The sequence below is a fragment of the Vipera ursinii genome (genome assembly GCF_947247035.1).
Source record: "Vipera ursinii genome assembly, chromosome: Z".
Taxonomy (NCBI): domain Eukaryota; kingdom Metazoa; phylum Chordata; class Lepidosauria; order Squamata; family Viperidae; genus Vipera; species Vipera ursinii.
Window position 1 is genome coordinate 22,414,323 of NC_139517.1, and position 72,089 is coordinate 22,486,411.

The 72,089-nt window shown below is 38.1% G+C and overlaps 1 protein-coding gene across 1 annotated transcript; it reads left to right on the forward strand.

Moving 5' to 3' along the window:
* Window positions 1-22,640: 22,640 nt before the first annotated feature.
* Window positions 22,641-40,736, forward strand: LOC310650326 (putative serine/threonine-protein kinase SBK3; the record flags this gene model as incomplete). Its single annotated transcript, XM_083379220.1, has 4 exons — window positions 22,641-22,767; window positions 35,413-35,610; window positions 39,188-39,390; window positions 39,963-40,736. 4 exons carry the CDS (start codon window positions 22,641-22,643, stop codon window positions 40,734-40,736), a joined length of 1,302 nt encoding a protein of 433 aa, XP_083235346.1.
* Window positions 40,737-72,089: the final 31,353 nt, after the last annotated feature.

Sequence of the window (72,089 nt, forward strand, 5' to 3'; positions counted from 1 at the left end):
TCCAACACTGGATGATGTATGCAATGATCAATGACCACCATAGACAGATTAAGGCCCAGACTACAAAAATTCAGGGGCACCGTGAGTATTTCCATGTTACGCTAACACAAATGTTTTAATGCCCTCAGTCTCCAAATATACCTCACAACACAAAGGGCATGCCAGAGAAAGGCCGAGGCACTCTTAATGAAAAACAGGGATCTTAAGAACATTGGGCAATTGAAGGAATGGTGACAAACTTGTATACAATTTATCATCTAAGATAATCACCAATGATCAGACCTCAGTCCTGCAACGGGACATTGGCTTTAACCTAATGGATGCAAAACCCATTAACTTCGCTGCAGCCTTAGAATCAACAATCCACCGCATTGAGGCTAACGATGAGACCAAAGATTCCATCAGGCAGCATGTAACAGGACTTCTCATTAATCACAGGTAAAACAATGTCCCGTTGGTATCAGAAAGGACAGCCCTTGAAGAGCTACAAAAGGACAGCTCAATTACCATCTTGCCAGCCGATAAAGGCAGGATGACCGTGGTTATGGACAAGCCTGAGTATGACTGTAAGATCTATGCCTTGTTAGATGATGAGAGTGCGTATCAGGTCATTAGTAAAGACCCGATGATGTCACTCAGAAACTGTCTTAGCAAAACAACAGATAGACTTAGGAGGCAAAATAAAATTCCTGAAGAAGAACTCAAAACAATTTGACCTAGAGACTCCGCCATGGCATGGATCTATGGATTACCCAAGATTCATAACAGCAGGGGTCCCACTATGACCCATTGTGTCATTCAGGGGTACCCCAACTTTTGGTCTGGCCAAATGGCCGAGCAGATGGCTCCAACATCTGGTTGATGGCACCACGACCATAATAAAATCCTCTGAGGAGTTCTTGGAAAGAATATAATCAGTAAAGGTAGAGGATGATGAAATCATGATATATTTTGATGTGATGTCCTTATTCACCTCTATCCCCCAAGATTTGGCCATCCACATTGCAGAACAAGGAGCCATGACACCCCAATTCACTTAGCACAGAGGATTTCATCCAATTGCTAAATTTTTGCCTCAAAATGTATTTTGTATTTCATGACATCATATATGAACAAATAAAGGATATGCCCATGGGGTCTCCCATTTCTGGGGTCATTGCTGAAGCTGTCCTGCAAGAACTAGAATGCCAAGTGATGCTTGACTACTGACCCAAATTTTGGGTTAGGTATGTCAATGACACATTTGCCATCATCAAACACCATGACAATATTAGGTTCATGGAGAAACTGAACTTGGTCTACCTGGACATCCAATTCACGTCAGAAGAGGAAACCAACAACACCCTGGCTTTCCTCGACGTGCTGGTGAGGCGCCAACCTGATATAGAATATAAACTTTATAAATACTATTTCTTCCTCTGTCAAGTTAATCCCAAAAGTGGGTAGAAAGAAGTTAGGTTAAAAAGAAAGTGGCTAACTTTTTATTAGATGTGTCTGCAATCAGAGTAAAATTTATACCAAATTTCCCCCCCAATAAGTTGAAATTTACAGTGATTCCACCAAATTATTAGTCATATTGTCTGAGTTCTGGACGTATTCCCTATCATACATACATATAAAAAATGGTCATCTTTATTATTTCACTAATGGAACTTTCCCAAATGTACTAAACTTGTTGGACTATAACTTCCATCTTCCCCAATCAAAACAACAGAAGAGAGATTTGATGAAGGGCATTTATAACTCTACCTGTTGAACATGTCTATTTTATTTTTCTTGATCTTTTTTGTTTATTGGCCTAATAATTGAAATACCAATGTGCAATTAATGTGAAAAATCAAGTGTAATCTGAGGGTAATGATCTAAACAGATTTAATTTTAAAATATTAATATTTAAATATTACATTCTAATATAATGATTGTCAATATAGCATAGAAAAAGGTGCATTTTTGCCATTTCTTTAAAAAATATATTCTAAAATCACTGTATCAAATTATGCTAATGGCTTTTGTTACTCTATTTAAAAGCTTACTTCATGCTCTACAATAAAGCTCAAACTAGAGTTTTATGCCAGTTGTTGCAATGCTTAAGTAACCATATCAAGAGAGACCTAAGTGCTGTTCCAGATGCAAAAGCCAAACAATTGCGTAGCAAGAAAATCTTCTAGCAGCTGTGGAATTTTAAAAAGCATAAATGGAACTGTTCAATGAATTTTACAAGCCTGAAATGAAATCAGTGAGATAACTAATTTATCATTACCTCATAAATGTAGCTTCACTAGGAAATAATGTCAGATATTTCATATCTTGCTCTTGCTTTGGTTTGGGAATCAAATGGTGATAAAATGGAATCTAAAGAAAGAAATGAACCCTGGTATTCTTTTTTTCCTTCTTTTGTCAAAAATGAACCCCTGTCATGTAAAGCAGAGGAAAAGGGGCACAGTGGGCTTGGCTTTTTTTTAAAGTTTGTTTCCTATCAAGTATTTATCACCATAGAGATTCTGATATTTGATTCTGATAGGTTTTGGAAATATGATATCTGGGGTTTTTAAGGATCACCTTAAAAAGTAGAGGCTGAGGGCTGTGTGTAAACATACTTCAAATAATTTAATGTAAATGTATGTTCACAAAATGTGTTAGCTCAGATCAGCTATATCCCAATTTCTTATTTACACAACATAGAAGAGACCTGAATTCTAAAATGCAGATTGTAAAATTGCTAATTGCTACAAATAAACAAAGTAGGGTAATCATGCGTATCTGCTTCTTTTAAAGTTTTTAAAGGTAAAGGTAAAGGTTCCTCCGCACATGCGTGCTAGTTGTTTCCAACTTTAGGGGCCGGTGCTCATCTCTGTTTTGAAGCTGAAGAACCAGCGCTTGTCCGAGGACGTCTTCGTGGTCATGTGGCCGGCATGATTTAATCATTAAATGATATAATTGTGATGATAAACGGGGTAATTTTACTTTCAGTAGAACAATGAGGGCAGGGTGAGGTATCATTACTTGATTGGTTTTTAAAAAAGAGTTTTAAAAGAACTGAATAGAACAAAAATTGGATCTGATAGCTGATTGACTGCCATCTAAAAATAATCAAATTTCTAGAAATTCTGTTAAAACTTTATGGTTATGCAAGAAATCAATAAGCAAATAATTTAGATGGGTAAAGGAAGAGATTTCATATTTATAGAAAAAGAAAATAACATTTAGAAGAGTTAGATTATCAAGAGTTCAAATTAGAATTATATTGGTATAATCTTAGCAATAATAGGATAAGCAGCAAGGAAATCCCTTCACACACCTATTTTCTTTCTTGTAAACTCAAGAACAAGGGGGGAAAAATGCACCTACTTCAGTTATTTGGCACAGATATGTGTGAAATAATACATTTATGCATGTAGAAATAATTGTTAATTTTTTATAAAGTAGAGTTATTTAGTTGCAGTATTAACAGCAACAAGAATTTTCATACATAAGAGTAAAGAGAAAAGGCATCACATTTTTTTAAAGTATCAAAGGCATGGAAAACTACATATAAGGTGGAAAACAGAAATAAATCTATTTTTCAAATCCCCGGTAGGGCAGCAATGGGGAAAGAAAGTTCAACAGGAATCAACAATGAAATCAGTAAGAAATGGAGAAAAAAAAATCCTTCCCATTTATATCATTTAAGGAAGTTGGTACTGACAGTAGTCAAAAATACAGTGATGCAAAGTGGACATTTCTCAAACAGACTGATCTTGAATCTTTATTTTATCAATGTAACCATGTAGACAATGTATTTAACAGGGTGAAAGTAACTAACAAAGCTAAGTTAGCTTTTTAGGTATTGCCATAAGCAAAAAAAGAATTGATTTAATGTTTTAAAAGAACAAAATAATTAATGGTAGGCAAGTTTTAACAGAACAGAAAAGTCTCAATGTGCATGATCACCAAGAAGAAATGAGAAGCAATAATTTAGAAAGTAAGAGTTTGATACTGAAAATATCACCATAGCCTTCCTTACACTAAGCGCTTCATTTCACCAAGTGCTGCATTAAAAATATTGCCTCAATTTTGCTTATTGCAGCAAAAGTGTGAGAAAAGTGCTAGTTATTGGGCTGAATTAATGATCACCATCTATTTAGTAATCTAATGTTTAATGCCTCAAAATTTCAAACTTTTCACTCTTTCAAGTATTTTCTAAATATTAACCTCATTCTTTCATGAAAAACTAATTCCAGAATTATACTAGGACATGAAATAAGCTTATTTCAAATACTGAGAACTATGTTACATTATCACATGTAATCAGTGCTTTTTTTGTAAAAGAAAAAGGTGCCGGAACTCACACATGTCATACAACCCGCCTTGCCCTACCCTACAAGGTTCCATCCAAAAAAGGTGCCGGAACTCCGTTCTGAGCGTTCTATGAGGAAAAAAGCCCTGCATGTAATAATTTATTTCACCTTTATCTGTAATCATGCTCAGGTTTCATACAGTATGTTGGGTTTCCTTAGATTTCTGTAATCTGCAAATATTTAGTTTAGGGTGTTCAAAATACAAAATTAAAACAACAGAGAAATATGGACATTCCCTTCTACTTCTGGTCCTCCTTCTTAGTGTTCCAAAGTTACTCAGGGTTGGATCTGCTTGTACATAAATGAAAGATGACCAGAGAATTCCAGGGTTTAATTGGAAAAACCCCCAAATCCCCACAATAAACAATGGCAGACCATTTCAATGTAGGGATCAGGAAATTAGCTCAACTTAAGGGCTTCCTTATTTTTTTAAAGTCTTCTTCAACTAAAAAAATATTAATTTTAAGTGTTGCAAGTATTCCTTATTTAACTTAAATCTTTTATACTTTTTGAGGTCAGCAATTAACAAAAGACTTTTGGAATTTAAATAATGTAGAGAAGATTTAAAATCAGAATTATAACAAATATATAACAACTACAGTACAATAATAAAAAACTTTACTTAAAAATAGAGAATATTGAATAATTTAAAGAAGAGTAAAATCCACTAAGTAAAAAATAATGCCTTAAATTTATATATACCGTGTTTCCCTGAAAATAAAACTGGGTCATATATTTTTTTTGCCTTCAAAAAAAAGCATCAGGTTTTATTTTCGGGAAGTGTCTTTTCCACAGTCTCAGCTCACGGTGGTGATACTGACAACCCCACCCAGCTGGCCCACTTCTTCTGCTGCTAAAGGAAATGTCTCTGCAGGTGAGCATGGAGCTCCAGATTGACGCGGGCGGCATACCCCAGCCTGTATTTCACCATCACAGGCCTTCCAGAAAGGCCTCTGCAGCCAAGAACTTAGCAATGGATTGAATCTGTAGCTCAGTTCTTGGCTGCAGAGGCCTTTCCTGGAGGCCTCTGATGATGAAATGCAGGCCGGGGTGGGGGTGGGGAGGCATTGCAGAAGTGGGCCAGCAAGGCAAGGCAGGTGATGATTCATGGGAGGCCTGGCTGCAAAGATAATCAGGTGCGGGACACATGAGGCAGCTCCACCCCCCCATCCCTGTACTGGTTTGATTTTTAGATGTGCGTCTGCCCCAAAGCTAGGGTTTATTTTTGAGGTAGGGCTTATATTAAGCCTATTTCCAAAAATCAAGCAAGGGCTTATTTTCAGGGTAGGTCTTACTTTCAGAGAGACGTGTGTGTGTGTGTGTGTGTGTGTGTGAGAGAGAGAGAGAGAGAGAGAGAGAGAGAGAGAGAGAGAGTACACACACACACACACGCGCACACACACACACACACACACACACATTCCTTTAATTTTCTTTGGATTTACATTTTGTGCTAAGCTATAATGTGATTTATTTGATTTTGCCTTAGCATGATATATGAATTCTACAACTGCAGTTTATGGATAGTGATTTATACCTCGGTGTTTATGAAATATATCACTGGTTATTCAATAGATTTGGCTTAATTTAATGTTCTGACCTAGTCAATTCTATTCCTTGTATCTCATTTAGTGAGGGTATCCATAGGCATCTGAAATTTGTATTTTATCTGATCAAATATTTCCAGTTGCCATTTTGTTTCCTACAATAACCAAATAAGTACCTATGGGAAGTTAGCCAACACAATAGTGATAGTTGCAAATACAAATATTCAAGGCATCTCTCTTATCATGGAATTAGTAACCAATATGACTGGCTGCTATTGATAACCTATTTTCATGCCTTTAACAATTATCAATATGTGGGGAACAATATATTTTAATAACATGACTGGCACACAGGACAGTTCTTTCCTTTATTACATTTTAATAATTTTATTTCATCCCCATATAATAGGCAACTATGCATTCTTTTTTTTATTGAAAAGTTTTAAAATACAATTTTCCTTTGAAAAACCCCCCTTCCCCCTCCCTCCTCCCCTCCCTACCTCCCCCCTATCTCCCCCCCTCCCCCTCTCCCTCCTCCCTCCCCTGCCTCCCACCCCTCTACTTCCCCTCCTCCCCCCCTCCCCCCCCGACTTCCCAGAGCAAAATACAAGGTATATATCTAAAAAGCAATCATAAACAATCATATACTAACAATTATAAACTCTAAAATCCATCACTCTCTAGCTTATATAGAGTAAACCAATCCTTAACAATACTAAATATGTATAAAGAACTAAAATAAAAGAAAACTAGCATCATTCCCATCTATGTTCTTCCACAATTCACTATTACCTAGACATATTCTCACTTACACATCACAAGCACCTATCCCTATTAACCTCTCTAGCCAAAATAGGCTATAATAGATAGTTCTTACACAAATTAACCCGCATTAACCCACAAAACTTTCTTCCTCTTCCTCTGTAGTAAATTGTCCATTAATTCCAAATTGAACATTCTGTTACCATACATATCATCCCAAAACTCTTAAAAACACAACTACCACTTGACTATAAGTATATTGTGGAAGTTCCATAGATTTCTACTGGTCTTATTTTTTAATCTTTTTTGAGCGTTTTAAGGCAGCACGCGTCACCCTCTGTTCTCTAGGATCATCCAAAAGAGTTGCAGCTTGATCTCCTCCTGTGCCCTTCTCGTCCATCTGTCCATCTTCATCCTCTTGATGTTCTCCTTCTCCAGATCCCTCTGCAGCTTCCAAAAGTGTTGATGGGGTTGCTTTTAAGACATTGTTGTAAAAATCATGCGCTTGCTTCACAGTACCCAAACAGTACCTTTTGCCATCATATATGAAGCTCAACCCAGCTGGGATCTCCCATCTGAACCTTATATCTCTTTGCTTGAGCTCTTGCACAAGAAATATAAAGTCCTTCCTTCTCTTTAAAATCTTTGGAGGAATTTCTTTTAGAACCAAAACTTCTTGACCAGCAATCACAACTTTAGTATCATAGGCAGCTTGTATAACTTCATCTCTAATTTCCCTTTTTACAAAATAAACCACCACATCTCTAGGCAACTTTCTCTGCTTAGCAATCCACGAATTCACACGAAACACTTTGTCCATGCCTTGTTTTATTTCAGATGCTGGATGGTTCAATACCCCCTCAAAAGCCTCAGAAACCAGCTGCTTTAAATCTTCCTTAATATTCTCTTTTAGGCCTCTAATTCTAACAGCAAACTGCATCTGGTAAAATTGAGCCAAACTCTGTTCGCTATCCATTTTGTCTTTTAAATCTTCAATTTCCAATACTTTTGCTTCTAATATAGCATTCTTTTGAGTCAAGTCTTCCACTTGATCATCCAGCACCTCCACACATTTAGCTACTTTATGCACTGAGGACAAAATGTCTACCTTCATCTCTCTAAGTTTCTGCTCCATCCTTTCTTCCATTCTCTGCTCCAATTTCTCCAATTTCTCCTCCATCTGTGCAAATTTAACACCCATTGACTCCAAAATTAACTGGGTATGTTTTTCAAGATCCTTCGATGTCAATACATCAGGAGAATGCAACGCCTGCAGTAATGATTGTTGTTGCACCGTAGAATTTCCAGCACTCCGAAAAGTTCTAGGGGGAGGTTTAGCCGCCATCTTTTACTTACAATTGTGACGCACTTTCACTTTAAGTTTTAAGCATAGTCCATCAAGCTTGAGAGTAAAATAAAATAATCCTCTTCATCTCTCCACCTTTTCCTCTTGTACCGCTCTGCCTGCTCCTTTAAATCATAGTCCTTTCTTCAGGCAGGGATGGTTCGCAGACGCCTGGCTCTGCTCCAGGAAGTTCGGAGCAGAGACGACGGCCAGCTGGGAGCAACCCAGGCTTCGGGGAAGTTCGATCCTTCAGCCGCCCAAGCTCAAAGCTCAGGCGGCCTCGGAGAACTCTACCCCTACCTGGGGCCTCACCCCCTCCTCTTCTCCCGAGGAGGGGGCTTCAATTTCGCCCGAACAGCTGATCGGCGCTGTTTCGGGCGAAAAAACAAACAGCTGAGCCGCGGGCAGCCAGGGGAGGCTGTCTTCGGCGCCGCGCCGCCAGCGGAAGTTTCAATAGGCAACTATGCATTCTATAAAGTTCTGAATCATAGTAGATTTTTTAAAAAATTGCCAGACTTTTAGTCCTACGATAAAAATATAATTAGCAGAAATGTTTAGCTAATTACACTTGCCTCTAAAGAATAGTAAAGTAGTTACTTAATACAGCTGCACCCTGCAATACAAAAAACGTCGGCATACTTTTCTACAAACGTCAGGTTGCTGAGAACTTTTATAAAGTTGAATATTAAGGTTATCAGGCTTCGAGTTCACAGTGCAAATACTCTTACCCTTATTTATAAAATGGTTCCTTTTAAAGTGAGACTTGCCTTAAAACTGCACACCAATAGGCCCAGAAATTGGGTTTATCTCCTCACTTCAAACATCACTAGGATTAGCTTGCATAAAAGCTTGGCTGTTGGTCCCATATTTTTATGCATAGTAAACTCGTATAATATGTCTTGAAGTTCTTTCTCAGTTTTTTCCAGATAAAGCCATGCTGTCCCACAAAGAACTCATTTGATATTTGGAGAACACTTGGATTTACTTGCCCTGTAATCACTATTTTCATTGAAGTCAAACTATCAGTTCTGAAGCATTATTATGATATAATAATAAATTCTTTTTTATTTACTTGATAATCATGGCAACTTGTTTTCCAAAGTTCTCATTTGTGAATTCTGAACTCAAATATTTTCCTAATTTTTAAATATTTCAATATTCTTCAAAAAATTTTACAATCTTGTCAGTGGAATATATTAATAAATCAAGTTTCTTTAGTAGTCTGTTTATAGCACCTCATTTTCTTTGCCATTTGCACATGATTTCATTTCAAAACTGGGTTTTTCATTTTGTAAAACTCACATTTAATTCAAGTTAAACTGCAAAACCCCTTCATGGATTACTGCCTTGTCGTGGCGAAGGGGCTTGCGTAATTCAATGAAGCTATGAGCTATGCCGTGCAGGGCCACCCAAGACGGACAGGTCATAGCAGAGAGTTCTGACAAAACGTGATCCACTGGAGAAGGAAATGGCAACCCACTCCAGTATCTTTGCCATGAAAACCCTATGGACAGTACCAAAAGGCAAAACGATATGACGCTGGAAGATGAGCCCCTCAGGTCGGAAGGCGTCCAATATGCTACTGGGGAAGAGCAGAGGGCTAGTACTAGTAGCGCCAGAAAGAATGAAGCGACTGGGCCAAAGCCGAAAGGACGCTCAGCTGTGGATATGTCTGGTGGTGAAAGGAAAGTCCGATGCTGTAAAGATTTTTTCTCCATAGGAACCTGGAATGTAAGATCCATGAATCAAGGAAAGCTGGACGTGGTCAAACAAGAGATGACAAGACTGAACATCGACATCTTAGGTATCAGCGAACTAAAATGGACAGGAATGGGTGAATTTAATTCAGATGACCTCAGGTATACTACTGCGGGCAAGAATCCCTCAGAAGAAATGGAGTAGCCTTCATAATCAATAAAAGAGTAGGAAAAGCAATACTGGGATACAATCCTCAAAATGACAGAATGATCTCAGTTCGAATCCAAGGCAAACCATTCAATATCACAGTAGTCCAAGTCTATGCCCCAACCACCGGTGCTGAAGAGGATGAAATTGACCGGTTCTATGAAGCCCTACAGCACCTTATAGAACTAACACCAAAAAATGATGTCCTTATCATCATGGGGGATTGGAATGCTAAAGTAGGAAGCCAAAAGATAACCAGAATAACAGGCAAGTTTGGCCTTGGAGTACAAAATGAAGCAGGGCACAGGCTGATAGAATTTTGTCAAGAGAATACGATGGTCATAGCAAACACTCTTTTCCAACAACCCAAGAGACGGCTCTACACATGGACATCACCAGACGGTCAACACAGAAATCAGATTGACTATATGCTCTGCAGCCAAAGATGGAGAAGCTCTATACAGTCAGTTTAAACGAGACCAGGAGCTGACTGTGGTTCAGACCATGAGCTTCTTGTTGCAAAGTTTAGGCTTAAACTGAAGAAAGTAGGGAAAAGCACCAGGCCAGTCAGGTATGAATTAAATCATATCCCCATTGAATATACAGTAGAGGTGACAAATAGATTTAAGGAATTAGATCTGATAGACAGGGTGCCTGAAGAACTATGGACAGAGGTTCGCAACATTGTACAAGAGGTAGCAACCAAAACCATCCCAAAGAAAAAGAAATGCAAGAAAGCAAAATGGCTGTCTGAGGAAGCTTTGCAAATAGCTGAGGAAAGGAGGGAAGCAAAAGGCAAGGGAGAAAAAGAAAGATATGCCCAATTGAATGCAGAATTCCAGAGAATAGCTAGAAGAGATAAGAATGCCTTCTTAAATGAACAATGCAAAGAAATAGAAGAAAGCAATAGAATAGGGAGGACCAGAGATCTTTTCAAGAAAATTGGAGAGATGAAGGGAACGTTCAATGCAAAAATGGGCATGATAAAGGACCAAAATGGCAGGGACCTAACAGAGGCAGAAGAGATTAAGAAGAGGTGGCAAAATTACACAGAAGAACTATACAAGAATGAGCTTAACGTCCCTGATAATCACAATGAGGTGGTCACTGACCTCGAGCCAGACATCCTAGAATGTGAAGTGAAGTGGGCCTTAGAAAAGCTGAGCAACAACAAAGCTAGTGGAGGTGACAGTATTCCAGCTGAGCTATTCAAAATCTTAAAAGACGATGCAGTAAAAGTGCTACACTCAATTTGCCAGCAAATTTGGAAAACTCAACAGTGGCCACAGGATTGGAAAAGATCAGTTTACATTCCAATTCCAAAGAAAGGCAGTGCCAAAGAATGTTCAAACTATCGCACCATTGCACTCATTTCTCATGCTAGTAAAGTTATGCTTAAAATCCTACAAGCTAGACTCCAGCAGTATGTGGATCGAGAACTACCAGAAGTACAGGCAGGATTTCGAAGAGGCAGAGGAACTAGAGATCAAATAGCCAACATACGCTGGATCATGGAGAAAGCTAGAGAGTTCCAGAAAAACATCTACTTCTGCTTCATTGACTATGCTAAAGCCTTTGATTGTGTGGATCATAACAAACTGTGGCAAGTTCTTAAAGAGATGGGAGTACCAGAACATCTTATTTGTCTCTTGAGAAACCTATATGCGGGCCAAGAAGCAACAGTGAGAACTGGACACGGAACCACTGATTGGTTCCAAATTGGGAAAGGTGTCCGGCAAGGCTGTATACTGTCGCCTTGCCTATTTAACTTATATGCAGAGCACATCATGAGAAAGGCAGGGCTAGAGGAGTCAAAAGTTGGAATTAAGATTGCTGGAAGAAATATCAACAACCTAAGATATGCAGATGATACCACTCTAATGGCAGAAAGTGAAGAGGAACTGAAGAGTCTCTTGTTGCGAGTGAAGAAGGAGAGTGCAAAAGTTGGGTTAAAACTTAACATTAAGAAAACCAAGATCATGGCATCCGGCCCTCTCAATCCTTGGCAAATAGATGGGGAAGAAATGGAGGTAGTGACAGATTTTATTTTCCTGGGCTCCAAGATCACTGCAGATGGGGACTGTAGTCAAGAAATTAAAAGACGCTTGCTCCTCGGGAGGAAAGCCATGGCAAATCTAGACAGCACACTAAAAAGCAGAGACATCACCCTGTCAACAAAAGTGCGTATAGTCAAGGCTATGGTCTTCCCAGTTGCAATGTATGGCAGTGAAAGTTGGACCATAAGAAAGGCTGAGCGCAAAAGAATTGAGGCCTTTGAACTCTGGTGCTGGAGAAGACTCCTGCGAGTCCCTTGGACTGCAAGGCGATCAAACCGGTCAGTCCTAGAGGAGATCAACCCTGATTGCTCTTTAGAAGGCCAGATCCTGAAGCTAAAACTCAAATACTTGGGCCACCTAATGAGGAGGAAGGACTCACTGGAGAAGAGCCTAATGCTGGGAAAGATTGAGGGCAATAGAAGAAGGGGACGACAGAGAATGAGGTGGCTGGATGGAGTCACTGAAGCAGTAGGTGTGAGCTTAAATGGACTCCAGAAGATGGTAGAGGACAGGAAAGCCTGGAGGAACATTGTCCATAGGGTCGCGATGGGTCGGACACGACTTCGCAACTAACAACAACAACAAAAACTGCAAAAATGCTGTTAGGAAAAATGCTTGTGAATTGACAGACAGAAATAAGTCAGTTATTTTCACTACACTGTTAAATTCTATTACTATTCCATAGAAAGTTTTTCCACCAGTTTTAACCTGAAAGAAAAAAAAAAGCCTGTTTAAACCAAAGCATGATAGTATGCTTTTAGAATAGCTCTATCACCCAAAGTTATCATTATAATTTAGCAAGCCAGTAGTTATGTTACTATTTGAACTATATAACTCCTTGCTTACACTCTTTCTCACCAGACCTATATTGTAGTAGCTGTTGGAGTACAACTTCTAGCATTCCTCGCTATCAGCCATGCTTACTAGGGTTGCTTGAACTTCTTCTTTCTAGTGTTATTCCTGTGCTATGGCAGGGTCTACTTAGGGTTGCTTAAAGTTCTTCAATTCCTCACTTCTTGTACATTGTTTCTCATTACTATTTTCTGATATTATCTGAGTTCCTTAGCAGCTCCTCATGAAACTAGACAAAATAGTTTGTATATGTTTCCTTTTTCATTAACACACTTGTCAATTTTGAAATAATTAATTTGTAATAATGTGGTATTTGCACTCCTTTTCTACTTAGATATATAGATATGTAGTTATTTCTGTAGATATATAGAAATTTAAGAGTTTTTTGAAAGCCTAATAATGTTTTGCTTTTTGAACTATACAGTTAAATTAGACGAATGATTTTTGATTTAAAGAAAGTTACTCAAGAAAGGGCCAAACTAGCTGTACATTTATGGTGTGATATCATGGCATCTTGTTAACTGTTGTGAAAGACTACCTAAAATTATGTTTAATGTAATTAAACAATGCTAGTTCAATAACCCTAGTTCCTATTCTTTTTAGATAATAATAACAACAACATCAAATAGCAACTCTACATATCCCAGAACTTTGGAAAGGATTTGATAGGTAAAAAAAAGGCAAATCCAGTCCAAACATCTGGCTGACTATGCAATGAACAACAATCAAGATGCCCTATGAAAATAACATAAAAAATCTGGATGAAGGTGATTACTACAAATACCTAGGCATCTTTCAAGCTGACAACATCAAACACACTGAAGTCATGAAGTTTAGAAGTGAATACATCATGAGAGTGAAGATCTTAAAGTCCAAACTCAGTGGAGGAAATGTCACTAAGCTAATTAACACCTAGGCAATCCCAACATTGGATCACAAAATTACAAAGTAATAGAAAATGAAAAAGCTGCCACATAATACCCCAAGCTTAATAATTGTTGATAAGCAAGACACAAACATCTGGATGTTGCATGTGGCAGTATCTGGAGACAGGAGAAGAGGAAGAGGAAGAGGAAGAGGAGAAGAGAAGAGAAGAGAAGAGAAGAGAAGAGAAGAGAAGAGAAGAGAAGAGAAGAGAAGAGAAGAGAAGAGAAGAGAAGAGAAGAGAAAATCACAAAATAAAAAGATCTGCAAATAGAAGTACATGGACCATGGCAAAAGAAAACAAAGATAGTATCAGTAATAAAAGGCACATTTAGTGCAATTTCAGAATAACTGGAGCACCACTTGAACACTTGATATGATAGCAGTGTTTCAATATCTCAATATCTAAAGAAGAGGCAGCCAAGCTATTCTCCAAAGCACTTGAAGGCAAGACAAGAAGCAATGGTTGGAAACTAATCAGGTAGAGAAGAAACCTACAACTAAGGAGAAATTTCCTGACTCTTAGAACAATTAATCAGTGGAACAATCTGCCTCAAGAAGTTGTGAATACTCCAACACTGGATGTTTTAAAGAAGAGACTGTACAGTCATTTGTCTGAAATGGTATAGGGTTTCCTGCCTAAGCAGTGGGTTGAACTAGAATACCTCCAAGTCCCTTCCAACTCTATTATTATTATTATTATTATTATTATTATTATTATTATTATTATTATTATTATTATTATTATTATTATTATTACCACCACCATTGGCATTAACAAAATCATCATTGCATGCTAAGTACAGGCTTGAGTACAAAGCCTTTATCTGAAATATTTTATAAAAAATTAAACAGGATAAAATCAACTATTTTTTTAAAAAAATAATGACAAACTGCATATAGAATATTTCTAGATTACAGACAAGATCAGGCAATTTGAAAGATGGTTTATAGTCAAAATTACATTTTACATTATTGCAGATCTGAATTACTTTATAAATGCAACATTTTATTTTAGGAAGAAATGACTTTCTTTTAAAGAAGAATGTCCCCCCTTTTTTTAACCCTGAAAGACTTGTGAATTGACACAGAAAAAGACAATTTGGTAAATCAAGCAATATGGCTCCATATCTATGCATATTTACATTTTCCTTCAACTCAAAACATAGAAGGGATCGTGATTACTTAGATTCAATGGATTGGGGTCAAGTCACATTATAGCTGACCAATGAAATCAAAAGACTTTCTTTATCCATGATTAAACCTGGATCCAGCTCAAGAACTTTTGAAACGTGAAAAGTTCTGACTCTTTCCTTTATAAACTGCAGGTATAATGCATACATTATTGTTGAAATTATATTTTTCTGTGGGAAAATTCTTAGTGCAGTGGGGCATTTGGGGGCATTTAGTGCAGTGGGGGCATTGCAGATCAGAAGAATAGATACACGCAGGTCAATATTGTGGCTAGCTGCTTTGTTTATTGATCTGTCCCATGATGTTTACTAAAAATATTATCATATATGAGATATTCATTTCCATACTGACATAATGCTTTTCCATTTACCTATTTTACTCACATATAAATGACAGATGTATAAAAAACCCTGCATTCCAGCATAAGATTCAGAAATACCCCAACATTCAGTTATTTCATTTAGAAATTTCCCTTGATAATAAAAGGAGCAATCATTGGTGTTTGGCCATGGTCCAAATATCCTAATCCAACATTCTTTCCCAAACGAGAATGACAAATTTACATAGGCCATTTCAAGCAAATCTTTTTCTTAGATTTCCGTTTAAAGGGAAATAAATAAATGAAAACACGGAACAATGTCCTAGGATTAATGACTAGCAGAAGCCTCGGCTCTATACATGAGCCAAGATGGAGGCTGGGTGGCACCAAACATACAAGAAACAAATTTACAATCACAATATAAAAAAAGAAACAGACTGCAATCTGAAGAATCAGTGAGTTCCCAAAAGTTATAGTAAATTCTTCCAAATTATTCTTATGAATGCCAAGTGTCCATAATATAATATAAACTTTTCACTTTAAAATGATTTAAAATAATCTTACTCAGTTACATGGAATAACTGAGTTTGACAGGTACAGATTCAATACTTCTCAGTGAATAGGAGTATTCATTGTTGTGACTGTTATGTATGCAGGCACCTGCATAGCAACAGCCACCAGGGGGCATTGGCCTGGACGGTTTCGGCGGGAAACCCAGTTTCAGTGGGAAACCTAGGGCCAACCCCATTGGCTGCTTACCTGGCTAGGTATTTAAGGAGGCCAGGTAGCCCTCATTCCCCAGTTCACTACCCCCCTTCAATAAAGAGCTGAACTCACACACCGGCTGGCATCTCTTCTTTGCGTCGGACCCACTACACAATAGTGGCGATGAAGGTGGGATTGCTGCTGACCAAGAGCTGAAGTCACTGGGGAAACGCTCCGCGAGCTGAAGGGAAAAGCATTTTCCTTCCTTCTCCCCCACGACCGCCAGCCGACCGGGTCAGCCGACCGGACCACGCCGGTCACCGCATCCACAACCGAGACCACACACCGCACCTCGACAGAGACCGCAAGCCACACCGCCACGGCAAGAGCCAGACAACCCCGTGATTTCAACACCCGCCATCCCGAGACCTGGGCCCACTACCTGGCTCACGTTAAACTGTACATGCGGTTCAACCAGATATACGAGGACAGTGCGAAGGCGGCAGCACTGCTTTGTCTTGGGGGACCAGCGCTGTTGGAGATTGCCACGAACCTGTTCCCCCAGGAGGCCATCAACACCGTCACGTACTGGGACCTTGTGGCCAGACTCAACGCACACTTCAAGCCCCGATGCTCCAAGGTGGCCGCGCGGTCGCAGTTTGAAAAAAGGGACCAGCACCCCGACGAGACTGGTGCCGACTTCCTCGCCGCCCTACGAGAAGCCGCCGTCACCTGCAGGTTCTCAAATTTGGAGGAGCGGCGACGGGACCAGCTGATCCGCGGCCTATGAGACAGGTGGCTGCAAGAGCACCTGTTCGAGAGAGAGGAGGTTTTGCTCCAGGAAGCCGAGGATGCCATCCTAGTCCATGAAGCGGCCTGCACGGCCATCCAAGCATGCCAGGAAACCAGGTCCAGCAACCAGGTGACCAACATCCACCGGCAAAGCGCCACAAAGGTGGACGACCAGAGCATCGACCTCCTCCAGCGGAGGTCGACCCCGACCAGCGAGCCAGGTGCCCAGACAAGCCAAGGCCTCCCAGCAACGCCACCAACCCTCAGAGGTGCGAAGGGTGTGGTGGGAACCACGTGCGCAGCCTCTGCAAGCTCCGGTCCGCCACGTGTCGGGCCTGCAAGAAAACAGGCCACATAGCCGCGGTCTGTTGTAGCCGCCGCCCCCGAGAGGAGATCCATGAGCTGCAACCAGAGGAACCGCCGTTCGAAGGTACTGGGGCCCCGACCAAAATGCGAATTGGCTATGTTGAGAGCCGGCTGGCCATTAACCACACGGGTAGCCTCCGGCTGCTCAAACCCAAAATTAGATTAGCAATCCGTTTGCAAGGCATCCCTTGCAGCATGGAGCTTGACTCCGGATCAGCGGTCTCAATCATTTCAGACAAGACCCTTAACTTCATAACCAGCCGGAGCAAGCAGCGGATTAAATTACGGCCTACAAAATTAACCCTGACCGATTTTCAGAATTCGCCGGTCAAGGTAAAGGGGGAGGCCACCGTTTCAGTGGGGTTCAAGGGTCACGAAGGGCACCTGGACGTTGTAGTGGTAGAGGGCCGCAGAGCCAGTCTGGTCAGGCTAGACTGGTTTGAGGCCCTGGGAATCACCATCTCCAGGATCCATCGGATCCAGGGGGACTCCGTCGAGGCCGTCTGCCGGGAGTTCACAGACGTTTTCAACGGGTCATTGGGCAAGTACACAGGGCCTCCACAGCATTCAATCTGAACTCGAACATTGCCCCCGTTAGGGTCCGGCCGCGGCGAGTCCCCTTCGCGCTCAAACACAAAATTGAGCGTGAATTAGATAAGCTGGTGGCACAGGGAATCTTAGAGCCCATCGACGGGGGAGTGGGAAACCCCTATCGTAACCCCCCTCAAATCCAACGGGGAAATAAGGATCTGCGCCGACTACAAGTGTTCGGTGAACCATGCCCTGAACCCGCACGCTTACCCGGTCCCCACGGTCAGCCACGTTCTCGCTTCCCTCCAAGGCGGCGCCATCTTTGCAAGGCTCGATCTTGCGCAGGCATACCAGCAACTCACGGTTACCAGGGCAACAGCTGACATTCAAACCATAGTAACACACAAGGGGGCGTTCCGGGTGAACAGGCTGCAGTTTGGAGTCAGTGTTGCTCCTGGCATCTTCCAAGAAGTTATGGAGAAGACTCTCAAGGGCATCCCTGGAGTCTGCCCTTACTTTGATGACATCCTGATAGCAGGAGCATCAGCAGAGGAACTGGCAGGTAGGCTCAGGGAGGTGCTGTCCAGACTGCGCACAGCAGGCCTCAAACTCAAAAGGGAGAAATGCAGCATAGGTGTTCCTTCCACAGAATTCTTGGGGTTTAGAATAGATGCCAGGGGAATCCACCCCACAGAATCCAAGGTGAGGGCCATCAAACTAGTACCCACACTCAAGAACAAGGCAGAGCTTCAGGCATTCCTGGGTCTGTTGAATTTCTATCATACATTCCTCCCATGCAAGGCAGCCATCGCTGAACCACTCCACAGGCTACTAGACAAGCAGGCAACATGGGTCTCAACTGCCACCCATGACCAGAGTTTCAGGGCTTTGAAAGCATTGCTGTCGGATAAATCCACAGTAACCCATTTCATCGAGTCCAAGCCCATTTGCATTGCATGCGATGCATCCCCTTACAGTGTGGGCGCAGTTCTCAGTCACCTTGAGCCCAATGGGGCACAAATCCCCATAGCCTACTATTCCAGGACGCTGTCTGGAGCAGAAAGAAACTACGCCCAAATTGACAAAGAAGCCCTGGCAATCGTGGCAGGAATCAAGAAATTCCACGATTACTTATATGGCAGGGAGTTCACTGTCTACACGGACCACAAACCACTCCTGGGCCTGTTCACAACGGACAGGCAGACCCCCCAAATTCTGTCCCCCAGAATGCTCCAGTGGTCCATCTTCCTTGCAGCCTACAATTGCAAGCTGGTGCACAAGCCAGGGAAGGAGATGGGCCATGCAGACGGTCTAAGTAGGCTTCCTTTAGACACCCCAGATCCAGCCCCAGCCCCAGCCACACAGATCCTAGCCCTGCAGGAACTACCGGAGTGTCCTGTTCATGCCAAGGACATTGCCAGCCACACAGCCACAGACAACATCATGGGTAGGGTGCACTCATGGGTTTGCATGGGGTGGCAGGGCAAATCCCCGGGGCCGGAATTCCAGGCCTATTTCACCAGACACGACGAGATCTCCACGCACAAGGGTTGCCTCCTTTGGAGTAGCAGGGTCATCATTCCCACCATACTATGGGCCAGGGTATTGAACTCTTTACACGAGGGACACCCGGGGGTGGTCAGGATGAAGGCTCTGGATAGAAGCTACCTCTGGTGGCCAGGGTTGGACAAGGACATTGAGGAGCAGGTCAAGGCCTGTTACATGTGCCAGAGATCCAGGCCAGAAATGCCACACGCACCAGTGCACCGGTGGGAGGCCACACACACCCCCTGGTCCCGCATCCACATTGACTATGTGGGGCCATTCCAGGGCCAACTGTTTTGGTAGTGGTGGACAGTCACTCCAAGTGGTTAAAGGTAGTCCCTGTTCCCAACATGACCTCGGGGAGGACAATCCAGGTGCTCAGAGCGCTCTTTGCCACACACAGCCTCCCCGACGTAATTGTGTCTGATAACGGGCCTCAGTTTACCGCTAATGATTTCTAGGCATTCTTGAAGGTGAACTGGATTAGGCACGCCACCTCCGCACCTTTCCATCCATCAACCAACGGGCAAGCCAAATGGATCGTAAGGACAACCAAACACGCACTCCGGCGCATCATCAGTGGGGACTGTCACCACAGGCTGGCAAAATTCCTGCTCGCCCAACACACTACACCATGCGTGGCTACCGGGAAGAGCCCAGCAGAACTGCAATGGGGGTGGCGCCTCATCACCAAGCTGGACCGTTGACACCCAGACTGGGTAGCACCCGAGACCGTAAGGCCACCATCACCATCATCACCACCATCACCATTGCCATTATCACCTGCACTCAGGGTTCTCAACCTAGGGGACCTGGTCTGGGCAAGGAACTATGGGGCTGGACATCCATGGGTTCCGGGGACAGTGGTTGAGAAAACAGGACCCCTCTCTTACATTGTGGGGGTGGAGGGGGACAGACGCATAAGGCGACACATCAACCAGCTCAGAGGAAGGGTCCCTGAGTGCACCACACACGCCCAACAGGAGAGCCACACTCCAGGAGAGGTCAACCTAGCCGGGAACTGCACAGAGCAGGAACCAGAGGAGGAGGGCCTCCTGATCCCAGCTCTTTGCAACCCTGCACAGAGGCCTTAAGAACCCGCGGTCCAAGTCCAGGGCCAAACCACACCCAGACGGTCCACCCGGCCACACAGGACACCTGCTTACCTATTGGACTATTTGTGCAAGTGACCCCCACACAGTGGCATCATTGTGGTTTTTTTATACTAGTGTTGAATCAGTGTACATAGTTGTAGTTAGTTTCAAGTTGTTTCATTGTTATGTGGTTCTTCCCTAAGGGGGGAGGGGTGTTATGTATGCAGGCACCTGCATAGCAACAGCCACCAGGGGGTGTTGGCCTGGACGGTTTCGGTGGGAAACCCAGTTTTGGTGGGAAACCTAGGGCCAACCCCATTGGCTGTCCGCTTACCTGGCTAGGTATTTAAGGAGGCCAGGTAGCCCTCATTCCCCAGTTCACTACCCCCCTTCAATAAAGAGCTGAACTCACACACCGGCTGGCGTCTCTTCCTTGCGTCGGACCCACTACACAATAGTGACAACTACTATTGCTTCCTTTAAAAATTCTAACATTTAAATTTTACATAGACAAATCTTGCTGCAAAAGGCAGCTTTACTTGGAATAGCTTATATCCTGCAACAGTACCTTTAACTTACTATTAAACTAATCTGCATATCCTAATTCCTTGGGAAGGACTCAATAGGTAGATAAAATGCCAGACCCAGTTTAAATGTCTGTCTGACTGTGATCAACCAGAATAATTTATTAAATTTATATGCAGCCTAACACTTAGTGACTTTGGCAATGGTGGGATTCAAATATGTGAACAAACAGTTCTCTGTGTGGATGCTGCTTCTGGAAGTCCATTCTGGGCGTGGGCAACAAAACATTAGCTACTGGTTTTGCCAAAGTGATGCAAACTGGCTGAATCCCACCACTGGCCTTGGGCAGTTTACAATTGTTAAATATTTTAAAACCAAGAAAAATAGAAAAAATAGACAAAAACATCACAAGATGAAAGAATAATGGCAAAATAAATAAAATAGTTGCTACACAAATAATTATTTTTATGATTCATAATTTTTAAATAATGAATTGAGGCAGGTATTATGATAAAATATTACAGGTAATCCTCATCTAACAACAGTAACTGGGAGTGGCAATTTCATAATTAAGAAAACTTTAGTGAAACTGAAATTGTGCTTACAATCTTGCTTCAGCTGTCCTTTGCTTTACCAACGTGCAAAGCTGTAAATGCAAGGATTGGTTACATAACTAATTTCTCATCACTATCACAATTGTGAAATGTCACTGTGCAAGGCAGTCACTAAACAAGGACTAACTGTATATCCTTGTCACATATCATAATCTTGATAAAGAAGTGGTGATGAGCCAGGATTAGTCTAATTTTAAAAGAAAAGGGAGAATCTTGAGAATCAGTCCTAAGCAGTAATTATTATATCTACACACAGAAACAAGATTATAACTTAGTAACAGAAATATCATCTATAACAGTAGCATCTCATAGACATCCTTGATTTATCTTTAAAATGTTAAGGAGAGTTGGACATGGTAAATAGTTAGATGAGAGAGCAGGAAATCCTAAGCTGCAGATTATTCTGCCAAATTGAAAAGATAACCTGGAAAAAGGCAATGTCAGACCACTTTCATGCCATGGCCAAGAAAACTAGGTGGATGCATATGTGTAATTAGTCAGAAGTCTAACTTTACTAAAGAAAGTCCTTATTTTTTATATCAAATTCTCCCAGAAACACCTAACGTTAATTCAGTGGGTTCATCTGCAGATTCACTTTACTTGGGTGTTATTCATAGTTTTAGATATGATTTTTTTTTTCCACCTGAAAATAACTGCTTAGTAGAAGAAGTCATATGAACTTCCAAACTGTTTGTGTACTCTGAACTGTAGTGGTAATTAACTCAGAGGTTAATATGTACTACTCCAGTCTCTGAAATAGAATTAATATTTCTATCCCTGAAAGTTTGTATTTTCTTTTATTACTGCATGGATCTGTTTCTCCATATCGAGGCATCCAGATTTCATCCCTCCATCTGAGTTTCCATCCTTAATGGGCTGAAGGCTTTAAAGGTATGCCATGCTTGACCTCCAACTGGGCAGAGGTGTAAGGCTTGGACTCAGCTCTGGCACTGTGCATTGTTGCTGTTATCTCACCACCCTCCTCTAGCCTTCCCAGCCTATCTTTGGATGCTTGCCCGGCTTGTGTCTGAGGCTGTGACACATGTTCCCTTCTCCTCACAGTGGAGAGATTATAACCAGCCAGGGCAGCCTCAGCTTTTATAGGAGCAACCAGCAGACTGAGCACAGAGAAAAATCTGAGAGAGAAAACTTATTTTACAATTGTTTACACATCCTAGAAACACAGCTTGGCTCTCAGCAAAAGTTCCAAGTCTGAACCAGGAACAATGACACCTGGACAGATGAATGCCATAGTACATGAGAAGCAAACAGCAACAGGAGAATGGTCTGCCGCTATGTTTCCACATGAGCCTTCCACTCCAGCACCGGCCCAGAAGTGCCTCCCAGATCAAGGTAAGATCTGGGAGATCAGGCATAAAGAAGCCAGTCTCCCACGTTTTTCTCAGTCTTTCTGCAGGACACGTAGGATGCTTTTTTAATTTTATTAGCTAAAACCAATGCAAGCATACAAATGCTTTAAGTATGTAGTATTTTGCATTCAGTACAAATTTACTTTATGAACCTGAGCCAACTGCATATTCTTAAATTAATACCTATTTGAATAATTTATTTCAAATGAAAGGTTTGGGTACTTAAAACATTTCAAGAATGTTTGCCATTTATGTTAAAATGTTGGAGGTAAATGCAACTGCTTCCCATTATCTCTGCGAGAAGGACCCATTTTGCAAAAAGATTCTGTATTTGTTGTGACTGATCTATTTTATTCTATAATGCATTTTCACCAGAGTAATAAATTATATGCAAACTGTTAAAAAATTTATACACATGAACATAGATGGATTCTACAACTCATTCAGCAATTACTACACAAATCTTATATATATGCATTTTGTTCAGAACAGGGATAGCCAATAAATTTGGGAGATAATACTTTGGGGCATCCCTAAAGTAAGATTAACCCATCTGTATAATCAATTTCATTGAGCCACTGATTTCTCCATCATGTAGATAATTGTCACACCAGAATTGTTTGCTTCTGCTGCATTTGATGGAATTTACTTTCAGTTAAAAGTATATAAGATTTAAATCTTAGATGCACCAATTGCACATCTTTCTATCATTAAGCATTGAATTGTCAATTCACTGAAGTTTATAATGTTATGCTAGAAATTTTTTTTTAAAAATCAGTGCATAATAACATTATGTGGTTAGGTGAATATTATGGTCTATGAAAATTTAAAAACTCAACTCCTATCAACAAAGCTTTATAAAATGTTATGAAAATTACATTGCACAATGACTGTGATTATTCATAATTTACATATTCCCAGTCCCTGAAATGTACCCATGAATACCAAAATTCTTCAGAATTCAGTAATTAGAGAGTGTAAAATTATTTTTACTGATACTTGAGCCAAGAATCAAACACATTTATTTCTTCTAATCTATTGTACTTCTATTCTTTTCTTTTTTCCTGAATGGACTTTTCCTCAAACAAACAAATAAACAAATAAATACTGGGAAAATATAAAGGCCAGTATTATCTGCTTCATAAAATAACAGAGAAAATATGCAAAATTCTTGTTAAACTGTATTTTATTTTATGAATACCTTAGTACAAAATGAAGGGTACAATTTCTTGTGATTCATTATTTCTTTGTAAAGAAATCCCTACAGCAGCCCAAGATGCAACACAATGCTTATTTTTTACTTTTTCTAGTATATACTTTATATCACTTTTATTAAAGATTTTTGAAATGAAGACAAAACCAATAAAAATTAATATATGTAAGAAAAAAACCAAAAATAAAGAAACAAAAGAGAATGCTAAAATGCAAAAACAATAAAAAGAAAAAAAGAAAAGAGAAAAAAACATACAGTACAAAGTAGCTTCCATTCTTTATAGCAATTATAGCAACAACTATAAATTTACCTCTTACTTTATAGTTACATCATAACTCTCATCTTTCTATAATTTATCCTGTCTAATCTCAAAACTGTAAATCATTTCCTGTTTTTCTGTTTTGCAAAAAAAAAAGTCTATAAGAGAGTTCCAGTCAGCAATAAATGTAGATAACTGTGTTTTCTCTGATCAAAGAAGTTTAGCAATTTTACCAATCATTAGTCCATTGTTGGTAGTGCTGAACTTTTCTATCTTTGGGCATTCAACACTCTTGCTGTAGTTGTCATGTACAAAAACAAAGTTCCATAACTTAAAAAAAGTGTTTGTCCAACAATCCCCAAAGAAAAAGCATGGGTTTCAATCTTCTCAATCAATGTATGCATTTTAATCTAACCTTTCTAGCTATTTAACATCAAACATGAAAAAATGTTCCTTCTTGTTCACTTTGCAAGTTAAATTTGAAGTGCCTTTATACATTCTAGACAATATGGTGCTATATAATAATTGTAGGTTATTTTATAAAACTTCTTTAAGTTTAGACATAATGTAAATTTCAATCCTTTCAGCCACACAATTTCCCTTTGTTTGATTTGTATATTACAACCAATGTTTTTAGCCCGGTTTATCATATCATTCATTCATTTGTTCTTCTTCTGTTTCAAATTTCAGTAAAAGTGTTTACATTTTAGCAGTTACATAGTCATCATTTGACACAATTCAGTTTCAAACTCAGTCTTACGATGTTCAAAATTATTAATTCTTTTGTCTACTTTGTCTTTTTAATAATAATTTAATAATTGACCATTGGCAACTATATTCATCAGCCACCAATTCTTCTCTTGATTTTATTTTACATTCTCCATGACAAAACTCTAATATCTCATAAAAAAATCAGCCATTTATGTGTGCCTATTATTTCTGGTGTATAATACTGTATGCTTCTTATACTGGCAGCCAAAATGTGTTTTTGGGCACAACTTGTGTTTATACCTATTCCCTATTCTCAATTTGGCATGCCTTAAATAATACTTTTTTAAGATCCAAATTAATTCTGACTTTGTCAGAACAATTTGTGGAACAATTAATCAGTGGAACAACCTGCCTCCAGAAGCTGTGAATGCTCCAACACTGGAAGTCTTTAAGAAGAGATTGGACAGCCATTTGTCTGAAATGGTATAAGGTTTCCTGCCTGAGCAGGGTTTGGACTAGATGACCCCCAAGATCCCTTCCAATTATTTATTATTATTATTATTATTATTATTATTATTATTATTATTATTGTTGTTGTTGTTGTTGTTGTTGTTGTTGTTGTTGTTGTTGTTGTTGTTTACTACCCAAATCTCAGGTCATGTCTTTCTAATTCCAAAGTGTTCTGTTTCTCAGAAGCATCCACTCTTTCATCTAAACCTAAACAGCAAACTTCAAAATACAGTTTTAAATCAGGTAAACTCAGTACTACTCTTTGCATCTTGTAACACCTTATATTTAACTCATGATTTTTCACTTGTACATACATTTAAATATAACCTCTGCCACTTTTTAAATGGTACATAAATTGCCAAATGAATTATCAGAAAAAAATTCTAGGCAAGACCCTCATTTTTATCACATAAATACTTCCCCAAAATATCTTTGTTTGAAAAAAGAAGATTTTATATTTTTATCACTTCACTAAGTGAAGTTAGGGTCTTGCCTAAAAAATTCCTTGCATCATCAGATCTTACTGTATACAATTATTAAATATTCTTATTTATATATTTATAGCATGAGCTTCTTCCTTAAGAATTAAAGGCTGCATTAATAGTTCCTTTCTTTAACTTTATAAAGCATATTATAAGGTAGATTAGACTGAAAAAGAGTGATGGTACACAAGGTATTCAGTAAACTTCACAGTTGTGCATAGATTAATACCCAGATCTCTTATTATTGAACACATCTAATCCTACCTGAGAATTAACTATGACTTTCTGATCATAGTCAGACTTATTTTGAGGCATGAGCAAAGCCCATGGTCTGTGTTAGGATTGTAATTTTCCTCTCTCCACAGGAGTTCAGCTACAGGAGACAAAAGCAGGGGCAGGGAAAGATCATTTTGTTTCATTTTTAACAAAAACCTCATATGGGAAATCAAAAGAAACAAGAATCAAACCTGAACATCACTGTCCATTATTAAGAGCAAAAAAGAGGGGGGAGGAAGGGGAAAGGAAATTCTTGTTGTTACGAAATGCTGACCAAGCTAAAAAGATAATTGGGACCAGAAATGGATTAGATATATTCACAGAAGATCTATCTATCAACACCTCCTAGAGACAGTGTAATACAGAGATTAAAATGGTACTTTAGCCTGCAACAGCTGAGAACTGAGAGGGAACAATAGTAAAATGAGAAACTATAAAGGAAAAGGTGTTATGTTTATCTTGGAATTGGTACGTGAGAAAAAATGCTTAAGCCATCTTTCACGTCACAAAGATATCTTGTTCCAGCTTAAGTGAGTGGAAAAGAACACATGTAGAAGCTGATAGTTGTTTGGTTGACTTATGTCTCTTAATACAAATGCGCAGGATTTACGCTAAGTGAATTTCTGATAGCAGATTCAAATAAGCCTTTTTCTGTTACCTGAGCCAAAAGCAAGTTAAGTAGGCTCTGCTTTTGCATCATATTTAAATAAGGAGGGGAAAAGAAGGTTTTGTTCTAGGCAAGATGTACCTAGTTAAATTACTCCTAGTCTATAAAGATTTAATTTTATGTTTGCGCAATCGTAAGAATTTTCCTATGTTGAACAAAATTTCTGGAAGAAAAGGCTATGCAAATCAAAAAACATGTATGAGAAAGGCAATTATAAATCTCCCTCTTAAAAATTTCTATTGCTTTTGCAATTTTATTTCCCTGCATTGCCTCTTCATTTATTTATATATTTAGGACCAGGGCATTTTTTGTAATAGAATGCACTGGAATGGAGTTCCAGCACCATTTTTTGTCGGATTTTCCAGAGTTGCATTCTCTTCCTATTGTTGCTCTTCCTATCATCGTTTGCTTTTGAAAATACCCTGTTGGCAGTACGGTGTGAGTGGGGTTCCCTCTGGTACTGTCTGCCACCGCTAGGAGGAGCCATGAGGCGCCAGAACACCACAGCCAGAGTGTGGCTGGATTGGCTGGATCAGACCATGTGGTGTGGAAGTTGATGATGGCTGTGGGAAACCCATAAACATGGAGGCCATCTTTCATGAGAGGGTGAGTGAGCCTTTTGCCTTCCCTTATAGAAGGTGGGATGTGAGGTTAAAAAGAGGTGAAGCGAGAGGAAAGAAGGCGGCTGGCGTGGAAGCTTGCCTGACAGTTCCTTGGGTATTTCAAAGGCTGGGATGTCTACAAAAATCTCTTTTTAGTCTGTTATACTTTATATTCAAACTGCAGAGGGGAAGAGTAAGAATAAAGCCAACGTCTTGTGATTTGGAGATATTGTTATTAATAATAATATACCGTATATTAATTATGTATTGGTCAGATGTAAAGGTAGACCTACAGTATGAGGTTTAATCAGGTCTATTTATTAAATTGGGTTTAACTTAAAAGTAAAGTAAAAGTAATCTGTTCACTGACAAAGTTTCAATTTTAATTTGTTTCAAGTCAATATCCATATTAAACTCCAAATGTAATTTTTTCCACCTTGTTTGACAACTTCTTAAAAATAATCCAATGTTTTACAAGCGACCAAGTTTTGTTTTATTGGGCTAATTTTATTCCACATAGAAAGCTGACGTTTCCACTCATTAAACTAAATGGGTATGCCAGTGGCAAATGTCCCAAAAGATTAATAAAATGCCTTCTTGTAATTTAAAGCCACACAGTACACGGTAACATTAATAGTATTAACTTACCTTGAACAAAATCCTAGTCTTTTAGATATACTAAAAATTGAAGGTTTTTTTCCCCCAACTACAAAGGTAAACATTGTAGGTTTAGGCAAGGTGGGTTGTATGATGTGTATGAGTTCTGGCACCTTCCCCCCCCCCAAAAAAGCACTGTTTAGGACAGTTATATTTAGTGAAGTGAAAAATAAGACTTATTCATTACCTTAATTACAGTAACATGGCCACTATTAAATATATTGCAGCCCCTCTTGATTTTCTTTTTTTTTGCACTGAAATTGTTCAAAGGAAAAATGTATTTATATTCTGTCTTTATTATTTTTTATAAATAAGGCAATGGACATACCCAATACTCCTTCTTTTCCTATTTTCCTCACAACAACAATCCTATAAGATGGGTTGGGTTGAGAGAAAGGGATTGCCCCAAATTCAGGCCTAAGATAGGACTAGAGTTCAAAAATCATCTTGAACTCATTTCTAGGCTGGGTCCTTAACCACAACACCAATTCTAGCTAGTTGTAAAGCTATTATTTGAGGAAGGGAAATTAGTATACAAACTTCTGTCTACTTTTCTGTACATATTGTAAGAAAGAGCTAAACCTATTCCTCTTATATTAGGGTATCTGTCCAATTTGAGGCTGTCATGTATGCCTGTGTCTGTATGGTTGTTTTATACCACTTTATTCAGTTTAACTTTCACTGATCAATAAGATTTGTTTCACAAACTTTAAGATTAGAATTATAATGCTTTTTGTGATGTAAAAATGTTTTAGGAAATATTAACATGATATTGTAGTTTAAGCAGGACACACCATTGAGTCACAGTAATAAATACGGCAGTTGAAGAAATTGTAACTATATTAAGTAACCAGATCTGGGCTGCAAAAGTCTGGATGACATCAGAAAGCTTTAGGTATCTCTTTGCTGTCATCTAGTAGTCAGCTAGATGTTTTCAGTCCAGATCTAGGGAAACCAAGTTTCCTAATCCCCTGAATTTAAATTGTTCCTCATGCTGGAGAGAGCTTGCAAACTCCAGTCTAAGCCCAAATGAATTGTGATAAAGATTAATCTATGATCAATTTGTGGTGATATGGGTGGCAAATAAATTTAATAAAATAATAATAATCAGTTCTAATGATTGGAACATCATGCAGTTTTCTTGATGTACCTGGTGGACACCGTAATGAGGGCATTGCTATCCTACACAGTTGTTTACAAATTAACTGGGCAAGTGATTTAGACTCCAAGTGGTCTAAACACTGTTTCTATATTTTTGAGAGCTGGGACCCCTAAGTGTGAGATTTTGTCTCAGCAGGAGCTCTAGTATCGCTGCTCAGGAGCAAACAGTGGCATCCAATGCCACATCAGCATTTTTTTCCACAAAGAAAAACTGAACTTAACTCTCAGTTTGGAGTGCAAACAACCTTTTCCCACATCCCTTGGTGTCTGCAAAACACTGAAATCAATGGTCCACAGATTCTTACCTATGCATAGGTTTCTGGCAGAAAAAATGCCAAGCCAAGTTACATTCTAAAACTAGAGGTGCTATGTAAGTAAGCTGGCCTGGAAACCAAACTCTGCACTCTGAAAAGTCTTCTTACTTTCACAGATGTAAATGGACCAGTTAAGGTTACTTAGAGGAGAAAAAAGATAACCAATCAGCAAATGCTCAAACTTCCCTTTCTCAGACTCTCTCTCTTCAATTTTAATCTGATACATAGATTTAAACTCTGATTTCATAGAGTTTAAGTTAATATCTATGTTTTTATATAATCACAACAACTATGAGAGCTAGGTTTAAGTGAAAGACACTGATCAGATTAGTAGCAATTCTGTGAGATAAATAAACATTGAATGTCTGTAGCTCATAACTATATGAGCTACATTGAACCATATAGGTTCAATATAATTGTTTACAGTGCAACATTTGATGCGACTTTATATTTCTGTGACAAGGGTTTTGCTTGAAATTTTCAGTGCAGAATTTCGGTGACATATTGAGAGGTAATATTATTTTAAGATGAGCCTAATTAAAATGATATATTCATTGTAATTCTGGACACTGACTTTTCTCCTTTAGACTAATTTCAGAAAAAAAGTAGTTCCAATCTGAAGAAAAATTATACTTGTACTGCTTAATTACATCTACATCTCTTCCAGATATTTTCCTGCAATCAAGAGAGAGAGAAAAAAAATGGCTAGGAGGATGGAAGGAAGGAAGGAAGGAAGGAAGGAAGGAAGGAAGGAAGGAAGGAAGGAAGGAAGGAAACCTGAAAAATGAATGGAAGATACACTTACATAGCAACCCATCTATGGAGGTTCTCAGTCATCCAGGTCATAGTTAACACAAATATGCTTTTTTACGAGGCAACTGGACTTTCTTGTTTTTCTTTGAAGATATTTCGCTTCTCATCCAAGAAGCTTCTTGGATGAGATGTGAAATGTCTTCAAAGAAAAACAAGGAAGTCCAGTTGCCTCATAAAAAAGCATCTTTGGGATAATAACCCATCGGTTTCTATACATAAGTATCTTGTGTATGACTATTATCTATGAAATATTTTTGAAAAAATACCATAATTCTTGACATTCAATTCAGGGCCACTGAATGGATAATAGGATAAATGAAATAATATAGTTAGAAAGTCCACAGTAATGAACTGTCCCTCTTTTTAAAATCCCATTTATATCCCGCCCTTCTCCGAAGACTCAGGGCGGCTTACAATTTTAAAGCACAAATCAATGTGCTTAGCAATAGCCTTCATTCTATGTATATGCCTGCTTATTAGGGCTTTTTTTGGGGGGGGGCAAGCGGCATTATTACAAAGTCTGCTTATTGCCCCCAACAATCTGGGTCCTCATTTTACCTACCTCAGAAGGATGGAAGGCTGAGTCAACCTTGAGCCTGGTGGGACTCGAGCCTGCACTAATTGCAGGCAGCTGGTGTTACTTAGGGAGGCATTAGCCCACTGCTCCACCAAGGCTCTTAATACAGCAATGGAAGATAATTTGAACAGAAATTGAATATGAAAGTAGTTATGCTTCTAATTTTAAAATCCATTATTTTGGAAAGGTGGGAAAAGAGATAAGTCATTCTCTCCTTAAAATATTGAAGACAACAAAAGGAGAGAAGGAAGGACAAAGTGAATAAATAAAGATATAAAGAAGAAAAATGACATATTCTGTTTAGGTTCAATTTTGTGAGAGATCAACATGTATAATAAAGACGGAATACAAACAAGCAAATAAATTATGTCTGCCGAGCATTAAATATATTAAACTTTATGTTGAATTTCCTCTTTATTTTTATTTTTATACATTCCTATCCTAGGCTTCTGACAACTTTTAGTTTTTGTTTAATTTGGAAACTTTAAAAAAAAGTAAGATAGAGACATCTACCGTGCATTGGAAAGCCAAAACTGCTGAAATTCGGCACCTGTGGTGAGTGCTCATAAAAGTATGATGAAACAAGGGTCTACCTTGCCCCCTCCCTTTCCTGTTTTTTGTAATTGCAGGTGAATAGCAAAAGCAGGAGACTTCACTGTATTTCTGATTGGGCTACCAAGATGGGCTGATGCAAACTTTTTCTTTTGATATCAATGATTACCTCTGAATCTCATGTTTCTTCTACAAAGTCAAGGTTGATGACCTTAAAGTTCTAAAATATATTACATTTGCATTTTATACTATTTGTTTCTAGTGGACTAAAAGCAATACAATATTTTAAACAAGCAAATATTCCTATAAAAGATGTCAAACTGGGACAAAGTTTTATTTTTTTCAAGCCCACGCAGTCCTTTGAATCAGTTTCACACATTTAAACTTACATTTCTTTGGTTACTATATCATAATAAAGAGGGGAAGGGTGCAGTGAAAGACGATCATTGTTGCTGTGGGTATTTGCTGTTACAATGTGATGTTTGCCTACTGAAATGTTAAAGAAAATAGCACACATGTGGTGCATTTTAATTCTGTTATGAATCATGCCTGATGTCTTCTATGAATCATCTACTAAATGAATCATAATAGAGGCATATTTTTGTAATTAACACAGCCGTCTCCAAGATTAAGCAGTTTATATACTTCTCCAATAGACTCCAATAGACTCTTTCAGACTATTCAACATTTATACCAAATCATTTCTGGAAAGTTTTCTTCTCAGCTTAAAACAAGGAATTATATATTGGAACACAAACAAGAGAGTTTGGTTACAAAAGATAAGGTAGACTTCAGTGAAATTCCGTACATTGTATCGTGTTTAGATTTTTGGCTGTTGTGGGGTTAGCATCAAATCCCTCGGTGATGCCTGTTTTTGCCATTGTGTTTTACAATGCCAAATTTAAAAAGTGACTCATTCTAGCTCCCAAATGACTAAACCTTGAAAAGAGTACGGAGGATTATTTTTTTGGCATATGAGTAAGGTAACTTTTCCAAGTGCTGCATCACATATGTGAAAAGAATCATATTCATTTCTGAAATCAAATGCTAAAGTCTTCTACACTGAATTTTAAAAATTTGGATTTTTTTTCAAAGAACCTAGTTTAAAATATCTTATTAATATTGTGGTAATATTATAGTTCCAACAGTATCTGTAATGAGGGAGGGAGGGAGGAAATTATATTCTCGTAAACTGATTTCTTTTTAATGGTTTACATAAGACAAGGTTGAGAGAGGACCTGATAGCTGTCTTCAAATTCCTGAAAGACTGTAACACAGTACAGGGTTTGAACTTATTTTTACTTTTTCTAGAGCTTAACACTGGAACTAATTGGATGAAATTTCAAACATGTAGATTCAAGTTCGATATTAAAAGCTTCTGGAGAGTAAGAGCTGTCAATCAGTGGAATAAGTTACTCACATGCAGTTTATCACGCCCTTCACTGAGGTTTTCAAACAGAAGCTTGGATAGTCATTAACAGTCATATTGGGGATGGTTCAGTGAATACTGCAGTGTGCAGGGGTTGGACTTGATGACCTTTTGGGTACCTTCCAAATCTGTCATTCTACGATTTCATGAAATAACAGCAGGTTGATTTTCCAGCAGAAAGAGACAAGGAACTCCTATAGGATTTGTCTATGCTGCTGGTTTCCGTTTTTTCGCTACATGCCAGAATGCTTTTCCGGCGCTATTTGAACTGAGTTCTCTAAATATCTTCCTGGGACCCGAAACTGCAGAGTCAGTCGCTCAGACACACGCAAGCGGCACGAAGGGAATTTTCCCCCACCCCCCGCCGGGTGCGGGACGGTGGAAAGGTGCCATTCGGCTGGCTCAGGTTCATTTTCCCGGCGGTTGGCTGTTTGCTCCAGCTGGCGGCTTGTGTCCTCTTGTGCTAAGCGCATGCCTACCTACCAGGCTTACAAACACACACACACACACACACACACACACACTCTCCAACCCCCAAGAAAGGAATTCGCGGAGAAAGATAGCGGCGGTCTTTGGAAGGCACGGACATTGAGCCATTTGGAAAACTTGTAAACGCCAAGTCAGAAATTCTCAAATAAAGGGCAGTGGGTTAAAAAAAATGCTTCTCTTTTCTCTGCCCCTCCCAAGAGATCTTTTCTATCTTTTCTATCTTTTCTCTGCCCCTCCCAAGAGGTCTTTGAAAGCAGGTATGGGCTGATTTTAATCTTAGGCAGTAGCCGGTAATATACCATAAACTTCAATTAGTTAAAAAGAAGGGATGCAGGAATTCTCAGTCCCAAAGGAGAGGCTTTAAGTTACCTCAGCAACCATGCTGTAGAAGGGAGCGGTCATCCCTCCATAGAAGGTTTTCCCTTATGTGCTCCTGTTCCAGAGCTGCGTCCCCTCCAATTTAACTGTGCACCAGAAGATTTCTTCTATCACCACTTCCAAATCGTTCAAAATCAGAGAGGCTATTGACCTTGATGATGAGAAATTTGTAACATGAGATACATGGAAGGCAGCAGATTTGGGATCTACATTTCTGACATTCACTGCAGCGGCACAGTAAAGAAAGATTCAGCACATCTCAGGTCATCTTCTGGAAAGGTGCTTCTTATCTATGTCAGTGTTTCTTAATCTTAGCTCCTTTAACATATATGGACTTCAACTCCCAGGATTCCCCAGCTAGCCATGCTGGCTGGGAAATTCTGGGAATTAAAGTTCACACATCTTAGAGTCACCATGGTTGAGAAACACTTTTCAGAGTTGCAATACACAAACCAGTGAACTACATTTATGAGAGCCCAGATTGTGAAATATGCTTGCTATATAAACTCATATGCTATTGGATTTATTTTTCCTTACAATGGAATATGAGAGTGAGGAAACCACAAATGCTTCCCAAATGTACTAATAGGAGAAAGACATTTCTTAAATCAGGGTGAATTAATTTGCTTTCCTGGCACAGAGCGTGAAGTTGTGCTCTTCTCAAACTGTGGTTCACAATACCCTAAACTGTAGTTACCCAGGCATCTGACAACAAAATGTCACAAATACTGTTTCTCTTCAACAGTGTTAAAATTATAACAACAAAAATGCATAATGTTGATAGTGACTAGTTTTACATATTGTTTGCAATACATACAATAAGTCAAAACCAAACAAATCACATTATGGTTTAGTGCAAATGTAAATGTACTGCTCTCATTTTGAAATACATAGAAAGTAATAATGTTAATATAGTATTTTAATGAAAGGAATTAATCAATTCATTTACAGATACAACTGAGGAAAAAACAGTCTCACCCTTGCTTTTATGACTGGATCAGTACTCAGAAAGTCTTTGTAAAGTCTTAAGCTTATAGCAAAGTAGGTCCAGTGGACTTACATTGTTCCCTTAATATTATGGTTTTGTTCTTTAGTCCATTCTTTTGGGTAAAATAAGGCAATGGACACACTCATACACATACATTTGAAATGCTGATGCTGACCAAACTACAAATATAGGAAGATAGTTTTAATCTCCATTTTAAGGAGAATAAAATTGTTTCAAACCTTTTCTGGCTTTAAGCCTGATATCTGTACAGGAGTTGCATAATACTAACTTTGATGTAAAATTCGAAAGAAAATTGGATCATGGAATGCCCAGACTCCTCTCAGCTGAAATCAGACAATATAAGTTTTGTATACCACATTCAGTTTCCCAATCACTGCTAAGATAAACTGGAATTTGATATCTGATTTGCAATAGCTTATTTTAATATCCCTCTTTCTTTCTTTCTTTCTTTCTTTCTTTCTTTCTTTCTTTCTTTCTTTCTTTCTTCCTTCCTTCCTTCCTTCCTTCCTTCCTTTCTTTCTTTCTTCAGGTGCTGTTGGTGAGCAAGATGTCAATTCTGCTGAGAATCTGGATGACACTGAAGACAATGAGGAATTCCTAGAGAAGCTCATATCCATTACCTCCAAGAGTTTACCAAAATTGGAGGTAGAGGAGAGATACAACATAACCAGAGAGCTAGGCAGTGGCTCCTATGGACATGTTCTACAGGTTCAGCATCATAAGAGAGGTGAGGGTACATAAATGTGATGACCATTTGATTGGGTTTAAATAACATGTATAGCCAAGGAGACCCAATCTGTGTCTGCCAACCTGTGGAGCATCTCAGGGTCCCCATTTCCATTATTTCTCAGATCCTTTCAATAAAAAAATAAAGCTGTGGAAAACTGGTATTCTGTTTTTGGTATGAAATCTATGGAAAATTGGTATTCTATTTTTGTGGCAATATTTGAAGGTCTACCACAAAGAAGAGGAGCTCAACCTATTTTCCAAAACACCTGAAGGTGAGACAAGAAACAACAGATGGAAACCATTCAAAGAGAGATTCAACCTAGAACTTAAGAGAAATTTCCTCACAGTGAGGAAATCAATGGAACAGCTTGCCTTCAGAAGTTCCGGGTGATCCAATAATGGAGGTTTTTAAGAAGAGACTGGACAGCTAATTGTCTGAAATGGTATAGAGTCTACTACTTGAGCAGAGGATTGGACTAGAAGAACTTCTAGCTCCACCACTTGTTTGTTGGATCCGTGCCCCTCCTGGCTGGTTTATGCGGCTCAGGAGAGGACACGAGACTGGTTCCAGGCAGTAATAACTGCTTCCTTGAAGGAGGGTGTCTTCCCTGCCTCCCTGAAGGAGGCGGTACGCTGATGATACCCAACTTTTTTTCTCCACCCCAAACCAACCCAGCGATGCCCTCGCCGTGATGTCCCGTTGCCTGGAAGCGGTCCGGGTCTGGATGGGGAGAAACAGTCTTCATCTCAATCCTGCCAAGACTGAGTGGCTTTACTTACCGGCATCTCGGGCTAACCAAACTATTCTACCTTTAATGATGGGGGTGAGGTGTTACCCCCCGTTGATAAGGCTCGCAACTTAGGCATCCTCCTGGACTCATGGCTCAATTTTGAAGATCATATACGAACCGTGACCAGGGGAGCTTTTGCCCAGGTTCGCCTGGTCCGCCAGTTGCGACCCTACCTGGACCGAGATGCCCTACACACAGTCACTCATGCGCTCGTGACCTCCCGTTTAGACTATTGCAATGCTCTCTACATGGGGCTGCCCTTGAGAACCATTCGGAGACTACAACTGGTGCAGAATGTGGCCGCGCAAGTTGTGATGGGGGTTTCCCGATACTCCCATGTAACACCTCTACTCCATGAGCTGCATTGGCTTCCGGTTGCCCTCCGGGTGAGATTCAAAGTGCTGGTGATGACCTATAAAGCCCTCAATGGCTTGGGTCCGGGATATCTAAGGGAACACCTGCTGCCAGCATCAAGTTCCCTTTGTCCAGTGCACTCGCAGAGGGAGGGTCTTCTCAGGGTGCCACCGGTAAAAGATTGCCGGCGGATAACACCCAGGGAGAGGGCCTTTTCTGTGGGTGCGCCTACCATCTTGAACCAGCTGCCTGTGGAGCTCAGGACTGTCCCTGACCTATGCTCATTCTGCCGGGACCTGAAGACTTGGCTCTTTGAGCTCTCTGACCCGGGCTGAGAATTTTAACTGGGGTTTTATTTTCAGGGATAATTTAATCTTGTAATTCTCTTTTAACTTTGTATTTTATATTGATATGATTTTAAAATGCCCTGTAAACCGCCCTGAGTCCTTCGGGAAAGGGCGGTATATAAATCTAATAAAATCTAAATCTAAATCTAAACTTCCAACTCTGATATTCTATGTTCTATGTTCTACAGAACAGAGGGCCAGCCTGATGTGCTAAAGAGCATCTTGGGGAACTGATAAGGAGTAGGGGAATGTTCTTATTAGTTTATCTAATATTTTTAAGCCTATCATGTAACACAAAATGGCCACCAGGGATTGCCTGTTTATGAAATAACTTCCACTGTGTGTCCAGCAAAGGTGCCGATATTAGCTCTGAAGCAATTTTGCCCACACCAAATGTAAATAATGCATATTTCAAGAGTAGCCTATAGTTCATTTTAACCATGGTGTATTGAGAAAGATACAGTGACAGCATTAAGCCAAAACTGAACAAATCTTTCTTTAGTTTAACATTATGTATGAAGCCAGACCATGATAAATCATGCTATTGTTTGTCTGAGTTTATTCTATTTTTTCAATAGGAACAGGTTTCTGAAAATCATCTAGGCAAGTCTTATTCACAGTTTCTCTATTTAAGAATTCACTTAATTATGAGGAACTTAAGAGTTCCTCAGGTTGGGATTAAATTTTTATTTCATCAAGTGTTGACTTGGGTTGAGTTTAGCCTGGGCTACTTGTTGCTCTCATCCAGCTCACACTGCCTGCAATTAATTAACTGTGTCATCCCAGGCATGTGGATAGCTGCCAACAAGCAGGTGCTTCTTTTGGCAAAGCAAAACCCAGCAGATAGAGCAGCAAATTGGCTAGCTTCCCATATGGAAGGCATACAGAAGGAAATAATCCTTAAGAAAAATGCAAATGAATGGCAAATTGCCCAGCATCTACACAAGTAAAATTCTGAGCACAGAATATGGATGTTTGGTTTTTTCCCTATTACATAGATTTCCCTTACTGTTTAATTAACTGGTTTGTCAGTGCCACCTAGTGAGATGCAGTAACACTTCCAAGTTTGGAAGAGGTTTACTTCGATCTCCCAAGATATTTTTTCCCTTCGTTCCCTATTTGGCTTCCAACCCTGTGACTCTTATGAACATCCCCCACTGAAGTTCTGACTGAGACTATTTAGTTTCCGAACGCAGACAGCATCAATCAGAAACTGCAGTTTGCTAAGGCACATTGATACACATAAAATAACAAATGTATCAACATTAACCTCCATACTCCATATCTTTTGACTCCAAAACCCCTTTCCTTAAATCAAGAAGACTAGCTTTAAGGATGTCATAAACAGCTAACTAGCAAACAAGCCGCAATTAAGCCAAAAACATATTTTCCCATTTCTCTCCCTCCTTTAAAATGGACTCTGGATGCCAAGGGAGGGAAGGAATGCCTTGTTTGCTGTCACTTGGAAGCTTATTTTGCAGAATCAAAACAGCACTGAATTAGTCAGTTTTCAGTCTAAATATTTCCAGCAGCTCTAAAAGATGCCCATGTTTTGCAAGAAAAGAGGACATCTGAAATAGTTGCATTTCGTCAGCCTGTTTATATCTCTTAGCACATCTGCAGGAAAGACAAGATCTAGCCAGATCTAGTCTCTTTCTTCCTGTTCAAGACTTTGTTCAAATTGTTATGGGTTTACTTTCAGCCTCATACCTTTTTTTTTAAAAAAGGAACTATTATATGATTAAGAAAATTAACATTACCAGATGTAAAGACAAGGCTTTTAAAGTTCATTTGAGGGTCAAAGTGCATTGCAAAGATCACTAATGTATCTGTCTGGTTTTATGGGATGCATCTCTAAAACAAAATAATATTGTAAGCAGATCAAGATTTCAGAAAAGGTTCTCCTGTAGCATTTAACATACTGTGCAAAACACAATATAATCCTGACATGTTGCACCTGGTTATTGTTATACAAAACATATTAGCAGTCAGTCAGTGATATATATTACTTGTTAAATTGTTGTTAACTACAATATAGTGCCTCAGCATCCCTTAATTTGTTGCCATATATCCTTGCTTGCAGGAACCTCAATGGCTTTGAAACTGATGTCCAAGGAACACACAGGGAGACGCGAATTCCTGTGGGAATATTGTATTGCTCTCTGCCTCTCCTCACACCCTACACTTCTTCGAACCATTGGCAGTGCTTTTGAATCATCTACTCATTATGGATTTGCACAGGAGTTGGCACCAGCTGGAGATCTCTGCAGCATCCTGAACTCAGGGGTATAAAAGTCCAAAGACTTTAAGGGCACTGCAATTGGTAGGATCTCAACAAGCATGGGATATATTTGAGTGGGTACAAGAGGAGAATTAAGGGTAGGGTAATTATCAGATAAAAGGAGAGTTTGCAGTAAGATTTTTAACTCTGTTGCAAGTCCAGCTTATAACTGGAATGGTAGAAGAACAGAGTTTGTTAGTGCACAAATACAATTTCATTTATTAGGGTTTTTTTTCTGTATCCAACTGGGCTGAGTGCCCTTTTATTCTTTAAAGTCACAGATTATACTTTACATATATTTGCCTTTTTGTTTTGATATTTTAAATTGTTCCCAAGTTGAACAAATGATTGTTTAGGTAACACAATTATATAAATATACTTAACTTTTTTAGAGAGTACTAGCCTGTCACAATATTTATGCATGGTTTCTGTGGCAACCTCAAAAAAGTATTTCTTCATAACTTTTCAAGACAAGGACTCTTTGATTAACTGCAGGGAGAATGTTTTCAAATTGGCCCAACTGAGATTCTTGGAATTTTGTGGAGCTTTTCTCTAATTCTACTTCTTTTTTCAACAGGAGGGGCTTCCTGAGGTGCAAGTGAAACGATGTGCAGCCCAATTGGCTGATGCCTTGGATTTCATGCATGGCAAGGCCCTGGTGCACCGGGACATAAAACTAGACAACGTGCTGCTTTTTGACCAAGAATGCCAGCAGGTGAAATTAGGTGACTTTGGCCTGACACGACTGGAAGGCACCTGCATATCTGCTATGTCTGCTGTCTTGCCATATTCCCCACCAGAACTGTGCCTGCTAGAGAGGACAGAGTCTCTAGCTCTGGACTCAAGCCTTGATATTTGGGCCTTTGGTGTACTGCTCTTCTGTATTTGTACTGGTTGCATCCCTTGGGATATGGCAATGAGCCCTGATCCTAAGTTTGAAGAATTTAGCATCTGGCAAAATCGCACAATCCCAGGTGAGGCTCCAGGCCTGTGGAAAGTTTTCACAGCTCCTGCCTTGCGTATGTTCCGCCGCATCATGGCTCTTGATCCTAACCGTCGTAGCCCTGCCATTGAAGTGAACAAATACTTGCATTTGCCTTGGCGAGTGGGTATTTCTGAAAAGACCCAGGATGATTTATTGAAGACAATTAGTTCTGAGGCCTGCCTTAAGAGATCTAGTGAGGACAATACTGAACTGGGCAGAAACCCCAAGGAGAATTACCTCCAGCAAATGCAACCTGAAGTCATTCCCCCAGAGAAAACTCATACCATACAGATGTGTCCCAATCCTAGAAGCAATCCCAGTCCGCATGAAGGTTCAAGGCTAAATGGACCTGGACTTGAGCCCTGAAGAAAGTGTCACCTCTGAAGATTTAATTTAATTTAATTTAATTTTATTAAATTTATATACCGCCCTTTCCCGAAGGACTCAGGGCGGTTTACAGGGTATTTAAAATCAAACAGTACAAAATACAAAAGTTAAAAAAACAATTAAAAAAGATCAAATTATCCTTTAACTAAAAACCTCAGTTAAAAATTCTCAGCCTGGGCCGGAGAGCTCAAAGAGCCAGGTCTTCAGGTCCCGGCGGAATGAACGAAGGTCAGGGGTGGTCCTAAGCTCCACGGGCAGCTGGTTCCAGAGGGCAGGTGCACCCACAGAGAAGGCCCTCCCCCTGGGTGTTATCCGCCGGCAATCTTTTACCGGCAGCACCGTGAGAAGACCCTCCCTGTGTGAGCGCACTGGACGAAGGGAGTTTGATGCTGGCAGGAGGTGTTCCCTCAAATATCCCGGACCCAAGCCATTTAGGGCTTTATAGGTCATCACCAGCAGATGATGGTTCCTTTCATCAGGACAAGAAAGACTCCAGCTATCTTACCTTCTTCCTATCAAGGAACAATAGAACTAGTCACTCCATAGGGAGATTTTCAGAATAGGACTGCTCAGCTGTATATTATTAATGTAGCATCATGATATCTAGAAACAGTTCTAGAGAATGTTTTTTCTGGAATAGTCAGGGCTGTTTTTGTCATAGAATGCTCAGAATGGAGTTCTGGCACCTTTTTGGGATGGAACCTTGTAGGAAAGGCAAGGTGCGTTATATGACATGTGTGAGTTCTGGCACCTTTTTCTTTTACAAAAATAGCACTGGGAATTGCCATCATTTTTTCCTTGTTTTTTAATGGTGCATTCAGATAATGCAACAAAAATAAATCATTACAATTCAATATTTCTAATTTTATCTTCCCATGGATTTTTTTATATCAGATTTGAAGAAAGATGTAGTGGCCTATCTAGTTCTGGCTTCTCAGGATGCTATTATTTTAATATCTTCCACTTTGCAGGTCCTGTGCATTTTTCTTGAATTATGCATTTTTAATTATTGCATATAAAGTTATATAAAAATTGCACAAGATTGCATTAATTATTCAATCCTATGAAATTTTCTTGTATTAATTCATAGATGGGAATTAATGATCAATGGAGTGTAATTTTTTAATAGCATCCTGAATGTTATGAAATTGGAAACTTTTGATTAATAGTTTCCTTGAATTATATTTATTTATTTTTCTTTTTAAGAAGAATTAGTCCCTTTAAAAAAAAATTCTAATAATTCAAAGGAATAGATCCACAATTCAAGTTTCTGTCACAGGAACAGAAACTATAAATGCAACAGTTCAGGAAAGATAATAGTATAATAATAGTCTTTCATCACAAATGGCAAGTGAAACTAACAGCCTACAGTAAGAGTAAACCTGCAAGAACAAAGTTTTAACTGAGGTTTTAAATAACTTTTGCTCAATTAGATTAGTAAATATAGGTGGATCTGTCCCACAGGGAAAGTATATTTTTAGATAATATAGTGACACTTTATTTGCATGGAATTTTTACATTACTTCTGCATGAAACACAATATCACAATAAAGTAATATTTTTGCAGTGCCAATGTGTTCTAATATGAAAGCAACCAAAGTCTCATGTTTTACATCTGCAGCGACAGCCTAATCACTGAACCAAAAAGAATAGATAATCTTTGGGAAGTGTGATATTCTGAAGTAATGAGTTACATAAGATATAGTATATATGTTTATTTGATTGCATCATTGAATTTTCTATAATAAATTATTTATCACAAAAGCTGGCTGCTTCGAAGAGCTAAATGTCATGAGGTTCCAAATTAATTGAGAAATTCTTACAGAGAGAACATAATCCCTATCCTAGATGGCAGAATTTTTGAGTGAGATGGTGACAGTTGTGGAAACAGTTATTCAATTACCTTACTAGGAGCTCTTTCCTTTTGATGTAATTTTTTTAAAAAAAGATTGGACCTGCAGACAACTAGTGAGAAAAGAAATACTTTCCCCCCTATCCTGTTGTATAAATCCAAAAGGTTATACATTAAAGTTAAGTTTTGCTTAAGGCAGAAATATAGCACCAATACATTTCTGTGTCACATAGAAATATAACACAATATCATAGTGATGCCTCCTTTCATATGCAGAGTTTCATACAGTTATAGCTGATTAGAGATCTCTTTGAAATAAATGAGATCTCAGTTAGCAAAAAGATTAATTTCAGATTATTTTGCCTCCCTTTATATTAGAATTCTATTTGCATCTGTTTGAATTTCCTTAGTCAGTCTGATGTAGATTTTTTTCTGTAGACTTTCCTGTCTGGCAGCTTTGGTTCCTATCCCATTCTCAGTTATTTTTCATATTTATTATTTTGAAATTCCTAACAGAAAAATTGTTTGAATGATTTTAGCCTGCTGCACTATTGGTGAAATACAGTCAGAAATTTGCAATAAAACATATAAGATGCAAAAATTAAAAGTAATATTAAAAGAGTACATTCTCAAAATATATGTGTGTATGTGAGTGTGTGTCTTTTGGAGCTGCTCAAATCTCATGGCCGAAAAAATTCCAAAGTAATGGTACTGCAAAAGGAAAATAACATCTGTTTCCATAACCCTTACCTCCCCCAAATGGGAAATTATTAACGGGTTCTCCCAAAAACATTGCAATGAGTGAGCTGAAATCAGATACAGGCAGCCCGGAATGAAAGCCTGAATCAAAATGTTCCTAGGTCTTCTAACCTTCTAACAGTAATACATCTGCCTGGGGCATGGAACAGAGAACTGTTCCATGCCCCAGGCTACCCCATTCCATTTCTTCTGCTATTTTTATTTTCAGTTGTATTACATACTATCATGGTTTCTTTTCCACCCTTCACAAAGCAATATGAAGCCAAACCACAATCATTTTTATTTCTGCTAAACTCAAAAGCCTAGATAGTACAAAAGGAACACAATGAAGCAGTACCCACTGTCCTGCTGACCAGCAAGAGTATGGTAATTCAATCACATAATCAATCAATCTACCCTGCTCCTTGAGCTACAAGTAGTACAAACACCAAAAGAAAATTAATTTCTGGTTGCAACCTTCCACATTTTTCAGTTTGCATTGTGTGCATTTTTCTCATATGCCAAAAAATAAAAAATAAAAATCTGAGCAGTTGGTATGAAGTGACATTGTCCACCTGCCAAACTGACATTCCTTTGCTTCATTTAAAAGCCTGTTGCAAGCTGTGAAAGTGAAACTATTATTATGTTGCTATTTTTGCAAACTAACTGCTGTTCCCAATAATTATAACCATAGGTGCATGTTTCCATGGTGGTTGTAATGGAGTAATAGGAATGCCAACAATACTTATGAACAGGGACCAGGAATGGGATGCTGAGGCTCTGTGCTCAGGGTGATGGAAGTAACTGTTGGCATGGATTTTAGAACAGAAGGCCCAATGGAGCAAGTGCTTTGACCCCTAAGAAATAGATGACTTAAAAAACAGTGGTTCAAAGTGGGGAATAAAATTTTGTTCTGGTTTCCAAACAAGAAATAAGTTGATATGTAAAAAAAAATTAATTTCCTTCTTACTTCCCAGCAACATTCCAAGCAGTGATAAGTGCTGTTCAGAATTGTTTCAGAAGTTTATCCAGAATACAGTTTGGGTAACCGGTCTGGTCTGTGGTCACCTTCCTTTTTCATCATGTAGCACACAGTGCTGTCCTCCAACAAAGGAGGCCACAGAAAGAATGCATTGCAGGAGCTTTCAAACTTTCACCCTTTCCCCTTGCATCGAGACAAGAGCTGTCCTGGCATAATGACACATCAAAATCAGACAGCAAAGGGGATATCAAAAAGAAAATGTGAGTGGACAAGACAAAATTTTAACTGAGTACTAACATAAGTACTATTATTTGATAAATTAACTGTTGTCACACCTTGGGTCATCTTGAAAAAAAACTAAACAGAGGTTGGATCAGAACTTTACAAACTCTTAAAAAATCCAGTATTAAATCACTTCAGTATTGTTTACAAGACAGTTGAAAGGATATGGTGGATGTGTGCCTTGAGTGCGGTCAGCAGAACTCCAGTGATAATTTTATTTCTTGACCAAATTTAACAAATATACTTTTGTAATAGTCCATTTCACCTGACAGTTCAGACAGACAAGTGGCTGTCCAGTCTCTTCTTAAAAACTTCAACTGATTTCCAGGTTTAAAATAATTTTTTTAAAAATAAGTAAATCTCTCATATGCGGTAAAATTGTTAAGGATTGTCCCTAGCACCACAATTTTTGCACATATTTGCCGAACCAAAATTTTGATTCACAAGCTACAGTTGCTGGGATATGTAGAACATACTAATTCAGAACCAAATGCATTATATTTACCCTTAACACTCATAGAGGCAATACTTTTTGGCTATTTGGCCACAGAGAGAAAGCAGTGGTGTCAAGATTATAGCAGTGGGAATGAAGTAGAAAATATTAAGCTCAGGGTGTTGGTGTTGGCAGTGTGTGGGGGACTTAAAATTCAAAATAGGCGTGTTAAGCCTCACAGAATCTTTAATGTAAAATGCCACCCCATCAAATATATGTTATGACTTATTTGTATGAACTAGAAGGACTTTAGTAATAGGTATTATCACCTACTAATGCCAAAAGCATGGGCTCAGAGGTCAAGTGTGGGGAAAGTGCCAATCCTATTAAGAAGAGGAAGTGCATAGAAGAAGGAGAATGAAAAAAGGAGAAGGAGAAGGAAAAAAGAAAGAAAAGAAGAAGGAAGAAGGAGGAAGACAAGGAGGAAGAGAAGGAGGAGGAGAAGAAGAAGTAGATAATCTTTTGGGAAGTTGTGGGCTACAACTTAATTTGCTCTCTAGTTTAAGGAAAGTAGGCAGGATTTTGTCAATGTAGCTGAGGTTAGTTCTATCTTTTTAGCAAGCTGGCCTTCAAGGAGAACAGCAATGCTGATAAAGTCCATTGTGAGATAGATGGTACATTGAAATCATCATTTGGTGGAGGAGGAAACAGCTTCCTCTATGTTGCAAATTCCTTTGAAGGACTTCCCTACAATTATACTCTGTGCTGGTGAGGAAATTTCTGCACCTGGGTTTGATGGAATTGCAGACAGCCTTGTCCAGGGGCAGGAAGGGTAAGGTAAATTTGAGTTGATAAGATGTTGAAAAAAGATAACTGGTCATGTCCAGAAAAAAGGGAGGAAAAGGGTGTAACTTCTCTTTTTGTTTGTTAGGTATATTTTCTCCATTACACCTTTAATTGCCTTTTTAGCAGTACTATTTAAAAATAATAATTTAATAATCAATAAAACTCACTCTAGAAAAATACCTTCTTTTGTATTCTATGCTTGGAGATACTCTAGCTCACCAACTGTGGATTTGGGAGATTCCCTGTATCAGCTTTTCTTAGACCAAGTCAACTGAAAGGTCTAAATAAGGATACAAACATCATTACTCATTTGGAGCAACAATTATTTCAAATCTTATTAGTTTAGCCTTACTTGTAGATTTGTGTAGATTTTTCCCCCAAGTTAAATAATTTTATTTGCTATGCCTTGCCAGTGCTGCATTTTTCTGTTAAACCTTTAAAACCATTTTTTTTCATAATTTCCCTCTTCTGGAAAATCTCCACAAGATTCCAAGCAAGGGAAGTTCATATTAGAGAGGCCTCAACTTTTCCCATTCATCAGATCTAAGGAGACTAACTATTAATAACATCACATATGTTCTGAAAGATCTTTCTATAATTGATACTCAGTACCTTTTCTACAATCTCACTCAGATGGAAATAGTTTGTTTGACAAACTTAGGTCTAAAATACAGGTAGTCCTTGACTTATAACAGTTCATTTGGTGACCATTCAAAGTTACAACCGCACTAAAAAATGACATGACCGTTTCCCCCCATGGTCATGTGATCAAAATTCAGATGCTTAGCAACTAGTTCATATTTATGATGGTTGCAGTGTGAGAGGGTCATGTGATCACTTTTTATGACTTTCTCACAAGCAATGTCAATGGGGAAGGCAGATTCACTTAACAGCTGGGTTACTAACTTATCAACTAAGGCGATTCACTTAACTGCTGTGGCAAGAAAGGTTGTAAAATGGAGCAAAACTCAACAAACATTTCACTTAACAACAGAAATTTTGGATTCAATTGTGGTCGTTACGTTAAGGACTACCTGTATGCATCACCTGTTTTGTTTCAGAATACATGGAAACTTCATCTTCTTGTACTTGATGATGAAGCAATCGTATATTTGATAATGGTGTTCAGGATGGACTGAAGCAGCTCAGATATTTGTTCATGACTCTATTTTGGGTTATTTTATTCCAAAGCCTGGTTTATCACCTGGGCATTAAAAAAGAAAGATCATTATGTGTCTAATATATTGGAGAAAGGACTACTAAGAATGCTGCTTCAGGCTTCTGAAGGAAAGATGGAACAAAAATCTATTTTTTTAAAAAATAATCAGACTCTTCAGATGATGATGATGATGATGATGATGATGATAATAATAATAATAATAATAATAACAACAACAACACTGGGTGCTGCTAGAGCCCTGGGGCACCCCACTACACACTTCCCTCCATGTAGTTCCATTGAGAACCACATGCTGAGTATGGCCGGTCAGCCAGCTACGAATCCATCTGGTGGTGATGCTGTCTAACCCACATTTTTCTGTCTTATCAAGTAGTTCCCCTTCATGGATTACTGCCTTGTCGTGGCGAAGGGGCTTGCGTAATTCAATAAAGCTATATGCCGTGCAGGGCCACCCAAGACAGAAAGGACATAGCAGAGAGTTCTGACAAAACATGATCCACTGGAGAAGGAAAGGGCAACCCACTCCAGTATCTTTGCCATGAAAACCCTATGGACAGTACCAAAAGGCAAAACAATATGACGCTGGAAGATGAGCCCCTCAGGTCAGAAGGTGTCCAATATGCTACTGGGGAAGAGCAGAGGGCTAGTACTAGTAGCGCCAGAAAGAATGAAGCGACTGGGCCAAAGCCGAAAGGATGCTCAGCTGTGGATGTGTCTGGTGGTGAAAGGAAAGTCCGATGCTATAAAGATTTTTTTCTCCATAGGAACCTGGAATGTAAGATCAATGAATCAAGGAAAGCTGGACGTGGTCAAACAAGAGATGACAAGACTGAACATCGACATCTTAGGTATCAGCGAACTAAAATGGACAGGAATGGGTGAATTTAATTCAGATGACCATCAGGTATACTACTGCAGGCAAGAATCCCTCAGAAGAAATGGAGTAGCCTTCATAGTCAATAAAAGAATAGGAAAAGCAATACTGGGATACAATCCTCAAAATGACAGAATGATCTCAGTTCGAATCCAAGGCAAACCATTCACTATCACAGTAGTCCAAGTCTATGCCCCAACCACTGGTGCTGAAGAGGATGAAATTGACCAGTTCTATGAAGCCCTACAGCACCTTATAGAACTAACACCAAAAACGATGTCATGGGGGATTGGAATTCTAAAGTAGGAAGCCAAAAGATAACTGGAATAACAGGCAAGTTTGGCCTTGCAGTACAAAATGAAGCAGGGCACAGGCTGATAGAATTTTGTCAAGAGAATATGATGGTCATAGCAAACACTCTTTTCCAACAACCCAAGAGATGGCTCTACACATGGACATCACCAGATGGTCAACACAGAAATCAGATTGACTATGTGCTCTGCAGCCAAAGATGGAGAAGCTCTATACAGTCAGTAAAAACAAGACCAGGAGCTGACTGTGGCTCAGACCATGAGCTTCTCATTGCAAAGTTTAGGCTTAAACTAAAGAAAGTAGGGAAAAGCACTAGGCCACTCAGGTATGAATTGTCATATCCCTGTTGAATATACAGTAGAGGTGACAAATAGATTTAAGGAATTAGATCTGATAGACAGAGTGCCTGAAGAACTATGGACAGAGGTTCGCAACATTGTACAACAGGTAGCAACCAATACCATCCCAAAGAAAAAGAAATGCAAGAAAACAAAATGGCTGTCTGAGGAAGCTTTGCAAATAGCTGAGGAAAGGAGGGAAGCGAAAGGCAAGGGAGAAAAAGAAAGTTACGCCCAATTGAATGCAGAATTCCAGAGAATAGCTAGAAGAGATAAGAATGCCTTCTTAAATGAACAAAGAACAAAGTGCAAAGAAATAGAAGAAAATAATAGAATAGGGAGGACCAGAGATCTTTTTTTAAAAAAATGGAGAGATGAAGGGAATGTTTAATGCAAAAATGGGCATGATAAAGGACCAAAATGGCAGGGACCTAACAGAGGCAGAAGAGATTAAGAAGAGGTGGCAAAATTACACAGAAGAACTATACAAGAATGACCTTAATGTCCCTGATAATCACAATGAGGTGGTCACTGACCTTGAGCCAGACATCCTAGAATGTGAAGTGAAGTGGGCCTTAGAAAAGCTGAGCAACAACAAAGCTAGAGGAGGTGACAGTATTCCAGCTGAGCTATTCAAAATCTTAAAAGACGATGCAGTAAAAGTGCTACACTCAATTTGCCAGCAAATTTGGGAAACTCAACAGTGGCCACAGGATTGGAAAAGATCAGTTTACATTCCAATTCCAAAGAAAGGCAGTGCCAAAGAATGTTCAAGCTATCGCACCATTGCACTCATTTCTCATGCTAGTAAAGTTATGCTTAAAATCCTATGTCCATTGACTATGCTAAAGCCTTTGATTGTGTGGATCATAACAAACTGTGGCAAGTTCTTAAAGAGATGGGGGTACCAGACCATCTTATTTGTCTCTTGAAAAACCTATATGTGGGCCAAGAAGCAACAGTGAGAACTGGACACGGAACCACTGATTGGTTCAAAATTGGGAAAGGAGTCTGGCAAGGATGTATACTGTCACCCTGCCTATTTAACATATACAGAGCACATCATGAGAAAGGCAGGGCTAGATGAATCAAAAGTTGGAATTAAGACTGCCGGAAGAAATATCAGCAACCTAAGATATGCAGAAAGTGAAGAAGAACTAAAGAGCCTCTTGTTGCGGCTGAAGAAGGAAAGTGCAAAACTTGGGTTGTAACTTAACATTAAGAAAACCAAGATCATGGCATCCAGCCCTCTCAATTCCTGGCAAATAGATGGGGAAGAAATGGAGGTAGTGACAGATTTTATTTTCCTGGGCTCCAAGATCACTGCAGATGGGGACTGTAGCCAAGAAACTAAAAGACGCTTGCTCCTCGGGACGAAAGCCATGGCAAATCTAGACAGCACACTAAAAAGCAGAGACATCACCCTGTCAACAAAAGTGCGTAAAGTCAAGGCTTTGGTCTTCCCAGTTGCAATGTATGGCTGTGAAAGTTGTACTATAAAAAAGGCTGAATGCCAAAGAATTGAGGCCTTTGAACTATGGTGCTGGAGAAGACTCCTGCAAGTCCCTTGGACTGCAAGGCGATCAAACCGGTCAGTCCTAGAGGAGATCAACCCTGATTGCTCTTTAGAAGGTCAGATCCTGAAGGTAAAACTCAAATACTTTGGCCACCTAATGAGAAAGAAAGACTCACTGGAGAAGAGCCTAATGCTGGGAAAGATTGAGGGCAAGAGAAGAAGGGGACGACAGAGAATGAGGTGGCTGGATGGAGTCACTGAAGCAGTAGGCGTGAGCTTAAATGGACTCCAGAAGATGGTAGAGGACAGGAAGGCCTGGAGGAACATTGTCCATAGGGTTGCGGTGGGTCAGACATGATTTCGCAGCTAACAACAACAACATCAAGTAGGAGGATGTGATCTACTTGATCAAATGCCTTACTGAAGTCCAAGTAAATTATATCCACAGCATTCCTCTGGTCCACTAATTTTGTCACTTGGTCAAAGAATGCAATAAGATTTGTCTGGCATGATCTGTTTCTGACAAACCAATGTTGGCTTTTAGTAATGACTTTTTTTGCCTCTAGGTGTTCGCTGATTTGTTGTTTAATTATCTTTTCCAGAATCTTCCCAGGTATTGAGGTCAGGCTGATAGGTCTGTAGTTTCCTGGATCTATTTTTTCCCCTTTTTTGAAGATGAGAACTACATCAGCTCTTTTCCAATCCTTTGGTAGTTCCCCAGTGTTCCAGGATCTTTGAAAAATATAGTTCAGTTGTTTTGAGATCATATCTGCCAGTTCCTTGAGAACCTTGGGGTACAATCCATCTGGTCCTGGTGATTTGAACTCATCTAGGCTGGATAGGTACTCACTTACCATTTTCTTGCTTATCTTAACGTGTTTCTAATCTATTTTTATGGTACTGTTTTTGTTAGTTTGGGCTGTTATTTCCCTTTATATAAAGACAGAGGCAAAAAATGAGTTAAATAGTTCTGATTTCTCCGTTGCTTGTGACCTTCTTGCCACTTTCTCCCACTAATGGACCAATCATTTCCTTAACTTTTTTCTTGTTTTTCACATGTTGAAAGAAGCTTTTTTTGTTATTTTTTACTTTGGTCACAAGCCTTAGTACATTTTGAGCCTTAGCTTTCCTCTCTTCATCTTTGCAGGCAGAGACTATTTGCTGATATTCTGCTTTAGTTATGTGCCCCTCTTTTCACTTTTTATACTTGTCCTTTTTATCTTTCAATTTATCAGAGAGTTCTTTATGTAGCCATGCTGGTTTCTTTTGAGAGCTGTTATTTTTCTTTTTCATTGGTATTGTGCTAGAGTGGGCTTTTATTATCTCACTTTTCAAAATTTCCCAAGCTTCTTGAGTTGTTTTCCCCTTGAGGATTCTCATCCATGGAATCCTTCCCAAGCCCTCTCTAAGTTTATTGAAATTAGCTTTCTTAAAGTCCAAGACTCTAGTTTATTTTTTATTTTTATTTTAATTCCATTTATATCCCGCCCTTCTCCGAAGACTCAGGGCGGCTTACAAGCTTAGCAGTAGCCTTCATATGCCTGCTTATTAGGGCTTTCATACACCCCCCCAAGTGGCATTATTACAAAGTCAGCTTAATTGCCCCCAACAATCTGGGTCCTCTGTTCTATTGCTTGTGCTTCCATATTGCATGTTCACTTGCCCCCAAGGTTTCTGTGGCTTCAACACCTTCTATCATTTCATCTCTGTTAGTGAGAATTAGATCCAATATGGCTAATCCCCTAGTTCCCTTCTCTACTTTTTGGGAGAGAAAGTTGTCTGCTAGGTTTGTCAAGAATTTGTTTGATCTTCCACTTGGTACAATTTGTCTCCCAGTTGATGTCAGGATGATTAAAGTCCCCCATTACTATTGTGATGTGTTTCCTACATACCTTAGTTAACTGACTAGCAAATAGTTCATCTATTTCCTCTGTTTGGTTGGTTGGCCTATAGTATAGACCTATGGCAATGTCATTTCCCCCCCCCTTTTATATTGACCCAAATGCATTCAAGACAGTTTTCATCATTGTTGTGCTCTATTTCTGTAGAGATGTAGTTATTTCTTTTATAGAGAGCAACTCCTCCTCCTCTTTTATTTGGTCTGTTTCTTTTAAATAATTTAAATCCCTCTAGCTGTGTGTTCCCTTTGTGGGTTTCATCCCACCATGTTTCCGTAATGGCAGAAATATCTGCCCTCATATACCTGAATTTCTAGTTCGCCCTGTTTACTGTTCATACTCTGTGCATTGGTGTATAGAAATTTGAGTCCTTTATGACTGCCCCTGTGTTTACTTTCTACATAACCTGTGTGGTGCCTGAGTTCCCCTATTTTATTACCACCTGTTTGGTTAGTGCACTTTGTGTGGCACTCACTATTAAAAGTTTGATTTTGCTTGATAGCAAGGTAGATATTCTTGTCCACACACACATCTATGTTACATGCACTGCTAACCCTGTAATTCTTTGATTGCCAGGGACAGGGATGTTCTGTATCAATTAACTCACTGTCCCCATTGCTAAGTTTAAATATTGCTCCAGAAAAATCTGTGAGTTTATTGACAAGTAATTATACCATGTAGTAGTATACAATGGTCTCAGAACATAAAATACTTAAGTCTCTTGATCCCTAATACTTGCCTGATACTGTCCCCCAAGTTGTTCCAAAGGAAAATTTGGGGCCCTGGATGTTTACTTCTTTATCATCTTAGCTGGATGATGACAGGTTGAGAGCTTGTATATGTTCCATAAACAGCAGGATCATTGTGTTCTCTTGTTCAGCCAAAAGACAGTCCATGACCAGAATTATTTCAAAAGAGGATAGGAACTGGCCAGGGCATGACAGCTGATTACAAAGAAGGCCTTGTGAATATTACAAATATTCTATAATATTATCCACAACAGCTTTGTCCACCATAAGCTCTCAGTTTTGCAATCAAGAGTTTCAGGAAGGGAGGATTGGTCTGTTCCATGTTGGGCACCTATTCTTGGTCCAGACTGGACCAAATTGAGGTTGGTCCCAGTAGAGGGAACAAAAACACAGGGAAAAGACTTTTATAACAACACAAACCTGCACCTGATTTTGAAGTGTAGTTATTGGCTTGCTGAAGGAAATGCAGTCTGGTTCTCAAATCAACATCAATTGTCTACCCTTGATCCCTGTGGCAGGGGTGTCAAACTGCCGGCCCATGGGATGGATGCGTCATGTGGAAGCTGCACCCACCCCATTGCACTGCAATGGCAAAACCATCCTGATACTTTGCATGACATCACATGACCTCGTGAGTTTGACATGTCTGATCTAAAGCAAGATTTTTTTTTTAACTTCAACCACTTGTGTGAAGTACAACTCCTGGAATCTCCCTGCTGATCTAAAGAAAACAGAAGCTCTAAACTTTCTAGAATTCCTTTGAAATATAATATGAGCTAATGAATGAGGAGCTACTGCCTCATCCTGGGACTGTCATTGCAGCAAGGCATAAACACAGGCATATTTAGATAAGCCACTCCTTACACACATTTACCATACCAACAGCTCCTTAAGACCCTCAGAGGAGGAACCTTATAGCCTAGGTTTAGCCTCTCCATAACAGTAGCAAATTTTGCAAATAACTCCTTATAAGCACATCTTTACAACCCTACCATGTAAAAGCAAATATGATAAAAATCAAGTTGAATTAAATGCAATTAATGGAGAAATGTGGTGGGACCCAAAGGAGGGATAACATGAATCCGGGAAACACATATTTGTTTTGGTTTTCCATTTATTTATTACACATTTATTTTTAAAAACTCCTGATAAAGCTTATCTATGCTGTGTGAAATCTAGATCCACAGACATTACCAAGCATTTGTATAATTTGGTAATTGAGATTTTTTAGTTTTCAAAAAGTGCCTTAGAAAAGGAGTTAATACTCCTAATACTCAAATGCTTGGTCATTTTCAGTACACTTTATTTCAGCAAACCAATCTTTATCCTAACAGTTTTTTTAGATAATTAGTTTTACCACTCGCAATCAAAAAAGGCATCTTCAGGTCTCTTTCTGTCTTTAATATATATTTTGCCTGAAAAAAAGGAAAAAGTGAAAGCTTCTATACGAAAGCAAAGGAGGTCAAATAGAGGGTGGCAATATAGGCTATAATTTCTTTCTCCTATTTTTGTTCAGTGCAAACATGGTAAATCTGTAATATACATAGAAGAAATTTGGCCACAAATGGAATTTGAGTCCAGCTTCTTAGACTTATAGGATCTCTTTACTTCTTCCAATAAATCTGTTTCATGTCAGGGTGGGTGGGTATTATTTCCATTTTTGTTTGAAGCTAGTTTGGTATAGTGGTTAAGACATTAGGTCTGGAACTGGGAGACCATGAGTTCTGGTCCCACTTTCAGCACAAAGACAGCTGGGTGACCTCAGGCCAGTCACTCACTCTCAACCCTAGGAAAGAGGCAATGCCAAACCACTTTTGAAATCTTGCTAAGAAAACTGCAAGGGCATTTCCAGGTAGTCGCCAGGAATCAAAATCAGATTTGAGGGCACACAGTCACATTTTTAAAAATAACAGACATTATGCTGAATTCATTGAGAGAGCTTCACATACTGGCAGTTTCCATCAATCCACCCCAAAGGGAAAGCAGATACATTTTATCATTGTTCTGCACTCCAGTTTTGTTTTTGTGGGGAAAAAAAGATGCCCAGAGAGGGAGCTGCTAAGGTTTGTCTACATGTACCCGGAAGTCAGGATAATTTAATTAATGCACTATTTTTTTAATAAAAAAATCAGTAATATCCATCAGTCTGTAGGATCACACAAGAATGTGGATTATTTGTTTGTTTGTTTAATTAATTAATTTTTTACACCATCCATATCACCTAAGTGATAGTAAACAGATGATTCTGAAACAATGGAGAGAGCCCATATGAAAGAATACTTATTCCATATCCTGAGCAACAGCATTCTGAAGAAATTTAGACACACTACTTAGATTTAACATATTGTTTTAATATATTTTTTCCCTGAACATCAGCATATCTCCTTTTTCCCCCTTTCCTTTCCTTTCCTTTCCTTTCCTTTCCTTTCCTTTCCTTTCCTTTCCTTTCCTTTCCTTTCCTTTCCTTTCCTTTCCTTTCCTTTCCTTTCCTTCTTTCCTTTCCTTTCCTTTCCTTTCCTTCTTTTTTTTTGGAGGTTGTAATATGTACTGTAAATAAGATAGTGCACTGTATGAAAACACTGACTGCCCTCATCTGGCACAAAATGGCATAACAACTTTTTTAAGTATGTAAGCCAACACAAGATTCAACTTTTGATTACTGCTTCATTCATACAATTGTATGGGAACAGGCATATGCTGAATCTAATGTTGGCTTATTCAAAAGCATGTTAAGTCTTCTAGAAGAATTTAACTTCAGCTTACTGTCTTCCTTTATTTTCCATCCATTTCATCTATTTTCTTACATTACATTTTATTAAAGAAAAAAAAAAGCTGAAGTAGATGAACAATGTCTCTTGAGGCTTAGAGTTTCCAGCATGGAAACACCATCATTTAGCACACTTTCTTCTATCGGCAAGTCATTTAAGATGAACCAGAACTGAAACTCAGCAATATCTACAGATATGACTGAAAAAGTATCATATACTTGGTTCTTTCATCACAACTCACAGATACAGACTCAAGTAAAGAGTGAACATGGTAGAGTAGGTAAGATGTATAATTCAGACAGAGAAATCAAGTTTCTAGTCTACCTTTGGATGTTCATCAGGTGACTTTAGGCCAGTTGCTCTATCTCAGCCCAACCTAATTCACAGAGTTATTGTTGGGTGGGGAAAACAAATATAAATCCATGACATACAAAAATGGTAAAATCCTACTCATTTAGACACACTAACTCCTCTCTATCTTGAAAATATTACCTGTAATGAATAGTAGGTACAACTGATTTCAATTTATAAAATAGTTTGGATTGAAAAGGTTTCATTAAAAACAATTTTTCTGTTCTGATGAAGTTGGCAAATATATAGATTGCTGTACCTAAATTAAAAATATATATAAACAAGGAGAGCCAGTTGGCATTTTGGTCTTACATTTAGCCTGAATTCGGCATTTGGATAGAAACAGAAGCACTGCAACATTTGCTCTATACGTGTTAATTGTTGTTATATAATATTGATTTCGATGACCAACATACATAATGAGCTACCAAATCAATGATGGTCCTTAGCAACTACATAAATCGATTTTCTTCAGGAGAATCTGTCTCCAGCTAGGTCCTTCAGATCTTCCAATGGTGCTATAAATGAAACTATCCATCTTGCTGATGGTTAGATAGACAGACAGATAGATGGATAACCATATTGGCTGAAAAAAATTCAGAAAAGAAGAGACAATGGATAGAATGATGATGAAATATAAAATATATAAAATTTATATGACCATCCTTCTTATAAAAAGTGACTCAGAGCAGTTTACCAAAATTAATAAAACAAAATTTACATAAAAATAGTAATTACTAAAAAAATGTGATAAATCCCACATGTCTTCTCGTATTTTCCATTTTGCCCAGCATTACAGACTTCTCCAGAGACTAAGAACTTTGTCAAATGTGTCCCAAATATTGTCTGATCTTTTGAGTCTGATCATTGGTGCTTGAATGAGAACTTTGGGTTGATAATTTTCTGATTTGTTTATTTTCTTGGCTCTCCATGGTATTCTTGAACATAAAAGTTCAAAAGTATCAAAATTCTATCTTAGTCCAATTCTAGTTTCTATAGAGTGTCACAGGCAATAAATACCATTGCTTGCACAATTCTGATCTTTGTAGGTATAGATACATCTTGACATCTGAATACTGTATCCATTCCATATATTAAATAAATGGGAGAGAGTATACGTTACAGCTTTTTCCCCTCCTTCAACAACCTGGGGATAGTCTCTTTTGCCATATTCTTTCTGTATTGTGGTTTACTGTGTACAAATTTCAGATACAAATAACTCTATCCTATATCCTAAAAATAGGACAGATTATACAAAGAAGAGCAATATGATGCAACTTTAGAGACGGAGCTTTTTACTTATGTTGTGAAGAATATAAGCTACTTTATATATTTTTTTATTTTTCTGCTTTTTTCCTTTCTTTTTCCTTTACTTTTTTTCTTCCTTTTGTTTAAAAAAATTAATAAAAATTACATGTTTGTGTGTGTATTTATGTATGTGTATGTGTATGTGTGTGACATTTTGCAGGTGAATATTTGTTTTATTTTAATTATAGATAATATGTGTACTCTTCTGTTCTCTTTAAGAACAGAAATAAATATTTGCTGTGCTTCGGTTTATTGTTGAAAATAATTTTCTTGATAAACTAATGTCTGCTACTCCAGTGTTGTTTGTTTATTAACTAGCAGGATTGATCTTAATTAGTATGGTTCAGAATTGTTAATTAAGAAAAAGAAGGCAAGATTACCTTTGTGTATGTATATTTGTTGCTCAAAGATTTATGCAGGATTACATGTCTTGTGGAAGCCAAATGTGCCTTCATAAAATGCCAACACTGCACCAAAGGTTGTTGCCAAAATGTAATCTTTGTGGAAAAAATGAGCAAATTGTTAAATAGATGGGCTCTAATATTAACTAGATTAAATCAGGTCAAAACAAATTAAATTTAGTATCATACCAGATACATTTATTTTTTGGGGTAAAACAGATAATAATATTTTGCTGTCAGCTATGGTAAACCTTTCCACAGCTTTGTCCAAACCAGTCTTCAGTTTTGTTATTGGAAATACACATACCGTTAGATAATAATCATACACAGCAGTGTCTGAAGTACATAATCAAGGAATTGTTTCAGCTGATATTTCAGCATGACACCTTTTTTCTAACACTTATTTTATTTTGGTTAGTTATACCTAACCAAAAATTTGAATGTTCCTTTCTACCCCGCCCTTTTTTAAAAAAAAGAGCATTTGCCCCTGCGATATACTCATAAATGAATTAGAAATCTACTTGATGAGAATGACAACTGAAGGCCCATCTATACAAAGAACATATAGTGTTGAAGGCTATCCCAGTCAGAAAGCCTAAGAGATGCACATATATGGAGTTGAAAAGCCCATATCCTGCTGCACTGAAGCCCAAATCTCCAAGGCCAGTATTGGTAGGATTACAGATGCCAAGAGCTTGGGAGGAAAGCCAGGAAATTCCACAACAATGACTGGAAAGAGATTACCTCAGAGGGCAAAAGGCAAAAGGCGCTTTCAGTTGGAAATAGCAGCAGCTGGCTATACTCAAGAGCTGGCAATTACAGCAAGGATCCTAAAGGGAGTCATTAGGTCACCCCCACAGTTCTTCTCATCCTCTTAGCACCTGCTGGGAGGGAAGAGGATGAGATGGGAAGGGGGTAGGTGGAAATGGGCACTTTATTATGTGTGCTGGTGATTTATTATCAGCAGGAGGTGAGAGAAGGCTTCAGAATGCTTTAAATGGAAGATGCTATGCTCACCCTTTCTGGAGTGAACTTGAGAATCTGGTCCAAAATACAAGAGGCCACTTTAAAAAGCTATCCTTTATGGCTTCATACCATTAGATGATACTAATACTATGTTTAAAACATGACATTAATATCTGGCTATTAATATCTCCCTATGAATAGATAGATAAATTATATTATCTGTCATAGAAAATTCTTCTTAATTTGTTCATTTTTACTTCATCAGAATATATTTAACCGTTTAGATTAAATTGATTTATTTAGGTTTAGAGAAAAATAGACACTAAAGCATTCATAATTCTATCTAATATACCAAGGGAATAATAATAAATGCAACTCAATAATAAAAACTCACACACTAGTATTACATATCTTTTTATAAAATAATTAAATATCTTTAAAATTACAGTTCATCTTTAAAGATATTAATCACCTGCTAAATCTGTATCTGAAGTATTAGATTATCCGAAAGCTGTGGACATAGTTTCCTAAAAAGTTGTTACTGTGCTATGAGTATAGGAGTTACCTTTTTCAGCAAAGCAGATTTTTTTAAATTTTACGATGTTTACCTTTTCACTTTTGTAAATTATAAGGTACTGCAATCAATTGTGCCAGTTACTGAAATAAATGATAAGATTTATTTATTTCTGAGATCTTGAGCAAACATTTAACTGAAATGTAGAAGGGAGGGAGGGAAGGAGGGAAGGAAGGAAGGAAGGAAAAACCAAACAAGCAAGAAATACCTATTTTAATTTAGGTACCTTATTATGGATAAATAACTTAGAATTTTGTATAACTCCACTTTACTAGCATAACACCAGATATGCATATATGATGTGCATAAAGTTGCAACTCCACTGGTTTTCCATTGGCAAAGATATCTTATTGGAACAGCCAACAGAGGCAGATAGAAAAATTGAATGTGGATGGCATAGGAGATATGTGAATTTTTGAAACATTAAGAAAAAACTTTGCTAGAATAGATCAAAAGACCAATCAGAACTAAAATTCATTACTCACTTTTCTTCCTTAACAATGATATTTAAAGACAACAACCTTCTAATAGTTGAAGTAATAAATCACTATTGATACTGCAGGGTAGAGTTCATCAGATTATAGACATGATCCTCTTGATAAAACAATTTATAACAGATCCAGATATTCAGCAGTAGCTGTCTTGTTAATTTAAATTTGAGAGAGAGAGGATTAAAAATGTTAATGTTCACATTGATAACACTGCCACCTATATTGCCATGGGCAAACATTGGACGTGTGTAATTTAGCACTACAGTATGCAAATTCCATACTGTAAGAACACAACTCAGATTTCACAGCATGCTGAAATACCCCTGTAGTCACGAGTTATCTACATATAGAATTCACAGTGGGAAATCTGGGGATGGGAAACTTCTATTAGACACTTGGCATACAAAGGGACTGCTTTGCATAACAGAGGCTCACACTGCACAGATTTAAACAAGTTACTAGAATTTCCCTGTCTAGAACCTCATTAGAGTTACGCTAATATTTTATAGTGCTTCCTTGAGCAAGTGAGCAGGACAAAGCACCAAATTAAGGCCAGCAAGAGAAAGTGACATGTTATATTCTGTAGAAGTGACTGCCAGATATAACAATTGCCCAATATCTAAATTGTTGTAATGCCATTTCTTCTTCTGCAACATGGAAAATCTATACAGGCACACCAATAAGTAGGCTCACCCTCTTGTGCAGATAAATTCTATTATTGTTGTTGTTGTTGTTGTTGTTGTTGTTGTTGTTGTATTATTTGCTTTATTTCAGATTTTTCTCAGTCCTCTATACCTTTTCTGGGAATTTTAAATTTGCAGATCTAATTCATCTGAGGGGGAAATAGGCTGAGAAAAAATGTTTTATAAATCAGTCTCAGCTTTTTGGTAATTCAATTGTTGCTACATTTTCATACAAACCCTTAAAAGAGCTAGATACACCTTTTCCCACAGCAAAATTTCAGTCTAGTTTTACTTTTAAAAAGTCTTTAGGTCAAACAAGTTGAACAGATACAAACTTTGCAGAGGAGATGGGTGATATAAAAAATTAATGAATAAAATAAATTTAATAAATAAACTTTTCCAGTTGTAAAGCAGAATAATCTGAATAATAGGCTTGAAAGCAACATTACAGTTAGTTTTGCATCATTACTAGCCATCTCTATGCAAACCGGTAATCAAGTCTATTACCTATTTTCTGAATGAGACCTGCTATTAATCAAACTAAAAAGAAGGTATTGGTCCTTGGTTTGTTTAATATACACTGGTTTCTTTTTTATCTGTTATGAATGTTAGATTCTCATATCCAAAATGTTTTTGCTGCCATGAAATAAAGCAATATACATATATATTTGGTGAATTGATGTAATATCCATGTGGCGATCCCAAAGTGGGTACTTAAATCAATCATTTGTCAACCTCCACCTCGAGTATCCAAATAGTCCGTGATTTTTTTCATTTCTGAAAATATTACTGGTTTATTGAATACATGGTGTAGGCAAAGGAAAACTTTAAAATCCTAAGATATCTAATCAAATCATATAACAATGTTATTCCCAGTCAACCCTCCCAGATGTCCACATAGTTCATGTAAATACCTTCTCGTTGTTTTGAGAACCTTCTGTTATCTTTGTCCCCAGGGTTAGAATGCCCTTGAAAAGTTTCCACACATTTGTGTGTCAACAAACATCTGCAGAACTGGAGAGGTTTCAGTTCTCTTTACCTAAACCATTTGAAGCCTCATCTCCCACCCCCTTACTCTAATGACAAGATGAAAACAATAAGACATGTAGGTGCCATGTTTTCACTCTTGACACCACTAATCAATAACAAAACCTGACCCTCCTTGGTAGGAAAATAAAAGCCCTGAAAACAAGGAGCTAAAAAATGGACATAAGTGTTTGATGCATGTACTGACAGTAAAAAAAAGTGGGGGAAAAACAAGTAAGAATCCATTTCTATTACAACAAAGAGATCTTTTACGAAATTCCTTGAACTTTTTAAAAGTTTTGGTGTTTTATAATATGGTACAGTATTTAATTTTTTGCTGTACCTTGTAGCAATCCAACCCAAAGTCATAGTGGCCAAGATCCATTAACTTAAACAGAAGTCCATTTTGAAAAATTGCATGGAGAAAAACTTCCCAGGGGTCTCTGTCTGTTATTAAGATGTGCATCTTTGACCATTCTGGGCTTGCTTCCCCACATGCATGTTTTAAATGTTGACAGGGAAACATCATGTTAGATGTGATTACAACACTGGGAACAGAACTTCAGCCACCCTCCTGAGCCAGTTCACCCCTTTTGTAACAACACCCAACCTAGGTCAAGACAGCTGTCAGGGTGACACACTATCCAGATCATTCAATGGCTAATTGAAAAATTTTGCAGTGACCTCAGCTACTGATGGATCAACAAACAGCCCACTGGACTGTCACACATTCCATGTTGTGATCGAGTTAATCTGCCTGAACTAAATGAAAGGTTTAGCTTGCTGCATTTTATGTGGTTGAGGAAGGTCTGTAGTGGAACTACAGTATCTTTCCTCAGTGATTAAGGGATAGGGTAAGAAAAAGGGCTCTTCACTTGTGACCCTAATGGCACACACTGCAAAAGTGTGAAAAGGTATTCCCAGATATTAGCAAAGTTCAATGTTGGCTGATATTTATTTAATTCAATGTATATAGTGGCCCTATTGAACAGATCCAGGTGGATAGCAACAGTTGAAAGCAAAATATTTTGAAAGCAAAATAAAGAGCACAAAATAAAGTACAAAACGTTCTATTGGCATAATGTCAGTTTAACCTCAGCCACCAAATGCCAAACTAAGAGCAATGTTTTAAAGGTACTCTGGAAAACTTCCAAACCTTCAGGAAAACCTTCCTGAGCCAGTTCACCCCCTCTGCAGCAACTGGGAAATATGCATACAAGATGGAAGAATTGTTTACATTTCGGAATAGCCACTAATAATGCAGTATTGAAATTGTTAATGTATGGGTATTATGTAGAATTAGATTGCATTCTTCAAGATTCAGTTTAAGGGTATGACTGTGACTGTGGAACAGAGATTTTCAAAACTACCTTACTACCTTTCATCCAGAACTTGAAATTTAGTTCCAATAGCAACAGATTTTCAGGTGCAGTATAAAATTCTGAGCTTAGAAATCAAACTTAATTCTTTGCTCTACTACTGAGCTTAAATAGCTGATTGGGAGTATTCTGCCTAATGGAACATTGCTTTATGCTTATTTAATTCCAATAAAAGTTATAGCTATAAAGAATTCAGAAACTGTCTTTGCTTACAAGAATTAAATTTGATGAGACACAAAGAGAGGAAAGCCTACAGGTTTGTGGCTAAATAGTATTGGAAAAATACAGTAAACTTTCAAAATAAATCCGCTAAATTAGTGGGTAATGAATTAAAGGCAAGGAGATAAACATAGCAAAAAAATTGAAGAAGAATGAAAGTTGATCAACAAGAAATTATTTTGTTTCAAGGCAAGTGTGAATGGATATAAAAGTTAGCAAGTATCTAAAGCAAAGATGTAGAGTTCTGAAACAAGAAATATTATGAAGATAGCAATACTGAACCAAAGCAGAAACATGGGGCGGTTCAGGATATGGATATCATAACAGTATAGAAACAGGAGTCCAGATGGTAGCATCTCCCATACATAAATACTTAAGTTTTCCCACAGCATCTTCCTTTTTTTTCCTTTGCGTGCGCACGCACGCATGCACACACACACACAAGCACACACTCAGAATATCTTTTTTCCTACAGAAATCTCAAAACAAAACAAAAAAACTGCTAAAATTGGGAAAACAGAATCATTGCACAATATCTTTGTAATATATTTTATTGATTTTTTTAAAACATAAATCACTTAATAATTGGTGAACAGTGTGTTGTCTGGGTTACATGTGTAAAACAATCATTAACAACTGATATCTATACTCCATAATCCACATAATAGTTTTAGTTGATTTCCTCTTTTCCCCTAATATCATCTTTTGCAAACATTGAGTTAATACAATTATTACTGTATTGATAGATAACAATAAAATATATATTTTTCCCAATAGTCCTAAAAATAATAATCACATCAATATAATATTTATTTTCTATGCAATCATTCTGGTTGCCTTATCACAGATCCTGTTACAGTCCTTATTTTAATTTGTTTCTCCCATCAAATTCTAGATGTTCTTATTGGTTAAGATTTTCTCAAAAATTAATTACATTTAAGAATTTAACTCTATTTTTCCATATCAACCATCTTACATTTTTACATTTCTTAAGAAATAGATAAAACAGTAGAAAAAAATAAAGAGCAAAAGTAAAGAAGATAAAAAAATAACATACTACTTAAAATATATATCCCTCCTAAGCTAATATGTATTTCCTAAATTTCTTATTCTTTTTAACCATAATTAAAAATATGTTTAATCTTTAAACATTATATTTAATACATCTAGTCATCTAGTCCTTTAACTCTTATTCAAAACATTTTTATCCATTGTAATTTTCTTAAATTCAATCACATTTAAATATCTAAAACATTTCCTTTATCTAAGTCATTTTGACTTTTTTATATTACTCATATCAAGAAAGAGAAAGGGAAAAAAGCATACTATATTATATTTAGAGAATTCATCCCTCTTAGAGTGACATATATATTCCCAAACCTTTCTATTTCTTTAACCACATTCAAACAAATGTTTCTTTTTTAAGTGTTCTCTCTGGTAAGTCCCATCATCTATTTTCTTAGCTTCCTTTTGCCCAGTGTCTTTCTTAATCAATGTATTTTGCTGAATCAAAAAGGTTTTCCGTATGTTCGTAAATGTTGCTGTAGATATAAAAAGTAAATCAGTGTCTTTGCATAGGACTTCTGCCTTTCCATGTTTGTTGAAAATATTTTTCTTTCTCTTTCTCTCCACTTCTCTTATCATTTCCTTTCTCTCCAATTTTCCTGACATCTCTACAGTCCATTTTATCCGATCTGTTTTCTTGTTCTCAGATTTATTTTGTAGTCTTAAGGGATAACTTGTTTTTTCCAATTCTTGTGAATTTTTTCCCACTAGAATTAAATCATGTTTCCTTGTTTTGTTAAGTTCCATCTTTAAGTCTCTATTCTCAATTCTATATCCATTTATCTGTTTTATCTGCTCCTTCTCTGTTGTTGATTTCTGGGAATTTTTCTGTTGTAGCACAATATCTTTGATTGACAGTGAACCTTTACCTTTATTCAGATGTTGGAAAATGTCCCTGTTCCATAGGTATTTTAATTCAGGTAGCAGAGGAAAAGTATTTCAGGATTTATTGAAACTGAGGTTTATGACTGTCTAGTTGCAGAATCTTTTTTTCAGAATTTTAGATGTTGTACCAAGAAAGAACTTTCTTTAGGTACTAAGGGTACATTATAGCTGATGTTTGGCTTTATAATAAGAAAAGGGTTACTTATTATATTTTTAAAAGAAATACAGATTATAGCTTACAAAAGCCTATGCTAGTTTAAAAACCTAATATTCTCCTTGAATCATAATTTAAGCAATAGTCATCCACAAAAATGACATAGATGATTGTATCTTCTAACTTTTGGCCTCTGCTTTAGTGTTTGCTTCGCATTTTATAAGATTAATTATAAATCTTTCTGCAGCATATATATAACTTTACTAAGATTCTTCCAGTTCTGAAGGCAGCAGAAGGATGAATGTGTTAAGGCACGGTGTTATATTTCTCAGCCAATTAATAGAAACTCTATTGTTCTGTTAATACTATATGGCATGTCCACTATGAGAGAATGGAAGAAATTCACTTGGACAGATACTTGGGCTGTAGCCAGGATGAGAAAAAAGTTTGCCCTAACATCTGTGATGAATCAGATTTAAGATCTCTCTTCTCACACTGTTGTTGTCTTTTCTCCATTTAGTTTTATTGGATGACTCTATTTTCTTAGATTATGCATAATTTTATATACTTATTGAGTCTTCTGCCTTACTCAGAGCACTATATTTAATCAGAGTCCCTTAATATAGAGTGGCAAGCAAGTTTGTTTTTTATGTTTTAACATAACTTGTCATAAAGGAATCATGACACAAGCATTTGGTGGCACAAAGAGAAAAGTGCAGCATTTGGTGGCACAAAGAGAAAAGTGCAAATTCCTCTGTCCTTCAGCTTACTTGTATTCAGAGGACTTGTGATACAGTATATTACAGGGAACTGTAATATGGAGTCTGTGAAGAAAGTAGAGTTAGATCCATACCTATATTCTTGTTCTGTCCCTACCTAGAGTAGGCTAGAATAATGAAATATATACTGTGTTATTCACAGGTTGAAACTCTTTCTGCAGAAAAGTGCAACTAAGACAGTTCTCAACTTACAATCAGTTGCTTAATGACCATTTGAAGTTACTACGGACTCAAAAAAATGTTAGGACCATCCTTGAAGTTAGAATCACTATACCACTCCCATGGCCACCTGATCACATTTTGGGTATTTGGCAACTGGGTTGCAGTTACAAACACAATCACATGATTGTGTTTTGCGATTATTATTATTTTTGCTATTTCCAGCAAAAACACCCACTTGATATACATATATACATACATATACATATATTTTTAATCACAGGCTAACATCTATTTCTGTCATAAAATAAGACCAAATAAAAACAGGACACAAAAGTGCCACATGTTGATTTGAGGATCTCTCTCTCTCTCTCTCTCTCTCTCTCTCTCTCTCTCTCTCTCTCTCTCTCTCTCTCTCTCTCTCTCTCTCTCTCTCTCTCTCTCTCTCTCTCTCTCTGGATTATATAAGACAAAGAAAGAATCAAATACTGGTTCACCCATGTCGGGATGGAAAAATGAGGAAGGCCACACTACACACAAGGATATTGCCGCTCACTTTGAGATATAGCCTCTGTTCTCGAGTATGCTTTCCTAGAATAATTTTAGCCCTTGGACTGAAGTAGAACCTTTAAGTGTGTCATAATATGAGAGAAGACAACAAGCTACCGGTATATTGGAGCTATTGTGTTAGAGTCTCTTACACTTGCATGTCAGTCTGTTTCCAAATAAGAGCAGGGATGAAAATATGTTACCAAAGCTGGAACTATTGCATTTTGGCATAAAGTGGAATGCATTGCTAAGACATGCTACAGTATTTAAAACTGAAGGGGTAACCAAAGACTGTGCCAAGTCACTGACATTTAGGTTTTTACTTTTATTTCTTTTAGCCAAATCACATTTTCCTCAAAGAAAACCACTGCTTTTCTGGGCCTCTTGCATGGACAGAAGTGTCTGCCCACACTCTGCACCTTGGGAATATGTCCATCCACCTGCTGTTGTGTTAATCAGCTGAATGATAGGACTGTAACCTCCTTTATAGCAAAGCAAAAAAAAAAGGAATCTGAGCTAAGCATAGAAGTGAGATGGACCAACAAGACTGCCAGCCTAAAGGAATGTATGGATGACCTTGGGGGATGAGGGAAAAAGATACCACCTAGGAAACAATCAGAGAAGAGAAAGGAGAGCCCCACGGCTTAACAGTCAAAGGAAGAAACCTAGGAAAGACCTGCCCTAATTGATCAAATTGTTAAAGGTAACAGCAGGAAATTTGTACCTTCAGACTTGCAAGATTCTGTTAATGTAGTCTTACAATAAAGTAGAATATACTCATCTCATTATGTTTCCTGTTTGGGTTACCCAAGAGGGCTGAGATCCAACAACATGGGCTCTTAGGATTGGAGGCGAGAAATGGTTGCTCCCTTTCTAAAGCCCAGATAAAACACAGCTGATTCCTGTTTAGGAAGAAAATAATCCGCCTGTCAAATGCTAATGCCGTCTCAAGCCCTGATAGAAATCTTGGAAAAGACACTTCTTTCTTACTATGCACCCCTTTACATGAGATTTTAAGGGGAATACCTTAGATATACCTTCCAGTAGAGAGACGTTCCCTGAGAATGGGCTCCAGCAGAAGTCCGAAAGCTCAGAAGACTAAACCTCTGGTCCCAGATTGGAATTTTAGTTACTTCCAGAAAGATGGCTGCTAGTACTGTCAACTAGAATATACGGCAAGATTATTCTTTTGGTCCCATCCTCCTTTATGAATTTCTTTCCTGATAAGGAAAAAAAATAGAAGAGCAAAAGAGCAAAACTAAATATGAAATGCTTTACCTCGAAGCCGCTCTTCTTTTATCTGACTCACACTCCATAGCTGTGTATTTCTATAGTGTTTCTCATGTCCCTCAGGACATCTGGCAGTTAAATCAAGGGCTGGCAATACACGATGTACAACCACAGAGTGCAACTTCCAAGAGAAAAAGAAAAAATGGTAGGTGAAGAACTGAAATAGACAACTGAGTAATAGAAAAAGTAGGAAGTAAAGTCCTGAAATCCACTTGCATTCTAAAGAAGCAGAGCCTACCACTAAAGTATATGAAAGTGATGAATAAATTCATGGACTTCCTCCAAAAGCTTTATTATCTGTAGAGTCCTTGGTGGTCTCTGAGCTTGTTTATTTCCTTGCAGATGTTTGATTATCTGGGTAGGTAACATTACCTAGCGAGACTAATGAAGTGTCTGCAAGAAAACAACCAAGTTCAGAGACCACCAAGGACTCCACAGTTCAGAGTTGAGCTGCAGATATACACTTCTATTGGTAGAAAGGGATGTGCATCTTTATGTCAGAATTTCTCAGCATTTTTATACATGCTGCATTAATCCAATTAGAGAAATGCATTCTTTTGACAGTGGTTTGGTCTCCAAGCTTGTTTCAATTTCGTTTGTGAATGTTTCATTACCAGACTAGGTAACATCATCAGCAAGATTTTCTTGTCCTATTTTCCTTAGCTTATGTCTTGTGTGCCAGTGTCGTCAGTTAGTTGTGTGATTATTTGTTCATGCATTCTTTTTCTGGCTTTTAATTTTCAGATTTCTTTCCCTCGTTGTCCTTTTGTGATAAACTGTTGATCCTGAATCTCTTGCCAGTTATTTTCATTGACAAATCCCATTTTAACATATGGCTAATTCCTCAGTACAATTCTTCTGTAGATGTGCAATCATCTTTTCTAATTGCTTCCATTTTACTTTATTTAATTTATATTTATTTAAATTTTTATATTTATTTATAAAATCTATTTTGTTCTGAATGATAAAAACTCCAAGCTGCTTAGTTCAGACTATTTCCTCTAGAGAACTCCTGAATTAGCATTGTAGACATCTAGAAACATTCTTACATGAGAAATGATCTGATGTTTGTAGATGTGATGCATACCATAACAACCTGATTTCCATGGGATTCACATTGATGAATGGCAGGTTGTTGGCAGCCATAAAACCAGAACAAGCTGGGGCACAAACAGCATGAATAATGTGAAAAAGAAACAGGCAAAGGGGGTTCAGAAAGGGGTACCCTCATGTTCTTTCCCCCAATCCTCCCATGTAATGAAAAGACATGGACACAGGATGTCACTCTGTCACAAGTACAAGAAGGATTATGGGGCATGGCTGAGGAGCATGGGAGAGAAGTGAAAGGCTATTGAAGTCCCAGAAAGAGGAGTTCAATATCTTGCTGAGGATTACTTATATTGGCAGATGTCATTGTTAGGGCTGAATGCAGCAGAGTAGAGCGGGCTGTCTGGCATGCTCACTCTTTCATCTGTCCAGGAAAGATAGATGAGTTTTCCCTTGCACTTCAACCAATCCCCCTCTTCAAACTTCAGCTCTGTAGGGTGTGTGGCACAGGAGAAGAGGCGGAGCGTCACACTTAGACCAGTAATGTCTAGCAGACACCCCAGCTGCACTTCACATAGCCTCATTAGACAGCAACAGAAGCAAGAGAGAGAGAGAGAGAGACTGGACCCCCCAGTCTCAGCACAAAAGGAAGTGGGTAAGTTCTCGATGCCATTGTGGTGCCAGTAACCGTAGGGAGGACTCTACTACCTAGGCTGCAAAGATGGAGTCCTGACAGGACAATCTTCAACTGTTTTTGTGTGTAAATTTATGCACACATTATGATACTTTGCAAAAGAGTATGGTGTATGGAAGAGTGAGCTAATGTCTCCATGCAGGAATCAAAGTTAGCACATAGGGTTTGTCTTTTGATGTCTAATGATATATCTATTATTGATACTGCATATTCGTCAGAAAGTTTTGGTGTTAAAAATGGTTTTGGCTCTCGTCCAGGCACCCAGGATGTAAAAAATTACAGGCAGAAGAAAAAATGGGCAGAAATGGACAGGTGTGGATGAATGGCTTAATGCCGAATTCCAATAAATCAATAATTTATCAGTTACTGCTCTGAGTTATATTTTTTGTGGTGCCACGTGTAAAACATTGAGATGTCATTTTGTTTCTTTGTTGCAACCTGCAGCACACCTGGACAATAAATGGCAGAATTAACAGTAAAGAGCAATGGTATAAGATCACATATACTGTAATAACATGGGGAAGATTGGAAAAATAAATACAGAAAAGCAACAGTTTCTTGCAATGTCTACTTTATGTAAATGGCTTATAAAAATTGGGACTTTGGGCAAAATGCATGAATATGGGAAGGATTTTTTCATACATTCAGTGCTCTCAATGAATGTTGCCTTATGTCTTTCTAACACAGTGCCCAGTAATAGTAGAACATTAATGCAAATATAAAGAAGTTGCTTAATCATTATATTTTCCCATCATTGACCAAGTATAAAATGGCATTCTCAGTGGAGACTTAAGGAACCCTCATAGTTTTGGCAACTTTGTAATGCTAACATTGAAGATTATCAAAAAGTTTCAATACTTTTCTACAAATAGTCTGTTTAATTTTTGCATCAAGCAACCAATTGGTTCCATATATATTATAGTAAATATGTAGCTGGTAATCAGAATATAGGAATACATTAACCAAAAATTTAGTAGACAAATGGGTGTTTGATTTAAAAGCAAGGCAACATTTGAATTAAAAAAGGCTAGCAGATCTAATAAAGTCTTCTTCTAGAATACATATGCCTATTTTTCATTTATTTTATAATTTTATCACATTGTCCCATACATTTTTTTGACTGATGTGCAGCACATCATCAGACATTTGAATCATATGAATTAATTTATGAATCAGTTCAGAACAATATTCTTGCTGATATGGATGGCTAAATGTGAGAAACATGGTCTTGGGAAATAATGACTTGATACTGACAAAAAGCACCTGGCTAGATCAACATTGCTAATTCAGGAAATCTAGTCTTGCTCAGAGCTATTGTGTGAATCGGGCCTTAAGAGCTGATGCATATGTCAGTTGGGTGGGTAAAATAAATCCCTGGGATTTTGTTAATTATAATTTAATCAGAATTGTTTATGAGGAAAGAGATAATTGCAGATAATTAATAGCGACCCTGTATAACCCAGGGATGTTCTTTCTCACAACATTCTTGTTAAAGAACCACTGTCCTTACTCTATGTCAGTCACAATGCCTTTATCTCCTCCCTTTGTATTCACAGCTCCTTACAGATCTTGAGTCAAGACATACTTGAAGAAGTCAAGCATTTGACCTTCTCAAATACTAGTTTTCTGAAATGACTTTAGAAATCCAATTTTATTCAGTATTTCAGTACTAAGAAGGAGTACTTTAGGCTGAATTTTATCCTGTTAATTAAAAAAAAGGGTAGGGAGAATTCTCTCATACCAACCACAGAATTAAAAAACAAAAAATTGTAAGGACTGGGTGAGGAAAATATGCTTTAGACGCGGACCAACTATAACGTCCTATAACGTGTCATGTCACCTGTGGATAATGGGAAGCAATTAGTTTGTTATTACTAAAATGCACAGGAAACATTTCAGTGGTGCATGAGAGGGGATATATGGTGTTTTATTTTATTCTGGCTTCAGAAATGCCCCCTTTTTTAAAACAATAACAATAATTCCCCAGGTATTTTTTCAAAAATGCATTGATTGTTCATGTTTATTTTCATGGACCAGAAATAAGCTGAGAAGGTTTTAGTTCATTTAAAAAAAAAGAAAAGAAAAAAAGTAGGTGAAAAAGGTGAAGACAGCACAAGCAATCACAAATAGTATGGACTGGAATCTGACTTCAAGGATTTTCAAATGCTGAAGGGTAAAACAAAGTGTAACCTGGAAATCTTTCTTATTTATCACAGTGTTCAGTGTTAATTTGGCCACCTTTAGCCCAAAGATGCATGTTTTTAAGCCTTCTAGGCAAAACAAAACAAAACAAAATAAAATAAAATAAAATAAAATAAAATCTACTAGAAAAATAGGATAATAGAATTTTTTTTCTTTTGTAACTTCGGAGAAATTATTTTTCTTCTCTTGAGCTTTGAGACAGAATAGGTGCAAAGATCCTGAAGTCCTAGAGCAACAGTGCATAATATAGGTGGGCTCAGAAGCAAATAGAAAAAAAAAGAAAAAAAAAGATGAACTCAAAATGCAATTTAATTTATACTAAGATATAAATGTATTTATTAA